Below are 68,407 nucleotides of genomic sequence, written 5' to 3' on the forward strand. Positions count from 1 at the left end.
GTATATTTTTGCCTTATAAACTTGATCGTGATTATCCACGTAATTTTAAGACGAAAATTAAAGTTATATAGGTTCTACAAAGTAATAAGAGGTTGAAGACTTTAAAAAATGGCCTAAAGCCCCTAACATGTGAAAATAGGTCGAAACAAAAAAGGCACAAAGGAAGCCAGGAGTAGTTGTAAAGCCCATGACAAAAGCAACGACTTGTGGCACAACAAATTGAAGGTCAGAACAAAAGCGACAAATCGTTGCAAATTAGGCAACGACTTGTGGCCTATCCTTGAATTAAGTCGCTATTGTGTACAAAAGAGATGAGTTGCTGATAAATAGGCGACTACTCATAGTCAAGTTTATGGACATTTTGTCCCTAAGATTAGTACACTTTGTCCCTAAAATTATCGTACATTTCTTGATATCAAATACGCTAGTGAGTGTTGGTGCAAGTATTCTGGTGCAAGTATTCTTAGGGATCGACTTAGTATTACTTGTCTCTTTGTTTCTTAGATTTTCCTACATTTACTTTTTCATACTATTTAATACACTATATTAATTTTTATTATCTTTAATTACACTAAATAATAAAGAGTTCCCATGGACTATTCCGGGGCCATTCAAGGTTCCCAACCACCAAAAGTCCCTCGAGAGGTGATCCACTGTTTTCTTTTAATCTCATTCATACATTTTAACGCTCATTTAATTTCATCAACACAATTTATTCTCTCTTTATTTATTATCATTTTCTTAAAATTAACTCAATTATCAGCTTAAACTTTTAGTTAGTTAATTCCTTGACAATTAAAACAATTTAATTCAAATAAATTAAAAAAAAATTTATTTGATTGGATTTGTTTGAGATATTATAGGCACTCAAAACAATAGCAGAGAAAAGCAAAGGGGGAACATTCTCTGCAGTACAATCTGAAAATCTGATAACAGCTTTCGCTGGATGTTTGGGTGGGCTTCTGAGCGAGCAAGTTCAGGACGTATAATTAAACCCATTTCTTATTTGTCGCCACCAATTTCATTTTATCGCCACCCCCTCGAATGAAATTACGACTTTACCCCTGAAATTTAAAAAATTACGAAAATGCCACTAAGCTTATAACTTCTATAAAAACACTTCAAATCCACTCAATAACACTTTCATCACTTCCATAAAATCAAATTCTTCACATAAAATTAAGCGGAGCTAAAACTTTGGAATCGAAATCGTCAACAAAAATTCGAGGTAAGTTTTTTTTAAATCAATCGAAGGAAAAAAAAAATGGATTCGGCCCAGTCGCACGTTTTGTGCGACTAGGCCGAATCCAATTTTTTTTTTTGTTTTTTTTTTTTTAATTTTTGAAAGAGTTTGTTGTTAGTTAATGTTATTTAGTAAATGTTGTAATAATATGTATTATGATAATGTTGTTGTAAGAAGTAGTTATTGATTTACGTATTCGAAAAAGAAAAAAAAATAATTGAAACCGGTCGCACGAACCGGTCGCACATTTTGTGCGACCAGTTCGTGCGACCGGTTTTTCAATTTTTTTTTTTTATTGTAATGAATTTGTTTAGTGTAATTAATTTATTAAATTTGAGTTGTTTAAATATTTATGAATATAATAATTGTTTAATTGTTTGTAAACGTGAAATATTTTACGTGTTGCTTGTTTTTAATTTATTTGATTTTAAGTAATTTAAAATGTTGTCTTAATTTAAATTATGAAAATTCTAGTAAATGGCTGGAAATCAAGGTAAAGGAAAAGGGTTTTTTAGAGGTTTATTAAGCGGCAATAGATCTAGGCCTACTTTACTGAGAGGTGATCCCCATGAGAGGGGGGTTACGGGATCTGCAAGGCGAGCAAGGCAAGAACAAGCGGCCATACATAGTCAGGCCCAACGTTCAAGTACCCTAGAGCAAGTGCGTAGTCGCTTTGAGCGCCAAAGTAGCCTACATAGTCATACGGTCGGCTCAGATGACGATGATACTGATTACGACGAGTCTCTTAGTCGGGAAGAGTCTGTTGGTCAGGATGAGTCTGCATGTCATCCTATTGATTGGACGATCGTAAGAGGCCATGCTGTTAAGTTCAAGATTAGAGGGCAGGGCTCGAGTGGCACTTCTGATCAGGCAGGAGTAAGCCAGGCTGAGGATGCGGCTCCACGGGGGAGGAGGCGATCGCAGTCCGCGGACACGGACTGGTTAATCACATCAGCCCAGCCCGGGGGCCCTGTTGATACTACTTTAATACCCAGCTACGGTGGGCACGTAGCAAAGGCTATATTTGAGGGATCGGAGCGCACCCCTCCGATTTTGGAATGTCGTGCTCGGAAGAAAACGTTGGATTCAATCATTAGACTTCAGGACATGTCTGATGAATTGTACAGAGTGTTACCTGGTACTCCCCTTGGTCGTCTGCCGTATATAATGCACCAGCACATCGACAGTGCTCTCATTACGGCATTTGTGGAAAGGTGGCAGCCTGATACCAACACCTTCCACATGCCGTTGGGGGAGATGACCATAATGTTGCACGACGTGCAACGCATCTTGGGAATTGGCATTGACGGTTCACTTCCCGTGCAACCGTCTGATAATGAATGGCAGCTTGGCCTGGCCGGCCTTTTTGGTATGCCATTGTCGGAGCTGCGTGCGAAGGGGCACTTCACAAGCGGCAGCATTAATGTTGGTGCACTGTTGCAGCTATGCCACCGTTCTCAGTCTATGGATACTCAACGTACCGCCTACTACATGGCTATAGTAGGTTCCACGTTGTTCGTGGATAAGACTAGAGTCGGGATGTGTCCTCACCCTGTTGTTACTGTTATCGCTGATCAGGCTGATATTGCTTGGGGTGCAGTGACGCTTGCTCACATGTATCGCCAACTGGATATGGCGACAAGGACTGGGTGCAAGACTATTGCTGGTTGCCTGACACTGTTGCAGACATGGATTTACGAGTACTTCCCAGCCTTCCGCCCCCATCCGCGTCAAGCTGACATGCCGAACAAGACAAGGGCAGAGATGTGGTCCCCGCCGAAGCCAATCCGCGAGCTGAGCAGACTGATAGACTGTAGGATCTACCACTGGATCTCCCGCGTGATGATGATCTTGATCCGCGACCCCTTGAGGACGATCTATTGTACTCAAACGCACTTTTGTTTCTCCTCAAGGTTCTGCTTGTCATTGGTCTTCCTTTCCTCGGTGGACTTGCTTCGGGCTCAGGTATGTCGTCACCATCGGGGTGTAGCTCATGTTCAAGTACCTGAGAGACGCGTCGTAGTACTGAGGGGTCGGATTTTAAAACTTCATCCACCAACGATTGAAAGTACTCTTTATCATCGGCGTTTGCGTGCCGTACTTCTTCGTTGGCGTCTTCTTCTGCATCTAAATACTTTAACGTTTTCCAAAACGGATGTATATCGTCCAAGTACAAAGCACCATTAGACCTGATAGACAAGTAACAGTAACACGCGCATGGTAATCCGTGGGTTTTTTGAATGACACAACCGCATTTTTCTAAAAGACAACTGCCCAGGGTTAGCATCCGGTTGTGCTCCATCATCAATAGTTCCAAGGCAAATATAGAAACATGACGATACAACGGTCGTAGAAAATTTAGTCGCGACGTCCTTGAAATGGAATTCTTAGATTCCTCAAGAGCTTGTCTTATTTTTGATTGTTGATTCGTAATTTGTGCGTGCGCCCTTTTAAACAGCGTATCGAATGAGCTATTACCGCTACCCAAGTAGTACTTGAAGGAAGAGTGTTGACTTTCAACTCTACTGGTAGTCTGGTTACCCAAGTGCAAACAATCATTCGTCCACGCACGCACAAATTTCTCTTTGTGAGGAATCCATGTTCCTGCCAAATATTGCACGACTCTCCGGTTCCTAGTAACCAAGTGGACACAATCCCTTCCCATCTGTTTTCAAAATCGGCGATCGTCATACTGTTAACCAAGTGGTTCCATTTTGTTTGCCTGAATAACTGGCCCTGTTGATTTTTCTTGCCGCCACACAATTTATCGACCATGTTCTCCACGTCATTGCCAATATGCCATACGCATAATAGATGTCGTACATCTGTATTAAACATAAATTTAAAATTAATTCAGAAATATATAATACATAGATCGACGATAATTAATAATTAAAACATGTTTACCTGGAAAGACAGCAAGAATAGCTGCAGACAAACCCTCATCCCGATCCGTTACGATTACATCCGGCGTCTGGACTGTCCCGTAAATATCCCTCAACCTCTCCAACACCCAAGAATAAGACAAAGCAGCCTCATCTCGCATCAAACATAATGCAACCAAGAAATTATGATTCGTTGGCGTCATTCCAATGATTTCGCAAAGGGGCCACTTTTGCTTATTCGTTTTGTACGTTGTGTCGATCAACACAACATGGGGCCACGAACGTAGCATCTGGATAGAAGTTGGATTCGCAATCAATAATCTAGTCAACTGATCCTCACTATCCAAGTCCCTCCAAACTACATAATTATGCTCCGTGGCCATATACAAACAGTGTTGAAGAGGAGTCCTACCATCCATCTCTTCTCTCCTGATTGACTGTCTCTCATTGTAAATTTGATTCATACTAGCATAAAAACGAGGGAAATTTCTTCTAATTGAAGACATTATAAATGCTGGTTGCATGCCAGTTGCACTTAGATCTCGTATGTGCTGCCTGATATCCACAGTCATCCTATTTACTCTTATTTGACCATCTATGTACATGAAGAACGGGTGGTTATGTATTCCTTTTTCACCAGGAAACACTCTAACCGTCCAAGGTCTTTCCTTTGGGTTACGACTAGTTCCTAAAATCATAAATTTACACCCACAACCCCTACTTTTGGAACCTGGTCGGGGAGCATTGTCTAAGTTATGCAAATCAACACTTCTTTTATCGTAACGGTGACATCTTAAGTACAGACTCACTCTAGAACGCCCTTCTTTTTTTTTATATGAAGCACGTGTAAATTGAAATCCAATTGTTAGTGCTATCTCATTAGCCCAAGTATGTAAATCATCTACAGAATCAAATTCTCTATCGGTAACAAATCTATCAGAATAATCTATATTATCTCCTAAATTTTCAAAGTCCTGCAAATAATAATTATAATAACATTATCATAATATATCAAAATAATAATAACTTAAAAAATAATTATTTCTACAAAATAATTATAATAAAATACCATTATTATAGCACAACAATAGATTAAAATAAAATAATTTAATTAAACAAAATAAATTTTATAATTCGAAGTTAAAAAAAAAATAAATAAATAGAAGTCGCACAAAACGTGCGACGCACAGTCGCACGTTTTGTGCGACTTCTATTTATTTATTTTTTTTTATTCAAATACAAAAAAAAAATATGAAGCAGTCGCACAAGCCAGTCGCACGTTTTGTGCGACTGGTTTGTGCGACTTCGTTCCTTTTTTTTTTTTTTTTTTTTGCAAAAATCGAACCGATTAATTACTTACCGGATCGTTATCATGCACGTCTTGGTATGCCATTGATGTTCGATCTTGAGTTCTAGCTTGTTTAACTTTACGTATTGTTTTTAGAGAGTTTTTAGAGAGAAGGTATCGTGTTTGAATTCGAATATACTACCATAAAGCCTCTGAAAATTCAATATATATATAATTCCGATAATAATGTTATTAAGCGATAACAATGTTATTAAGTGCCATTTACATTTCTTAAATATTTTTTAACTTAAGTGGCATTTTTGTAACTTTTTTTAATGTAGGGGTAATATGGTAATTTTGTTAGAAGGGGGGGTGGCGATAAAATGAAAAAGGTGGCGACAAATAATAATTCCCTAATTAAAGATCACACCAATTCAAGATAAGGTCAACAAAAAACAAAAGGATAAAACTCAAATCAACAAGGTTTACGCTGGAAACTATGTACAGGTACCTGATGAGGATGAACCTGATGTTATAACTGTTATTTTTTGGAAATCTTTATCAAAAAGAGAAACGTACTGTCCTCATCGACCTTTTTCTCCCTCAAGTTTCCTAGGAAGTTGACAATGATGCTTTTGAAATCTATTGTACTTATAGGTTTGTGCATTTCTTTTCTTTCTTTTCTCTTTTTTTTTTATGTTTTTTTTTTCTTCTATAACTAGCCAGGATTTTACTCCTTAACACTAAAAAGAAAATTTTGGTACCATAGATTTGACGACAAAAATGGCTATAAAAATCGCTTTATGTAACCATTTTTGTCGTCAAAATTGGTGAAAAATAATTTTTAACATCAATTTTAGCGAATATATCTGTATTCAGTTTTCGTTTAACTTCATTGAGTTTTGCTTGGTTTTAACTCCTTAAAAGTTTCTTAAGATATTTATCTTTCAAATTTTCCTTTCATTTTTATAATTTCATTTTTTGGATTTTGATATAATTCTTTTTCTGATTTTTATTTCAAATTTTATGTTTCTTAATCTGAATTGAATTGTTTTTTTAGATTTTATTTTTATATTTACATTTTCTTAGATTTTTTTAATCTCCTTTTGGTTTTATGATTCATTTCATTGTTCTGATTTTTTAATTATTTTTTAGATTGGTATGGTTTATTTTTGAGAAATTCTACATGGTAGCGTTGTGGTTTAGCGAATCGTGAATAGTAACATTTTTTAAAGTTTTTTCCACATGATAGCAGCAAGGTTTTAATTTTAAAAATTTTGTTGCAAAATCCATTAAAAGACATCCAATTCCGTTAACTTTGATAAATTTTTATATTTTCCTTTTTTTTGGATTTAATGGCATTAATTTGTTTTAAAAAGAAAATATCAAGCTTAATTTTTTTCTATAAATTAACATCATGAGATTTATTATTTTTATTTGATTAAATTTATTTGATTTTATTTTCTTTTTTGATTGATAATTATTGATTGTTTTTGTTTGTCTTTGGGTTGATGTTTTGTTCTTTTGATCCTACGAATTATATATCGGATTTGGTTATTTTTTATTTGGTTATTTCTAGGTCATAATTCTTTTCATATATATATATATATATATATATATATATATATATATATATATATATATATATATATATATATATATATATATATATATATATATATATATATATATATATATATATATATATATATATATATATATATCATACCCAGACCCATCATACTAGAAATTGGCACATGAGTCTAAGGTGCTTAATGGAACATAATTTAATTGTTTATAGTTTATTTTTTACATTTTAAGTTTTAGTATATTTAAATAAGTCTATAATGGTATATAAGTGTAGAATGAGTCCAAACAAATATATAATATGTTTTAAATGACTTTAAAATTAATTTTTCATTAACAAGTCTGGTCTAAAATAAATCAGAATAACAAGCCAAGATTTAAGAGACAAGAGTGTCTAAAGCGAGTCTAAAATAAATCAGAATATGTTTTAAATGACTTTAAAATTAATTTTTCATTAATGTGTGCTGCGACATTCAACCCACGATGAATTTATTCGATAAACTTAGCCATACAAAGATAATTTAGCATTTATGCATTTTCTTTATATTTGCGCCATGTGTATTTTGATAGACCACATTACTAATGCCTTATAAATTGATGGATAGACAACAACATCCATGATTTTGAAAGGTGCGCATAATATAAGGCATCAATATCTACGGTTAGATTGAGGTTTCTCAATCAAACCTAAAAATTGGAAAAATTAAATCATATCATGAAGTCCATGAAAGGATTATAGAGAGCTTTCCAACATGATAATATTTGCCCGATTTCGACACCCAGGTAAGAAATGACGGCTGTTTAAAGTTTGTCAGTCACAAGATAAGCAACGAGTCGTCGCTAGCTTTATAAAGTTTGTCAGTCGCTAGATAAGTGACTAGTCATCTCTTAAAGAGTGACAACTTGTCGCATAGCCGTTGGGCGGAGAAACGAGTCGCTACTTTACAGGCGACGACTCACTGTCTTTGTTCTAGGTGTTCCCTTACATCTTTCTTCCCATGTCTTGGTGTTTGCCTTTTTATTTATTTTATTTGGTTTGTTTAGGTTAATTTTTAAAGTTTTTGGGAAGATTGTTTTCCCATGTAACCTATTAGTTTATCTTTTAAAATTTGAACTTGATTGAGTTAAGTAGTTTGAACTTGAATGCTTAACTAATTTAAATTTCAAACGACAGTTCAAACTCTTGGTCAATATTTCTAAAGAACAAGTCGAAATTTATTGTAAACTTAAGTTGCATAAACAATTATATGGAGTTGTCTATAAATAAATATATAAGGTCTTCAAGATTTAGATGAGAACAAGAAATATAGTTACCAAAAGCTTTCAAGTGCTATTCAATTGTTTCGAAGCTCTTCTTTTAAATATCTTATTACTTTATCATAATTTTATATTTTAAGTTAGAGATCGAGTTTTCAGTAAACCCTCAAGTGCAATGCTTATTAAAGTGTTTTTTTTAATGTAGTATTGATGTTTATTTTTTATCAAAAGGATATTGTTAGATTGTTCTTTAAGAGAAGAACACACATGTATCGAAGAATTTAAGAATTAATAAAAGGCGTTTGAATTTGACAAATCAAGAGAGCCATATGAGCTCCTAGCATTCCAAGAAAAACGTCATAAACAGGATCCACTGCTCACTGCCTATGCCCCTCGTTCGAGCACCTAAAAACCCAAGCTATTATTTTGCACTTGATGAGTGTTTGTTCAAGCACCAACTATACTCGTTCAAACACTTCTCTTTTGAGCGCTATGTCGACTTCTGATGTCATTAATCGTTCAAGAAAAGATGCTTCTTTGGATGCCTTGTAAGAGCACATTGTTTAGTACTTGTAAGCGCACATTGTTTAATAACAAATACTTAGACGTTCAAACTCCCTCAATAAGTACATTAATCATACACTTAACTATCATGATTACACCATATGTTTAAGACACACTTCAATACCTTTATAACTTCATGTATTGATTAACCTACTTAAACACACATTTAATTCATACTTTAACACACATACATCTAAATGCACGCATTAATGCAAATTAATTGCTGCACTTATGTCACTATATATTAACAATAATAGGACTGAATTATTGTTTGAAATCTATGTAATATATATGACATAAATTGACTATACTTGTACTCTGAATTCATCAATGTCGTTATTGTATTTCCGTGAACTCTTAAAAATTTTCTATGTTATTCTTGCGAAATTAAATTTTTATAAATTGTAAATAATATAAGTACAATAACAAATTGATTTTACATATAAAAAAGCACTACTAAATGCGCAACTAGTGTGGATAATAGGAACTTATATAATAATAGTTCACCCTTTGAGAAAGACAACAAACAAATAAGAAAATTACATTTGGTAGGCGACGAATATCCACGTATTAGAATTTTGATAGTTTTATTTGTCTTTTTTCTATATGGCTTTTAATTAATTAATTTATTTATTTTATTTGCTACTCATCTTTTTGCCTATGTTTGTGCTATTAATTTATTTATTTGATTATTTATTTATTTACCATTTCTATTTATGTTTATTGTTTTTATTCATTGTACTTCTTTATGCTAATGGCTGAACGTTACAATTTTGCTTGTGTTTTATTTATGAGGGATCTTTGTTAATCATATTTTTCTCCTTGTAGGGCTCTCTTTATTTAGAGGTATAATTGACCGCACCTTCTCTTTAGAGGGATGACGAATATGAATTGTCGTTAACTTCTCCAACACAAACCCTATTATATTTTCAAATGAAATACTGTGTTGATGACATAACTATATATGACTATTACACTTAAGAGGCACATGTCCGCTACAAAGAAAACGCACTAATACCGACTAGCCAAAATAGTTGGAGATTAGTCGGTATAGCTCTATACCGACTAATCTCTAACTGTTTTGAACAGTCTGCACAAAATGGTAGATAAATTATTCTAAACGTATGTATTATCGATTGAATCTATCAAAACGCTTATTATCTATCATTCTCATCCCTAAATTAAATGTCTAATATAATCGTGCGTGGTTGTAGTGTTTTTTTTTTTTTTAAAGTCTGGTGCATTTATCAAATATTAGTCTTACTGTTACATACCCAATTCAAGATAAAACAAATGAAATATGAAGATAAAAATAATATATTACAAAATGGATAAAAACACGATTATATAAAATAGTATCTATTTATATATAATGGTTTACCTCATAGATAAGGCAAACATATACAAGATACAATCACTCAAGTTTAAGATTACAATAAATCACACTTGAGAGGCCATACGGCTTATTTAAAACATGCTAACATATGTATATTAAGCTCTCCACGCGAGTCTTTAGCTTATAATTAGTTTGGGAATTCCTGCAAATTAAATCCGTGTCAATTTTATAAACTTAGAAATTTCCATTTTATTTTATTGACTAGACTTTATTTATATAACCTTTTTAAATGAATTTCTATATTATTATTTTTTGCAAAAAAAAAAACAAAAATAAATATTTAATTAAATGTCTAATTTCTTCGTACATTTTATTTCATACTCCGTACCTCATAGCTTTTACACAAATATCTGTTCAATGGTTATAATGTTATTTTTAACAACAGATTCTATTTAGGACATACCTTCCTGATGAGAACTCCAAGGGACTCGAGATAGTTGTTGTGCCTTCCAAAGACACCAACCATGGGTCCATCAATGAGCATTGGAGAATTGAACTTCTGAACATTGGTAACATCTTTTCCTTGTCCATATGGCCCGTAACCATTCGGGTTTAAGTTGGTGTGTATCTTAAGTGTAGCAATCAAGCATTGGTCTTTCTGGTCTTGGTAGTTACCATATGTTCCACTCACACCAATTAAGTACTCACCATCAACGAAATCAATCTGTTTAAAAATTTAAATTATATAAATGATAATTTAGCATTCAGAAACATGAAGATAGACCAATCATAAATAATAATTAAATTATCAATATATCGTACATACCTTGGATTCTTGTCCGCCATTGCCACCAAAGCTGACACTGTAGGTGCTCCCATCTGGCTTAGCAACTTTGAATCCGATCGCGTCAACAATGTATCCATGCCTTACTGTAACTTGACAGAATTTTTCACCCTCAGCAAGCTGGAAGCGGTAGTTTTCTGGCAGTTGAGACCCATAAGGCCCGTATTGCTCGATCACTTGTTTCTGTGCAAACAAATCTCAGTTAATATGCAATTTCTCAAATGATATGAATTGACCCATGTGCGTTAAAGTAATTATTTATCGATAAAAATAATAAGCTAATTACACAATACCCCTCATAAATATATTGGAGTAATTACGTAAAATAAATATATAAAACAGAAGTAATAAAGTGCGTCAATTATTTAACGTTATATTTGATGAGAGTACCTTGACAACTGCTTGAGCCATTTCTTTCGCGCTGTCAAAATATGTTTAGATTTGTTGTCTTGTGGTGATATGTTGTGGTTGAGAGGAGGTTTCTATTTATAGGCAATTGAAGTAAGCAGATTACAATAAGTCCAAGAACATATTCTGCTGGTCCATTAACTTTTCCACTAAATTTTTTTTATTCGATTAACTTACTAATAACACAATCAATTTAAGCATTTATGCTTTTTATATTAAATATATTTGCGCCATATGTATCTCGGTGTATCTCTCTTATATAAAAAAAATTAATGAAGAAAAAATACAGATAATAAACATTAAAAATGTATTAAATAATAAAGTTAGTGGGAAACTAATGGGGACTAGAAACATTAAAAGTGTTACTCAAATCCTATTCACCTTTGGAGTCCCATTTGACTTTTCACGGATTTTAAGGAGAGTCAAAAGTGAAACTCTAAGGGTAAGAAAGAGAGTGGTATTATAGGTTTTTAATGTAAGGGAGGAAAATTAGTATGGGTAGTGAAGGGTATAATTGAAAATAGGATAAAGCTATTAAGAGTATAAAAGTCAAAAACCCATACCAAAAATAGAAATGGGACAATTAAAATGACTTGACCGTAAAAAGAAATGGGACACAGAGCTGAATAGGAGGGAGTAATATATATTTAGTGGGAAACATGTGAGAACAACATATAGAGATTATAAAAATGTTAAAATAAATTTAGTTGCTAAAAGATAAATAAGGACCATAAGCAAAACAAAAGATTAAAATTAGGGTAATAATCAAAATTAATTATTTACAAAAATATAACATAGTTTTTTCAAAAGCATTAATAAATAAGACTGTCTAAAAAAAATGAGAATGTCAAATAACTACGAAATCGATATCACACAGGTAAACACCTATTGTCTCATTAACATGTCAAATACTAATAATACTAATAATAAAAGAAATTATGCATTATAGTTTGTACTAGTTCCAAATACAGTAAATAGTACTAGTTAGTACTTGTGCGTCCGATTTTTTTTTTTTTTTTGATGTTATATTTTTATAAGGTAAAAAAATTATTAAGTAAACAAATTATGCATTATAGTTATTATACTCCATTTCACTCTAGATAGTTCAATGCATTGTGTTATATTTTTTATTTATCAGTTAATTGTCAAAATTTAGTTTATGTCGAGCATTTCTCACCAAATCGGTAAACTATGCTTTGTTTATATATATGAAATAAGATATTTTTTATTTTTAATAACTAGAAAATGACTAATACCTATACAATACACAATTATGGGTATTTTTAATAAGAAATGACTTACTAATTTTTGCTAACAAAAAAAAATATTATGGTGTCTTATATGAAATATTTCAACTATTAATAACATACTAAAAAAAAATAAAATGTAATAATAGCTAAAAAATATTATATTATATTTTTATATCAAATGTGAGAAATTTATCATGAAATTATATTTAGCGCAACATATATAATATTTTTCAAAACTTTGTCAAATGATGTTTTTAAAGTGAAGTTAATACATATAATTATAATTATACACTCTCCGTTCTCTAATGTTCTGCCCTTTTGAAATATTTCACCTTAAGGAGAGAAAATTTTGATTAATGTTTTTGACACATAATAAAAAGACCGTAAAAATCCACATGGCTTTCTCATAATGATTTGCCATAAGAAATAATTTTTACCAAAGTTAACATCAACTTATTCCTTTAATAAATCAGTAGTATATTACAATTAGATATATTCTGTTAAATTTTCAAGAAATATTATATTTTTGAATTTAAAAGCTACATGAAATTTCCATTTAAAGTTTCTTAGAATATATATGCCTTTTTATGCTGAAGTATTTGTTAATTAATAAATTTTTTATATTAAATTTTTTATTTCTAAAATATTTCATCAAGAAACAAAAGATACAGGATAATCAAAATTTATTTTGAGAATGACAGAGAATCATTATGATAACTTTGTTGGAAATTATCTAGATTTGCCTTAAAAAGTATGACAGCTTTAATTAATACTTATATTAACTACCAAATTTTATTTCACAAAAAGCACCATATTATTATCGTCATCATACCCAGTGTACTCCGCTCATAGGGACCATGAGTAGGATCTGGGAAGGAAAGAAGACGGCAACTCATACCCATAAAGGAGGATGCGGTAAAAGAGTCTCCCGACTCAAAATTGATCCTTCCAAGAAGACGGCAACCCATGCCATAAGTTTGACCAATAATAATTATTAACACATAAATATACATAAAAAAAACTAAGCATATATATTCTCAAAATTCTTTATCATTTTTATAAGACTTATTATAATTTTATACTGATAATATGCGATTGCATCTCTATTTAAAATCTATATTTTATATATATTTTCGTACTAACAACTTTATGTATTGTACGCATTTCTATACTAGTCATGACATAATTACTTGTGTTGTAAATTGAGCAGTTGATATATGAGATTTTCATGAGTGGTTGACTCATAGTTAGTTTTTAGTGCCAAATTGCTATCGTATTTTGTTTTAGTTATATTTTATTATAGGAGATGTATAGATTTCTGCCTTTTGAATTTATATTCAACAAAAATTTTGGTTAATTTCAAATAAAATCTGTTTTAGTATTAGGTGCAACATCTTATGTGTTACATATTCTGCTGGTCCACAATTGTAAGCATTTTCTTTTTTTAATATTCGATTGAGTAACTATTACACCGATCAATTCAAGCATTTATGCCATTTAAATATATTTTTAGCAATTGTAACTTAATCCATTCTAGCGGTTGTCAAATCTTATTAACCTTTTAGTTATATCCATGATCTTAATACTCTCTCTATTTCTTTTTGTTTTTCTTATTTATTTTTTGCACAATTTTGAAAATAGATTTTAAACCTTAATATCTCTAATTATGTATGATAAAATATTATAATAAAATACATATAAAAAGTATACATTAAGACGAATCTAACGAAATCTCACATTGATATATATTTTATCGTCTAAATATGTGTCAAAAACATTAATTAAATTTCTCTCTCCTTAAGTTGAAATATTCTAAATGGGAAAAATATCAGAAAACGGAGGAGGAGAGTAATTAATTTAAGGTTGTCGAATCCATCCTTCATTGGCAATTTTAATTAGTAAAATTCTATTTAAGCATTTAGGAGCGGTAATATTCTTTTAGTGCTGGAACAAGATTTTAACTTTATAAAAGCCGTAACAAATTCCATTTAAAGTGCGATATTCTGTTAATTTTGGGTTCTGTTAATATTTTTTATTTTATTTTGTTTTAGTAATACCTGGTTCATTAATAAAGAATCATACGATATTTACATTAGAGATAAAAATTAGCAAATACATAACAACATTAACCAAAATTAATTCAAAATTGACAAAACTACGATCATTGTGTATGAGATCTAACAATTCTGAACATCTTCTTCCACATTGCTGTTTGATACAGCCTTTTTTGAGGGGTCTTTCGATCTATTGTAGTCTTGAGATAGAATTGAATTTCATGTAGTTGATGGTAATTGCAATTTTGTGTTTGCTGCATTATCACATTAATCTCTACCAACAAATCAACTAGAGACCAAAATTCATAACCTTAAACTCTCACGAGGAGAGAGATTAAAACCTATATATGGGTAAAGTCAACCCAATGAATGGCTAGAACAACTCTTTTGTAGGGAGAGGATAAAAATTTATTCTAATCATATTGAAAAAGCTTAAAATAGAGAAATTAAAGACTTACCATCAATCAAAAGGTTGATGATAGCTCCTAACCAACCATAAAGATTAGAATTTTCTAAAGAGAGATGAGAGACAAAAAAAGAAGGCATCTAGGATATAAATTTTTCTCTTCCTGATATTTTTTAGTTTTGTGATTAAAAGAAGAAAAGGTAATGGAGATTTTCCCTTTATTGTTAGTTTTATAGCTTTGGAAAAATAAAAAATGTCCCAACCCTCCCCTTAAACAATATTTTAGTAATTAATTTTACATGGATGCAAGACTTATTTTCCGTTTAATTCATCATTTTGACGTTTCTACAATTTTACCCTTATAAGTGTTGGTTGTTGTTTTTATAATTTGCTCTAAACCATTTTTATGCTCTCAAATGTTTAATTCACCATTTTAACATTTAATTCACCGTTTAATTTATCAACGCTCTCAAATCTTATTAAGGATATAAATATCAACATAGTGAATTAAACGAAATTAACAAGAATTTAACAGAATATAATACGATAGTTAAATAAGACATAAACTAGATGCCACCATGTGAAAAAATCTTACAAAAATGCTACCACTAATATTTTATAAAAGTTTAATACTACCACGTAAAAAAAATTCCTAAAAAATGTTTGCGTGTTTAGATAATGATCGACGACATGTGGATTTAGTACTCCCCATTTGTTACTTTTGTCTTCTCTATACAGAATTTGGCATGTTAATGAGACAATAAGTGTTTACCTGCGTGATATCGATTTGGTACTTATTTGATATTCTCAGTCTTATTTATTAATGTTTTTTAAAAATTTATATTATATTTTGTAAATAATAAATTTTAAATACTACCTTAATTTTAATATTTTATTGTGCTTGTGGTTCTTATTTATCTTTCAACAACTAAATTTATTTTAACATTTTTATCATCTCTATCTGTGATTTTCACATGTTTCCCACTAAATATATATTAACATCTTTAATGTTTCTAGTCCCTATAAGTTTTCCACTAACTTTATTATTTTATACATTTTTATATCTTATAATCTGCATTTTTTTACTTCATTAACTTATTATTCAGTAAGATAATATAAATACAAAGTATAACAAATTGAACTTTTTAAATTTTTGAGTGATATTCCACTATTTTCTCTCGCCAAAGGTTTCAACTGATCCCAATAATTTCAAGAAATCCTAATAGCTTATAAAAATATTAGTACTAGACTTTCATGAAAATTCGATGCTAATCATGTCGAATTTTTTTTTTTGTTTAAAAAAAATCATAACCATCAAAGGATAATATCCATACATAATAACAACAAAAATTTCATCATAGAATGTGATTCGTTTCTTTCTTATCTCAAGGAAAGATGAGAAAAAAGTTGTTATATACCATCGGGAATTCGGGATCATTTGACCAATTGGAGAAATCCACTTAAACAATTTTTTCGATGTATGAAAAAAAATACTTCTAATTTGAGTACATATTTTATTTAAAAATAACATATAAAAACAGAGAGAATACATATTTTTTTTCTACAAATTCTCAAATTTCAAATTCTACGTTTTCATCCCACTCAAGGGAGCTTACCATTGATGTTTGAAAAATTGATTAAACATACTTAGAATCCTCATTCACAACAATATGTTATGATCTAAATAGGTAGTTTGGTTTATTATTAAGCATCAAAGCAAAAAATAAAAAGAAATCCTAAAAGTTTAAGGTGTAATGTATAGAATTAATAATACATATTTTTCTCTTTATTATTGATATTTAAACTACTTTATATAAAGATCGCATATCATTTATATTACTTAGTAAAAAATATAAATTTTATATAAATTTAAGTAAGGTTAATATCAATTTTATACCTGAAACTAATTTTTTTTAGACTCTAAGAAGTTTAAGATTTTAAAGGGTAGTCCACTTTGCATGATCTAAATTTTTATATTCTTGTATATAAAACAAATAGAAAATTACCTACTTTCAAAGAGTGAAGATGACTAATTAAAATAGAGGTATATATCTCGCATCTAAACCAGATAAGAAGGCTATTAAAATAGCAATTAATTGTAACGTGAATTATTTCATATTTCCTACCATTCCAAGTTAAATTATAAAATCAATAAATGTTTACCCAATTATATATTACGGACTATTATTTATACTCATATCTATCACTACTTTGCTCCATATGTATCTTGGTCCATAGTTCATCATCATCCTACTCAGTGTATCCCACTCATAGAAAAACTATGGACAGGGTCTGAGGAAGGAAAGACGGCAGCAACTTATACCCATAAAGAATAGCGCGGCCAAAAGAGTACCCGGTTCAAGAAAGATAAAAAGACGTATCTACACGTGAAAGATAAATTAAATGCCTATAAATAAGATAAATAAATAGAACCAACTACAAAATAAAAAGAAAACAATAATACTAATAATAATACTGATAATAAAAAGAAATTATGCATTATAGTTAGTACTAGTGCCAAATACAGTAAACGGTACTAGTTAGTACTTGTGCGTCCGATTTTTTTTAATGTTATACTTGTATAAGGTAAAAAAAATAATAAGTAAACAAATTATGCATTATAGTTATTATACTCACTTTCACTCTAGAAAGTTCAATGCATTGTGTTATATTTTTTATTTATCAGTTAATTGTCAAAATTTAGTTTATGTCGAGCATTTCTCACCAAATCGGTAAACTATGCTTTGGTTATATATATGAAATAAGATATTTTTTATATTTAATAACGAGAAAATGACTAATACCTATACAATACACAATTATGGGTATTTTTAATAAGAAATGACTTACTAATTTTTGCTAACAAAAAATATTATTATGGTGTCTTATATGAAATATTTAAACTATTAATAACATACTAAAAAAAATATAAAATGCAATAATATGATAAAAATATTATATTATATTTTTATATCAAATGTGAGAAATTTATCATGAAATTATATTTAGCGCAACATATATAATATTTTTTCAAAACTTTGTGAAATGATGTTTTTAAAGTGAAGTTAATACGTATAATTATAATTATACACTCTCCGTTCTCTAATTGCTCATTTAAAATATTTCACTTTAAGGAGAGAAAATTTTGATTAATGTTTTTGACACATAATTAGAAAATAAACTATATCCATGTGAGATCTTGTTAGATTCGTCTTAATGTATACTTTTTAGTATGTATTTTTTATAGTTTTTTATTATGTGTATTTAAATATATTATGGTTTAAAATTTTATATATTAAAAATCGTGCAAAAAGTAAACAAGAAAAGCAAAAAGTACGGAACGAGCAATACTATAATAGTGGATAACATCGTGCAATCTAATAAAAAGACCGTAAAAATCCACATGGCTTTCTCATAATGATTTGCCATAAGAAATAATTTTTAGCAAAGTTAACATCAACTTATTCCTTTAGTAAATCACTACTATATTACAATTAGATATATTCTGTTAAATTTTCAAGAAATATTGTATTTTTGAATTTCAAAGCTACATGAAATTTCCATTTAAAGTTTCTTAGAATATATATGCCTTTTTATGCTGAAGTATTTGTTAATTATTAAATTTTTTATATCAAATTTTTAATTTCTAAAATATTTCATCAAGAAAATAAAGGTACATGATAATCAAAATTTATTTTGAGAATGATAAAAAATCATTATGATAACTTTATTGGTACAAACAATCAATTTAAGAATTTATGCTATTTATATTAAATATATTTGCGCCATTAAGTGAGCAAAAGCTTGAAGTCTAGTTGAGGAAAGATGGTAGTGAATATGTGTTAGAATACTTCTTGAAGCTATTAGGATTTCTTGAAATTATTGGGATCAGTTGAAACCTTTGGCGAGAGAAAATAGTGGAATATCACTCAAAAATTTAAAAAGTTCAATTTGTTATACTTTGTATTTATATTATCTTACTGAATAATAAGTTAATGAAGTAAAAAAATGCAGATTATAAGATATAAAAATGTATAAAATAATAAAGTTAGTGGAAAACTTATAGGGACTAGAAACATTAAAGATGTTAATATATATTTAGTGGGAAACATGTGAAAATCACAGATAGAGATGATAAAAATGTTAAAATAAATTTAGTTGTTGAAAGATAAATAAGAACCACAAGCACAATAAAATATTAAAATTAAGGTAGTATTTAAAATTTATTATTTACAAAATATAATATAAATTTTTAAAAAACATTAATAAATAAGACTGAGAATATCAAATAAGTACCAAATCGATATCACGCAGGTAAACACTTATTGTCTCATTAACATGCCAAATTCTGTATAGAGAAGACAAAAGTAACAAATGGGGAGTACTAAATCCACATGTCGTCGATCATTATCTAAACACGCAAACATTTTTTAGGAATTTTTTTTACGTGGTAGTATTAAACTTTTATAAAATATTAGTGGTAGCATTTTTGTAAGATTTTTTCACATGGTGGCATCTAGTTTATGTCTTATTTAACTATCGTATTATATTCTGTTAAATTCTTGTTAATTTCGTTTAATTCACTATGTTGATATTTATATCCTTAATAAGATTTGAGAGCGTTGATAAATTAAACGGTGAATTAAATGTTAAAATGGTGAATTAAACATTTGAGAGCATAAAAATGGTTTAGAGCAAATTATAAAAACAACAACCAACACTTATAAGGGTAAAATTGTAGAAACGTCAAAATGATGAATTAAACGGAAAATAAGTCTTGCATCCATGTAAAATTAATTACTAAAATATTGTTTAAGGGGAGGGTTGGGACATTTTTTATTTTTCCAAAGCTATAAAACTAACAATAAAGGGAAAATCTCCATTACCTTTTCTTCTTTTAATCACAAAACTAAAAAATATCAGGAAGAGAAAAATTTATATCCTAGATGCCTTCTTTTTTTGTCTCTCATCTCTCTTTAGAAAATTCTAATCTTTATGGTTGGTTAGGAGCTATCATCAACCTTTTGATTGATGGTAAGTCTTTAATTTCTCTATTTTAAGCTTTTTCAATATGATTAGAATAAATTTTTATCCTCTCCCTACAAAAGAGTTGTTCTAGCCATTCATTGGGTTGACTTTACCCATATATAGGTTTTAATCTCTCTCCTCGTGAGAGTTTAAGGTTATGAATTTTGGTCTCTAGTTGATTTGTTGGTAGAGATTAATGTGATAATGCAGCAAACACAAAATTGCAATTACCATCAACTACATGAAATTCAATTCTATCTCAAGACTACAATAGATCGAAAGACCCCTCAAAAAAGGCTGTATCAAACAGCAATGTGGAAGAAGATGTTCAGAATTGTTAGATCTCATACACAATGATCGTAGTTTTGTCAATTTTGAATTAATTTTGGTTAATGTTGTTATGTATTTGCTAATTTTTATCTCTAATGTAAATATCGTATGATTCTTTATTAATGAACCAGGTATTACTAAAACAAAATAAAATAAAAAATATTAACAGAACCCAAAATTAACAGAATATCGCACTTTAAATGGAATTTGTTACGGCTTTTATAAAGTTAAAATCTTGTTCCAGCACTAAAAGAATATTACCGCTCCTAAATGCTTAAATAGAATTTTACTAATTAAAATTGCCAATGAAGGATGGATTCGACAACCTTAAATTAATTACTCTCCTCCTCCGTTTTCTGATATTTTTCCCATTTAGAATATTTCAACTTAAGGAGAGAGAAATTTAATTAATGTTTTTGACACATATTTAGACGATAAAATATATATCAATGTGAGATTTCGTTAGATTCGTCTTAATGTATACTTTTTATATGTATTTTATTATAATATTTTATCATACATAATTAGAGATATTAAGGTTTAAAATCTATTTTCAAAATTGTGCAAAAAATAAATAAGAAAAACAAAAAGAAATAGAGAGAGTATTAAGATCATGGATATAACTAAAAGGTTAATAAGATTTGACAACCGCTAGAATGGATTAAGTTACAATTGCTAAAAATATATTTAAATGGCATAAATGCTTGAATTGATCGGTGTAATAGTTACTCAATCGAATATTAAAAAAAGAAAATGCTTACAATTGTGGACCAGCAGAATATGTAACACATAAGATGTTGCACCTAATACTAAAACAGATTTTATTTGAAATTAACCAAAATTTTTGTTGAATATAAATTCAAAAGGCAGAAATCTATACATCTCCTATAATAAAATATAACTAAAACAAAATACGATAGCAATTTGGCACTAAAAACTAACTATGAGTCAACCACTCATGAAAATCTCATATATCAACTGCTCAATTTACAACACAAGTAATTATGTCATGACTAGTATAGAAATGCGTACAATACATAAAGTTGTTAGTACGAAAATATATATAAAATATAGATTTTAAATAGAGATGCAATCGCATATTATCAGTATAAAATTATAATAAGTCTTATAAAAATGATAAAGAATTTTGAGAATATATATGCTTAGTTTTTTTTATGTATATTTATGTGTTAATAATTATTATTGGTCAAACTTATGGCATGGGTTGCCGTCTTCTTGGAAGGATCAATTTTGAGTCGGGAGACTCTTTTACCGCATCCTCCTTTATGGGTATGAGTTGCCGTCTTCTTTCCTTCCCAGATCCTACTCATGGTCCCTATGAGCGGAGTACACTGGGTATGATGACGATAATAATATGGTGCTTTTTGTGAAATAAAATTTGGTAGTTAATATAAGTATTAATTAAAGCTGTCATACTTTTTAAGGCAAATCTAGATAATTTCCAACAAAGTTATCATAATGATTCTCTGTCATTCTCAAAATAAATTTTGATTATCCTGTATCTTTTGTTTCTTGATGAAATATTTTAGAAATAAAAAATTTAATATAAAAAATTTATTAATTAACAAATACTTCAGCATAAAAAGGCATATATATTCTAAGAAACTTTAAATGGAAATTTCATGTAGCTTTTAAATTCAAAAATATAATATTTCTTGAAAATTTAACAGAATATATCTAATTGTAATATACTACTGATTTATTAAAGGAATAAGTTGATGTTAACTTTGGTAAAAATTATTTCTTATGGCAAATCATTATGAGAAAGCCATGTGGATTTTTACGGTCTTTTTATTATGTGTCAAAAACATTAATCAAAATTTTCTCTCCTTAAGGTGAAATATTTCAAAAGGGCAGAACATTAGAGAACGGAGAGTGTATAATTATAATTATATGTATTAACTTCACTTTAAAAACATCATTTGACAAAGTTTTGAAAAATATTATATATGTTGCGCTAAATATAATTTCATGATAAATTTCTCACATTTGATATAAAAATATAATATAATATTTTTTAGCTATTATTACATTTTATTTTTTTTTAGTATGTTATTAATAGTTGAAATATTTCATATAAGACACCATAATATTTTTTTTTGTTAGCAAAAATTAGTAAGTCATTTCTTATTAAAAATACCCATAATTGTGTATTGTATAGGTATTAGTCATTTTCTAGTTATTAAAAATAAAAAATATCTTATTTCATATATATAAACAAAGCATAGTTTACCGATTTGGTGAGAAATGCTCGACATAAACTAAATTTTGACAATTAACTGATAAATAAAAAATATAACACAATGCATTGAACTATCTAGAGTGAAATGGAGTATAATAACTATAATGCATAATTTGTTTACTTAATAATTTTTTTACCTTATAAAAATATAACATCAAAAAAAAAAAAAAAATCGGACGCACAAGTACTAACTAGTACTATTTACTGTATTTGGAACTAGTACAAACTATAATGCATAATTTCTTTTATTATTAGTATTATTAGTATTTGACATGTTAATGAGACAATAGGTGTTTACCTGTGTGATATCGATTTCGTAGTTATTTGACATTCTCATTTTTTTTAGACAGTCTTATTTATTAATGCTTTTGAAAAAACTATGTTATATTTTTGTAAATAATTAATTTTGATTATTACCCTAATTTTAATCTTTTGTTTTGCTTATGGTCCTTATTTATCTTTTAGCAACTAAATTTATTTTAACATTTTTATAATCTCTATATGTTGTTCTCACATGTTTCCCACTAAATATATATTACTCCCTCCTATTCAGCTCTGTGTCCCATTTCTTTTTACGGTCAAGTCATTTTAATTGTCCCATTTCTATTTTTGGTATGGGTTTTTGACTTTTATACTCTTAATAGCTTTATCCTATTTTCAATTATACCCTTCACTACCCATACTAATTTTCCTCCCTTACATTAAAAACCTATAATACCACTCTCTTTCTTACCCTTAGAGTTTCACTTTTGACTCTCCTTAAAATCCGTGAAAAGTCAAATGGGACTCCAAAGGTGAATAGGATTTGAGTAACACTTTTAATGTTTCTAGTCCCCATTAGTTTCCCACTAACTTTATTATTTAATACATTTTTAATGTTTATTATCTGTATTTTTTCTTCATTAATTTTTTTTATATAAGAGAGATACACCGAGATACATATGGCGCAAATATATTTAATATAAAAAGCATAAATGCTTAAATTGATTGTGTTATTAGTAAGTTAATCGAATAAAAAAAATTTAGTGGAAAAGTTAATGGACCAGCAGAATATGTTCTTGGACTTATTGTAATCTGCTTACTTCAATTGCCTATAAATAGAAACCTCCTCTCAACCACAACATATCACCACAAGACAACAAATCTAAACATATTTTGACAGCGCGAAAGAAATGGCTCAAGCAGTTGTCAAGGTACTCTCATCAAATATAACGTTAAATAATTGACGCACTTTATTACTTCTGTTTTATATATTTATTTTACGTAATTACTCCAATATATTTATGAGGGGTATTGTGTAATTAGCTTATTATTTTTATCGATAAATAATTACTTTAACGCACATGGGTCAATTCATATCATTTGAGAAATTGCATATTAACTGAGATTTGTTTGCACAGAAACAAGTGATCGAGCAATACGGGCCTTATGGGTCTCAACTGCCAGAAAACTACCGCTTCCAGCTTGCTGAGGGTGAAAAATTCTGTCAAGTTACAGTAAGGCATGGATACATTGTTGACGCGATCGGATTCAAAGTTGCTAAGCCAGATGGGAGCACCTACAGTGTCAGCTTTGGTGGCAATGGCGGACAAGAATCCAAGGTATGTACGATATATTGATAATTTAATTATTATTTATGATTGGTCTATCTTCATGTTTCTGAATGCTAAATTATCATTTATATAATTTAAATTTTTAAACAGATTGATTTCGTTGATGGTGAGTACTTAATTGGTGTGAGTGGAACATATGGTAACTACCAAGACCAGAAAGACCAATGCTTGATTGCTACACTTAAGATACACACCAACTTAAACCCGAATGGTTACGGGCCATATGGACAAGGAAAAGATGTTACCAATGTTCAGAAGTTCAATTCTCCAATGCTCATTGATGGACCCATGGTTGGTGTCTTTGGAAGGCACAACAACTATCTCGAGTCCCTTGGAGTTCTCATCAGGAAGGTATGTCCTAAATAGAATCTGTTGTTAAAAATAACATTATAACCATTGAACAGATATTTGTGTAAAAGCTATGAGGTACGGAGTATGAAATAAAATGTACGAAGAAATTAGACATTTAATTAAATATTTATTTTTGTTTTTTTTTTTGCAAAAAATAATAATATAGAAATTCATTTAAAAAGGTTATATAAATAAAGTCTAGTCAATAAAATAAAATGGAAATTTCTAAGTTTATAAAATTGACACGGATTTAATTTGCAGGAATTCCCAAACTAATTATAAGCTAAAGACTCGCGTGGAGAGCTTAATATACATATGTTAGCATGTTTTAAATAAGCCGTATGGCCTCTCAAGTGTGATTTATTGTAATCTTAAACTTGAGTGATTGTATCTTGTATATGTTTGCCTTATCTATGAGGTAAACCATTATATATAAATAGATACTATTTTATATAATCGTGTTTTTATCCATTTTGTAATATATTATTTTTATCTTCATATTTCATTTGTTTTATCTTGAATTGGGTATGTAACAGTAAGACTAATATTTGATAAATGCACCAGACTTTAAAAAAAAAAAAAACACTACAACCACGCACGATTATATTAGACATTTAATTTAGGGATGAGAATGATAGATAATAAGCGTTTTGATAGATTCAATCGATAATACATACGTTTAGAATAATTTATCTACCATTTTGTGCAGACTGTTCAAAACAGTTAGAGATTAGTCGGTATAGAGCTATACCGACTAATCTCCAACTATTTTGGCTAGTCGGTATTAGTGCGTTTTCTTTGTAGCGGACATGTGCCTCTTAAGTGTAATAGTCATATATAGTTATGTCATCAACACAGTATTTCATTTGAAAATATAATAGGGTTTGTGTTGGAGAAGTTAACGACAATTCATATCCGTAATCCCTCTAAAGAAAAAAATATGAGTAACAAAGATCCCTTATAAATAAAACCTATGATTCAAAACACAAACAAAATTGTCATTCAGCCATTCGCATAAAGAAGTACAATGAATAAAAACAATAACCATAAATAAAATAGGTACATAAATAAATAATCAAATAAATAAATAAATAACACAAAAATAAGCAAAAAGATGGGTAGCAAATAAAAACAAATTAATTAAATAAAAGCCATATAGAAAAAAGACAAATAAAACTATCAAAATTCTAATACGTGGATATTCGTCGCCTACCAAATGTAATTTTCTTATTTGCTTGTTGTCTTTCTCAAAGGGTGAACTATTATTATATAAGTTCCTATTATCCACACTAGTTGCGCATTTAGTATTGCTTTTTTATACGTAAAATCAATTTGTTATTGTACTTATATTATTTACAATTTATAAAAATTTAATTTCGCAAGAATAACATCCAAAATTTTTAAGAGTTTATAGAAATACAATGAAGATATTGACGAATCCAGAGTACAAGTATAGTCGATTTATGTCATATATTACATAGATTTCACACAATGATTCAGTCCTATTAATGTTAATATATGGTGACATAAGTGCACCAATTAATTTGCATTAAAGTGTGCATTTAAATGTGTGTGTGTTAAAGTATGAATTAAATGTGTGTTTAAATAGGTGAATCAATACATGAAGTTATAAAGGTATTGAAGTGTGTCTTAAACATATGGTGTAATCATGATAGTTAAAGTGTATGATTAATGTACTTAATGAGGGAGTTTGAACGTCTAAGAATTTGGTATTAAACAATGTGCTCTTACAAGTACTAAACAATGTGCTCTTACATGGCATCCAAAGAAGCATCTTTTCTTCAACGATTAATGACATCAGAAGTCGACATAGCGCTCAAAAGAGAAGTGTTCGAACGAGTATAGTTGGTGCTTGAACAAGCACTCATCAAGTGCAAAATAATAGCTTGGTTTTTTAGGTGCTCGAACGAGGGGCATAGGCAGTGAGCAGTGGATCCTGTTTATGACATTTTTCTTGGAATGCTAGGAGCTCATATGATTCTCTTGATTTGTCCAATTCAAACCCCTTTTATTAATTCTTAAATTCTTAGATCACTACTAAAAGATCACTTTATCTTCGATACACGCGTGGTCTCCTCCTAAAGAACAATTTAACAATATCCTAAAAAAGATAAACTAACAGGTTACATGGGAAAACAATCTTCCAAAAAACTTTAAAGTTTAACCCAAAAAAAACTAAATAAAATAAATAAAACAGCAAACACCAAGACATGGGAAGAAAGATGTAAGGGAACACTTAGAACAAAGATAGTGAGTCGTCGCCTGGAAAGTGGCGACTCGTTTCTCCGTCCAAAGGCTATGCGACAAGTCGTCACTCTTTAAGAAATGACTAGTCACTTATCTAGCGACTGACAAACTTTATAAAGCTAGTGACGACTCGTTGCTTATCTTGAGACTGACAAACTTTAAATAGCCGTCATTTCTTGCTTGGGTGTCGAAATCGGCCAAATATTACCATGTTGGAAAGTGTTATGAATGGTAGTATACTAATGTGATTATAAATGATAGTATACTAATGTGTGACTTGAGTGCACATTAAAGGGTTGAATTCATGTGTGTGACTCTTGAGTTGTGGAATCCAAAAGGGTGTAATAAGGTGAAGAGTATTCATGGGAATTATTGGTGTTAATGAAGATTAAGGTGAAGAGTCTCATGTGTGTGACTCTTGAGATAATGCCTTTTCAAGTTCTTAGAGTTATTTCATAGTATTCATTACCCTAAATTAACTATGTATTTATGTGAGCCATTCATCTTCAAGTACCTAGCACTATAAATAGGGCTCTCATACCCACACTTCAAATATGTAAAAACACATCAAACACAACCCTTAAGCCAAACACATAGCCTATTGTTGTTATCTCTATCTCAATTGTAATTCTTCATATTGAAGTGTTGTTTGTATTCATTTGATATAATATAAACATAACTACACACCACGGAGGACGTAGCCATCATTGGGTGAACCTCCTTAAATTTTTGTGTCCTTGTTTGTTACTTTGTCAAACTTATTTTTGCTCATTGTTGTTTATTCTTAACATCGTAAGTATTTGGCGATCGTTTTCAGAAAGCTCTGTGTAATCCTTTCATGGACTTTAAGATATGATTTTATTTTTCCAATTTTTAGGTTTGATTGAGAAACCTCAATCTAACCGTAGATATTGATGCCCTATATTATTTGCACCTTTCAATATCATGGATGTTGTTGTCTATCCATCAATTTATAAGGCATCTGTAATGTAGTCTATCAAGATATACATGGCGCAAATATAAAGAAAATGCATAAATGCTAACTTATCTTTGTATGGCTAAGTTTATCGAATAAATTCATCGTGGGTTGAATGTCGCATCACACAAATAACTTTAAAATGAAAAATAAATTTTAAAATAATTCAAAACATATTATATATTTGTTTGGACTCTCATATGCGACTTATAGACTTATTTAAACATATTTAAATCTTTAAAATGTAACAAAATAAAAAATAAACAATTAAATTATGTTCCATTAAGTACCCTAAACTCATTTGCCTGGACAAATTTAAGTTTGAGTCAATAATTTTCTAGTATGATGGGTCTGTGTATGGTATCAACAAAATGTAACGGTAGTGAAGTATATAAATAATAAAATTTTTAAAAGAGCAATTAAGAAATTATTTATTATTTTTTTCTTTTTCTAGGGCCTATTGTGTTCCACTCTAATGGGGGCTATGCTATGCTATTTTGTGTTTTTTTTGTTAATATATTATCTCTTTATTGCCAAATTCTTAAATTAATAAATTAGTAATGATAAAGAAAAAACGTTTATTATTTGAAATATTTAAATATATAAATAATAAATTCAGATTATCATACGCTGTAAGTGATCAGCAGTGACGGATACAGAACTCAAAATTATGGGTAGCACCAACGTGTTGAATTAAGTTGATAAAAATTTTGGCAAAAATTTTGTTTGTAAAATGAATAGACCAAAAACATTTCATTACTCTAAATTGACCTGTAAGTAAAAAATCACAATAATAATCTTATGTCACTGCCACTATAAAATGAAAAGAACGATATATATCATCTACATCGCATCATATAAAATCATTACAAGTTACAAGTTACAACAAGATCAAAGTTGTGAATCCAATCTTTTGGATCAACTCTAATTCTTACTAAGGAGTGATAATTCATGTGAAACTATAAATAGAAATATGGGTATATAATAAATCAAATGGATAAGATGATAATATGAGATGAGAATTAAATTAGTCTTAAATTAAATTCTTAATATTCACTCAATAAATCACAATATCAGAATTGAAATAATTAATTAAGTATTTAATTTTTTTCAATTAATGTGACATTATAAAATTAATAAGATTACTTTTAATTATGATTTAGACCCATGTATTTTGTGACACTTTTGAGATTTTTCCGACACTTAAAAGCGTCATAAATGACAATGGCATTGCTTTATATGATTAATTATCTATATATTTTATTTTGAATGTTTATATAAGAAAATATCTATATATTTTATGTTTGCGAACCTTTTTCATTCAATATTTATAGACGCAATTTAAGCAGAATTGGTAAAACCATTTAATTAATCTTTTCATAAATTGTATTTCCGTCTATTCCTTATAAGTTTTCCCATTTAGAATTTGCATTATTCATCAATCATCTTTTGTTAGCATTTTACTTTTAATTTTTAACTTAATGTAAAAGTGTTGCATCGGCCTATAAGTCCATACTAAAATATTGTTGAAGGGGAGGGTTGAGATATTTTATATTTTTTCAAAACTATAAAACTAAAAATAAAGGGAAATTCTACTATACTTTTTATTCCTTTAACCACGAAACTAAAAAATATAAAAAGAACTCGAAATTAACGAAATATTGCATTTTTAATAGAATTTATTACGGCTTTTTGTAAACTTAAAACCCTATTCTATCATGTGAAAAAACTTTTAAAAAATGTTGCCACTCATAAATGCTTAAAGCTGATTGCTATTAATGTAAATTTTCTTATTTAAAATTGCCAATTTTAAAGTTGAATTATGGACAACCTTAAACTATTAAAATAAATAATACTCCCTCCTATTCAGCTTATATATCTCATTTTATTTTATGGTCAAGTTATCTTAATTGTCCTATTTCTATTTTTGGTATGGGTTTTTGACTTTTATGCCCTTAGTAACTTTATCCTATTTTCAATTATACCCTTCATTACCCATATTAATTTTTCTCTCTTACATTAAAAACCCATAATACCACTTTCTTTCCTACCTTTAGAGTCTCACTTTTGACTCTTCTTAAAATCCGTGAAAAATCAAATGAAACATATAAGCTGAATAAAAGAGAGTATGATAGTTAAAGCATAAGAATATGTTACATCATTAGCTATAAATAAAGATTGATTTTTGGCACCATTTTAGATCATGGATATGTTACAAAGAGTATTGAAAGAATTGAGAGGAAGCAAAAATATTATTCCATAATACACTTGTTATATTACAATGAGAAAACTACTAAGTATTTATATAGACCAAGAAAGCAATAAAGAGGATCAATAATAACCTAACTGATTCTGTTAGAAAGTTAGAGAAACCAAATGTGAGCTGGCAGCAGTCACGTGTAAAGCATAAGCATGAGTATTAACATCCCCCCTCAAATTTGGTGGGGTATTAACCATGCCAAGTTTGTGCAGCAAGGCTTGAAACATGGATGAAGGTAATATCTTTGTGCAGACATCGGCAAGCTGACTAGATGTAGGAAGGCAAGTGAGTTGAATGAGGCCCTCCATGACTTTTTCCCTGATAAAGTGATAGTCGATTTTAATGTGTTTGGTCCGATCGTAAAGAACGAGATTTTGAGCTATTTGTAATGCAGATTGACTGTCGCAATGAAGGGCACATGTTTGAGATTGTACACACCTAATTCCTCAAGCAAACGAACAGGCCATGTAATATCTACTCATCTAACATATTTTGATAGCAAGAAACAAATGGCTCAAGCAGTTGCCAAGGTACTCATAATACGCATAATGTTATATTCACACACTTCTACTACTAATTAATAATTATATTTATTTATTTTACCGGTATTATTATTATTATTATTATTATTATTATTGTTGTTGTTGTTGTTCGTGTTTTAGAAACAAGTGATCGAGCAATGCGGGCCTTATGGATCTCGACTGCCAGAAAACTACCGCTAACAGCTTGCTGAGGGTGAAAAAATCAGTCAAGTGATGAGAGTAAGGCATAGATACATAGTCAACGCCGAAAACGACGCTATGTTAGAGATCAAACAACGTGATTCAATCTCTAATATCGCCAAGATAAATTGTATGAAGTCTTGTGACAAACAAATTGCACTATCAATGAAAACAATGTTTATAGGAGATAATAATGCAATAAAATGACACAAAGATTTAATGAGGCTCACCCAATTAGGCTACGTCTTCCGATGTATGGTATCTCTTATATTTTCAAAGAAGTTCAAAGAACTTTCAAATGGAGAATTAAAATAGAAAAGAGATATATTCTAGTGTTTAGGCTTGGAGTATTTTGTGGATTGTTTTCCAATGGCATGTGAGCCTCTTATTTATAGGAGATTAGACATTAATAAGTCATACATAATTAAGACAATGAATTAATTTGAAACTAATGCACCAGAGGATTGAAACTGATCAAAAATGCATCCAATGGAGACACTGATAAGGCTGCTCGTTCGAGCCTTACCAGTGCCCGTTCAAACAGCTTCTAATAGGACCATTCTGACAACTTCAGCCACTGTGCTGGTTCGAGCTTCCCTTGTGCTGGTTCGAGCATAGTTTTCCAGGCCCTCTCTTTTAGCTTCTGACCACATAGCTCGTTCAAGGCAACATGACCCTTTGAGTGCCTCGTTAAAAACACCTCTTGTAGAATCTTTTCTTGGCCTCTTAAATTCCTCATCAAGTTCCTCATCAAGTGTCATTCATCATGCTTTATTATTATCTTCATTACACCCATATTTATGTCCATTCATCAACACACCATTTATTCTATGCATTGATCATCATCTTAAACTCCACATTAAATTATACACTTAATCACATATTTAAACCTCTCAAGAGATACCATCTCTATGTGCATGACTTCATTGTGTACTCAAGTCACCATTAACATTACAATCTCCACCTTGACTTGAGTTCACCTAAGTCAATGGAATTATCTAATTCACTCCAACATAATATAACAACTTACACAACTACATACTCAAAATAAAAATAAAAACAAAAACAACACATGTGCACAAACATAGCACATGAACTAAAATGCACTCAAACGGCTCACAAGAGTATGAAAAGTTAATTACCAATCAAGTCCATATATCCCATGGACTCATTGGGGTATGTTAGAATTATTCCCGAAATTTCATTGCTTAAAGAAGTATCAACATCATCATTTTCATGCTTGGTTGAAGTAGTAGACACACAAGCCGAACTAATTAAGGTTGAATCCACAAGCTTATACAAGCCATCATCAATTGATCCTTTCAAGAATAAATTAAGACCCTTGTCAACCTTCAATACTATACTTTCACCAATGCATTTAAAACCTTCTTTATCCAACATATTAAGGGAAATTAAGTTTCTATTTATACCTGGAACATGAAGGACTCCGGTCAATGTTCTCACAACACCGTCAAACATGATAAATTTAAGATCTCCGATGTACAAATTTTAACTTAACCGCAAGCGCACGGTGTACGTGTAGCAATATGGGTCGAACTCGGGAAAGTGATTTAACTAATTTGTTCGATTTATGACTAAGACACACGAATCGACAAATGCTTGTGTTGAGAACTAATACTACAATACAATTGGAACTAATACTTAAAACTAAAACAATGATTGATACGAGCATAATTATAATAAGACAAATTTTGGTGTAACAAGTGTGCCAATCTCGATACATAATTAGCATTTAATAATAATGATTAATACAAAAAAAATATTGCGGAAGTCGCAAAATGCCGAATTGTTAAAAACTTTAAATCATAAACCTAAAACTGTTTAAAACAAAAGTAAAATATTATTACCTCTGATAAGAAATATTGTTTGCTCAAAAAAAAAAAACATCATCATCAAGTCATCAATAAAGATACAAAAAGCAGCTAAGTTCTCGATAAATAGTAATTGTTGCGGCCTGGATCGGAACCTGAACTAAATCCTGCAAAATGCTGTCATCCATGATACGGATGACAGCCGATTGAATCGGTCAGCGCTTAACGCCGAGCATAACTTCCTATCCAACTCAAAATACGGAAACTATACGCTACATTTACAAAATAATAATTTAAGTACGAACTTATACTTAATTGACACCATCGTATACTTTTTACCATGTTCGTTTTCTGTTACATACTTTTAAGTCATTAAGATATCATTCTCGATTCTGACAGAAGTACGTTACCGCCACTTATACAATTCGGTAATCTTAACACTTGAGTAAGTTCATTTGGTTAATAATCATAACCGTACCATGCATCATAGCATCAACACTAATCAAGTTTATCACTGATCAACAAGCACATCAATATGACACCTGATATATGTAAGGGTCTGGTTAGGTGAGAACCGTAGTCCTAAACCCTAACTGTGGTGGGAGTCGTCACCCCTCCAATACAATATTTATGCTCGAGCTCTACAGGATAGGTAGCGAACCCCCTGTCTTACACCGCATTTTACGTGCCGGCCAACACGGACGCCGGAATTTTACATGCCGGTCCATGGTTCGACATTACCTTACTATCAGGGTCATTCAATCAATACATTTCACACAAGTACATCACATTTTTATTACTCCAATTTGACTTTGAATTTGAATTTGACCAACCTAAGTGGTAACTTCATTTATTTAATATAATTCTTAATCATAACGTTTAATTTACCTTTACGTCTTTATATGTTCATTACTTAATTTTTACACATTAAATTTTATTTATAACTTTATTTTAATAGGTCATTAAATTCACACTAATAACTTAATATTTTATTAATAGTCTCCAAATTAGTATTTTCCACAAGTAGCTACTATTCTCTTGAAATAAGTTCCCAAAATCAAATTTTCCAACTTTAAAATAAATAAAACTTTATTCTCCTCACAAAATCAAACATTCTAATTAAAATTCAAGTTAAACTGCAACCTTTGGATAAGTTTTCAAAATTCAACAAGTTTACCAAAAAATAATTATTTCAAGTTTCGAAAAACAAGTAAACTTATTAGATTATCAAAAATCAACATTCTAGTAATAAAACAAATAAAACTTATAATTTCACAAAAATCAATATTTCACACATAGTTTAAGAACAAGTTTAAAAAATACTTTTACATCTTTTTATATAAATTTTGGTCAAATAGTTAGCAAATAAAATATTATTTTGTACTAAATAGTAATCAAATGTCACAAAAGTTCTTTTTTTTTTAATTTATGAAATCTAATATATTCAAGAAAATCACTTCAATATTTAATAACTTATAAAGCTTTCTCAAAAATAACTTTTAAAATTTTATTTTAATATTATCATAAAATATCTTATAATAATATAAAAAAATAAATCAAACTCTTTTTCTTTTTAATATGATAATGGTCGAATAGTCTATGAGTATTTTAGAGCCTTTTTCACTAACAAAACAACTTCATTTAATTTATTATAGTAAATTCAAGATTTAAATAATTAACATAACCACTAAAAAAAATAAAAACTCTACACAATAACTTAGAAATTTACTATAACTTTAAGGATAAACTTAAATCTCAGAATAAAGTATAATAACAATATTCTTAATATAATCATACTTAGTAAAAATACGTTCATAAAATAACTTAATACCTTATAAACTAGTTTGAAGGCTAACATAAACATATTAATACAAAATTCTAACATAAAATAAATTCTTAAATATAATAACATTTCTAATGTAACACATAACTCATAAATATACTAGCACTAGTTTACAACATAAATCATGCTTAATATCACTAGAATATAATTTTGCACTCAACTTCCTAAATTGTTCAAAGATTATTAAATTAACATACTAAAAATACTTTTAGCATACACATACTTAATATAATCTTGATCATAATTTCATCAAACTAAATTCCACTAAAATATATCAACATATTTCATACTTTGCATATTATAAAGTAAATATAATGTAAAATTCCACAAAAAGAGTAGGGTAAGAAGTTATACCATACTAACACCAAGGATTAGTACTAAGTACTAATTAGGAAAATAATAAGAAATAAGATCCTCTAAGATAGATAATAATGCTCCAAAGATAATTAAAATAATGCTCCAAAGATAATTAATCCCAACTCCCAAAATAATGATGATGATTTAAGCTAAATAAAGAGTGTTCTAAGCTCCATGTTCTTTAATTTCTTCAATTAATAAAGGTATTAATGTAGTAAGATTTTAATGAAGTGAAAGTATAAGAAAGAATGTTAGAAAGATTTGATGATGGTGGTGTAAGTGATCTCATGGCTAAGGGGGGTATTTATAATGGGTTTGGGCAACTTTGTAGTTCATTAGATTGTATGAAAAAGAGTGTTAGGAGTATAGAAGAAGGTTAACTTGTGTAAGTGATTTAGAGTGTGTAAGTGAATGTGTAAGAGTTGGAGTGTGTAAGTGAATGTGTAAGAGTTTGGAGTGTAGAAGAAGGTTAGCTTGTGTAAGAAAATGGTGATAGCTTGTGTAAGTGATGAACATCATGGGTTACCTTAGAAAGGATTTTGGTTCATCAAAATTTTGTTCTAGTATGTACAAGTGAATATACTTTAAAATAATGGGTAAATTTAATCATGAAAATATGTAGTTCATTTAAAATTTTGCTTAAACTATACTTAATGTTAATAATAAAAATACGACTCATTTTTATGTAAAAAAATAATTACATTAAAATTATAAGGTTAAAATAATAAGTAGTAATGTTAGTTTAAGGAAGAAAGTTAAAAAGTAACGTTTTACAAAACCGTGAATATAATAATAAAATTTTTACTTTTTGTACTATAAAATAATAAAATAATATTTTAGTGCTCATAAAAATATTTTAAACAAAATACTATTTTAAAGTTTAATATTTGAAAGAAATTACAAATCAAAAAAGATTTAGGAATTAAAGATGGTTTGAAATAGATAATCAAAGGATTAGAGATTTGAATTGAAAATTCAGAATAAATTAATCAGAAGATTAAAATTAAGAATTTTGAGTCTGTTACATTTGAGGCATTGGGATTTACCTAATTCTTACATGGGAGTTAATTACTCTCATAATTGTATGAAATTGAGTCTTTGGCGTAATTAAACGTGATTTAATTAATCTCAAGCTTCCGCTCTATTGATCAATATCGGTTTAAGGCCTTATTAGTGTTAATCCTCAAACTTCCGTTTTATTGGCTAAATAAACTAAGATTCATTTCGCATAGGTTTAATCATAGACTCAAATTTCACACAATCAATCGATAAAATATTATCCCATGTTTCGAATTCGGGTTTATACCCTAACCCTAGAGAGGAAAACTACTCACTAGACATGGTAATAAATATGCAATTCATGACAAATAATGACTTAATGGAAACACCAAACATAAAATTGATGAATGATTACGATGCACAAAGATAAAAAAAAATAAAGCTATAAACAAAGAAAACTTTCTCATTGAAGGGAACAAAAATGTAAATTGCATAAGAATCTAATGTAACAACGAAGTTTAGCAACAAGAGCACAAAGAACAAAAGGAAATCTGAAAATTAAAACCTAAAACTGTCGTTTTTAAAAAATAAATAACCACCACTATTTATAGTGGCTCCAAAAATTAACCGCCGGACGCACGAGCAGAACACCTGACACACTGGCGATGACTTGTGACATCAGGGAACGAATCATCGCTTTGACACTGCCTGGAATATGTGACTTCAGTGAGTTGGTGACGAGTCGTGGCAACATTTGGGACAAGTCATTGCTCTTTCTCTAGAATGCAATGCTCAGATTAGAAAATATGCGACGAGTCATGGCATCATTTGGGAAGAGTCGTCACTTTGGCACTAGACTATTATGTTGAGACTACTAGATGAGCGACGAGTCGTGGCATTTTGCGGGACGACTTGTTGCTTTTGTTCTGGACCGTAATGCTGAACGACTATTGGGGCTTGTTTTGTTCTATATCTTCACTTCTTTTAGGAGTCTTAGGCCATTTCTCCCGGCCCTCACCCTCTTATCACCCCCGGGACTTAATAAAACTCCAATTTTGCCTCAAAAATTTCATAAAATACATTATTAAGCACGTGAGATGAGAATATCAAATACCACTTACAACACTACCTAAAACTCAATAAAACACCACATAAGGAGCATAAAATTAATACAGATAAGTGCAAATAATTGCACTTATCTATCTCCAACACAAACTATAGGACAACTAGCCTTATTACCCATAGTGACTATTCTTCCATCAACCTTTTGATAAGTTGAGAAGAAACCAGAGTTAAAAGTCATGTGTCTTGAACATCCCGAATCAAAATCCAAGAATCACCACTCTTGTACTCACTAGTAACAACAAGAGCACCAACATCATAATCCTCACTTTCAACATAGCTAGCTTCGGCGAAGATAGCTTTCGTGGACTTGCTTTCTTCGGATTGTTTGGCTTTTAATTTCCAAAATTTTTTCTTGAGGTGGCCCTTCTTTTTACAAAAGTTGCAAGTCATGCCTCTTTTATTCCTACTTGACTCCTTAACAAATAAAACATCGTTAGACTCTTTGGAGCCCTTTTGAGCAAATTGAGAATCCATAAGGTCCTTTTGAGTCAAGGCCTTTCTAAAATCCTCATTACTCAACGTGTCTCTTCCATATAACAAGGTTTCCCTAAAATGCTTATATGAAGGCGGTAGTGAAACTAACAATAGAATAGTCAAATCCTCATCATCCACTTTTACATTAATATTTTGCAAATTCATAATTATTGAGTAAAATTCATCAAGGTGTGGTTTCTTCGGCTTTCCTTCTTGCAATCTGAGATCATACACATGACTCTTTAACAAAAGTCGATTGGTAACACTCTTTTCCAAAAAGATAACATTAGTAGTACATGGGTTAAGAGAAATCCAGTATAAAGGATAGGATTCAAGAATAAGCTAGCTTGAACTTTATAGTATTTACACAATTCAATATTAACAGTGTTTTTAGAGAATAATTCAGTGCATGTCTAGCCTAGATGATGCATGGACATTATACTCGATACCTCCTAGATTATATATGATATACTATTGAATAATATATTAGATAAATAAATACATACATACATAATTGGATAAATAAAAAGATGGACTTAATTAAATGTATTAAGGCATAATTAATATAAATATAAAACTTTAATTTGATTGCTTAATCATAAAATTCATTATTTGTCCTCAACAATGTCCTTAACATAAATCCTTTCAAAAAAAAGTCTTAAGCACAAATTGTAATAAATAAACCAAGTTTTGTAGTGGGTTTGAGATTTAGGTTTTATTATGTTATTATCTGTAAACATATTCCTACTCTTAGTTGTTTCTTCTGATTTTATTTCTGTAAATTTTACTTCTAATTTTTTAATTCTTATAAGTTCCATGCACATTTTTATATTTTTTTTAAAAAAACTTATCAATTTGATTAGTTCCTCCTATTCATAAAGAATGAGACATTTAGATTTTGCACCAAAACCAAAGAGAAGCGGGAGACCACTTAAAAGTGGGTGGAAAACTCTCTTTTTCTATAAAGGACATTAATATTTATGTGTTATTGTATTGTTGTAGGAAGGGTAAAAGGATAAAAAAAATGACAAAAATATCCCATTCTCTAATAGGAGGGAGTATTACATAAGATCTATCAACATTCTTGACTAAATAAAAATATGTTAAATGAATAACAAAAACATATATAGTGAAGGTAATACTAACAGCCAAAGTTAGGAGATATTGATCAAAGTTTTCTATGCCTAGAAGTTTTTATCTAGCTCATAATCCTCACTTTCAACACAGCTATAGCTTTCGCAGAGATAGTTTTCGTGGACTTGCTTTCATCGAATTGTTTGGCTTTTAGTATCCAACAATCTTTCTTGAGGTGACCTTTCTTTTTACAAAAGTTGTAAGTCATGCCTCTTATATTCCTACTTGACTCCTTAATAAATAAAGCATCATTAAACTCTTTGGACTGCTTTTGAGCAAATTGAGAATCAATAAAGTCCTTTTAAGTTAAGGCATTTCTAACATCTTCACTACTTAACGTATCTCTTCTCTAAATAAAATAATTGAACAAATTTATACTACTTTATTTAATAAACATACACATTTATGCATAAAAACTCATACTCACTCCGTTCTCGAATGTTCTTTTCATCCATTTGGAATATTTCATCTTAAGAAGAAAGAAATTTGATTAACATTTTTGATATATATATATATATATATATATATATATATATATATAAGTTAGTCTATGTGAGATTTCGTCAAATTCGTATTAATGTATACTTTTTTATTATATATTTTTTATAATTTTTTATTATATGTATCTAAAGATATTGAAATTTAAAATTTACTTTCAAAATTATAAAACAAAAAAAATAATAACGATAGGATTAAAATGAATGGAGGTGGAGTAATTCTCACCCAGGATCATTAAAAGTTGGTGCACTAAACAAGGAAAAACATAACATCATTATGTTTAAGTAGACTTTACAGGAAGTGAAAAGACTTTTGTCTTTCCAACTACTCTACTCTACTATCTTTATATTCCCATAACTCTTAAAGTTCATATTCATGTTTTTATTTATTATCTTCTAATTCTAATAATTTAACCTAAAACAAAACTCATTATGATCTTTTTCAATTTACAAACTCAACAGAAAAAAATGGCTAAAGATCTGGAGAAGGTTATATAACTATCTTAATCAATATTTTAGAATTAAGACTCTGACATTATTATTATTATTAGTGTATATTTATTTTTTTGCTAATATTATTATATTAATAATTTCTCTTCTAACATGCAGCACGGACCGTACGGTTCCTCGGAAGGTGAAAAGTGGTGCCTAATGCTTGATCATGGTGGGCGTATAAGCGAAGTGATTATAAAGAGTGGATCAGTTATTGATTCAATTGCATTCACTACAATCAAGCCCACTGACTGTGGTTGTGGATACTCTGCTACTCATACAAAATTTGGTGGCAATGGAGGGAAACCCAACCTGGTTTGCTTCAATTCCTATCATTACGCGACTTATTTTTCATATAAAATGGTTTTTAAATACTTTCGATTTTTTTCCTTTTTTACATTTAGAAATGTTTATTGGGGTTGGGACCATCGGATTGATATCGTGTCACATTTTTTGGATCGGTTTAATATCAGATTTTGTGTCAATATTGGTTTTTATATACTAATAAATCCATTTTATGTCGGGACAATAAATCAGGTTCGGCTGAAAGGTTGGGTAAAAATTGAACTATTAAGTATATTTTAAACACCTTTATTTACATCTAAAAAGTAAAAAAACATAGTTTATGTGAAATTGATTTATAAATATTCAGCCTCAAATATATGCATTAAAAACTATGTAAAAATATAAACCCAAATTAATTTATTTTCTACATATTATTTTCAACCCCTTGTGCATAACTTTCTTCTATAACTTAAATTAATATTCTCCTGTGCCTTTTAATATACATTACTTTTCATCTTAAATACTTATTTCTAAAAAAAGTTTATTATTATAAGTGATTAATTTAACTGTTTTTTTTCCAGAATTTTATCAATTTAAATTTACAACTCGTGCAAAATGAGAAAATTAAAAAATATATAAAAAATAAGAAATAAGTAATGAAGTTTTATTTATCAAATTTAAATATTCGATTTGACATTATTAGAATGTCAATTTTTTATTTTTCTGTGTTCTCTCAAATTATTGTATATGTTTACCCAAAAAAAAGGTATTGTATTTATATAAATTTTACTTCTGATTTTCAATTATTATAAGTTGCATGCACATTTTTATATTTTTTTAAAAATTCATCAATTCGATTATTAAATAAGATCTGTCAACATCCTTGACTATATAAAAATATGTAAAATGAATAACAAAAAGATATATAGTGAAGGTAATACTAACAGTAAGTTAGGAGATCGATAATAATTAATCTAAGTTTTCTATGCCTAAAAGTTTTGATCTAGCCCATAATTGCATTTGTGTAATCATCATATAAACTAATAATTTTAATGTAAATTAACAAATGACAGTTTTACAGAACATTTTCATGTGTAATTTTTTTATTAGCTGAATGTTTATTGGTACATATTTTGTATTGTTTGTAATTTATTACCTAATATAATTTCGCACATATTGAAGAATGACTAACTAAGATTTTCGCAATAAAATCAAGTTGCACTTTTGAAATATTATTGCCATTTGTATTTCCTTTTTACTGGTTGATAAAAATTTGCCCTGACTAATATATACTGGCTGAGATGAATTTGCACAAATTGATTGATAATTGATAAGCACTTGCATTAATTAAAATCATACAATTTAATAAAAAGATTGAAAAATTACACATATCATCCTATTAAAAAGCAATGCTAGATAAAAAAAATTTATTGGTTGATGTTGAATTATTGCTTATATTGAGCTATAAAAAATAAATTATTAATTGAATTTTATGATCATACAATTTAATAAAAAGATTGAAAAAATACACATGTCTTCCTTATAAAAGCTACGCAGATGGAAAAATTTTATTCGTTGATGTTGAATTATTCTTGCTTATATTGAGCTATAAAAAATAAATTATTGATTGAAATTTATCGGGTATCGTAAATTCACCATTTTCAAAAATAAATAATTTAAATATTTTTATAAAACTTATCAGCTAAAAAATTTTGTTAGCATCAAATGATATAAATTATGTCATATTATATTTTAGCAATTATTATTTCATATTTAATATATGTTTTTATAATTATATATATATATATATATATATATATATATATATATATATATATATATATATATATATATATATATATATATATATATATATATATATATAACAAAAATACGTTTTTATTTCAATATAAAAAGTTCCTTCTATCATCATTCAAATGGGTTAATATACACTATCCGTTTAATAAGTTTGTCTCATTTGAAAAAAAAATATATAAATGATAAAATAAAAGAAAAATTCTAAGAAACTGTAATACCACATGCTAGTATATATTCTTTTCACATACTTTCACCCGATTGTGAGTTGTATGGAAAAATATAACTATCAGCGGTAAATATGATGGAACTAAATAAGTATTATCATATTTGTAAAATTTATTTATATAAATTGCAGATTACATTTCAATGTGACGAGTACATTACACATTTTAGTGGATCTCTTGGTCAATGGGATGGTCAACGAGTCGTGGCCAAAATGAAGATACATACAAATCTACGTCCAGATGGATATGGAAGTTATGGAAATGGAGATCACGTCCATAACATTACCAACTTTGAGTCACCACCTTTATCTGATGGTGGTGTTGTTGGACTATTTGGAACGCACTCCAAATATCTACACTCAATTGGAGTCTATGGTCAAAAGGTACTTTTTTTTTCATGAATTAATGTTTTTTCAACGATTCTTGTGAGAAACTATTTCTAATTAAGTCAACTTATTCTACATTTATTGAAATATTATAAGTAGACATTAAAATTATTATAAGTACATATTTAAGTTATTGTAAGTAGGCATTAAGGATATAATAAGTAGATATTAAGAATAATGTAAGTAGACATTAAAAATACAATAAGTAGGCATTAAATTTTAATGGATCCGGCATTAAGAGACGTCTCTCAAAGCAACGGTCTCTCAAGAGACTAGTTGATGCTTTTTTATCTTTTATTGGCTTGTTTTGATGTTTTAAAGAGGACTTGGAAAAATTAAATTAAAATTTTTTTATGTTTTGGAGGAAAATTAACTTTTATATATATATATATATATATATATATATATATATATATATATATTTATATATATATATATATATATATATATATATATATATATATATATATATATATATATATATATATATATATATATAAAAGTAATTAACTTTACAAATAATGGCTTGCATACGCATATTTCAACTGATATACAAATTATTTCTGCAAAATAATTTTTGATAAAAATACTTTTCCTAATAAGTTTATTTTTTTTCTTGATTTAATTTCATATTGTGTAGCCTGTTTTGAGGATTTTTTTGGGATTTTTTATGCCCTTGATTTTGATTTCCCGTTCACCATCGACGGATACAAGGTGTGGTCAACGATATCAGTCGATATCAGTTAAATCTAAAATAAAATCAAGTAGTATATGTAAATATATTCTAGATAAGATGATTAGTGTTGTTATCTCTTATAGGGAAGACCAGAGTTTGAAACCCACTGTACTACTTGTGTTTTGCTGTTATATATATATATATATATATATATATATACATACCCAAAACACGATGTGGGCATTTACTTTAATTTATTCAATGGTGATTGTAACTTGTTTTTAAATATTGAGATTACCTTTTTTTTTGTGGATCCGCCACAGCTATTCACAAGTTTATCTAATAATTTCCCAATTTTCAAAAAAAAAAAAATTATAGTGGTTTAGTTTGAGAGTCGATTATTGTAGAATCACCCTTTAAGTATTATTTATTATTATACAGAACCAGATAATTGAGAAGTATGGGCCTTATGGTTCACAATGTGCAACAAACTGGAGTATCATGCTTGAAGAATGTGAGAGCATCAAAGAAGTAATAATAAGGCATGCCAACATTGTTGATGGGATTGGGTTCGTCATTCTTGACGCAGGCGGCTGTAATACCATCAAAAACGTTATTGGCGGCCTTGGAGGAAAAGTTTCCAAGGTATTCCTATAATTTTCTTTCTATTAATTAGGATTCATATTTTAACATTATTAATTTTTATGTTGAATAATTTAATCTATTCTAAAACTTTTCATATCAACTTTTCCAATTCTTTAGTTATCTTTATTAATTAAAAATTTTAAATCTTTTTAAAAAAATTAATTAAACTCATAAATATTTCTTAATAACCATTTCCCTTTTTGCGCTATTCACAAACATAATATTCCTTCCATCTAGGCATGGCCACGGTCCGGGTTGGTCCGGTTCCGTTCCGGTTCCATCCGGTTCCGGTTCCACCCGGTTCCGATTCCATTTGGAACCTGTCGCGAACGGTTCCGGTTCCGGTTCCGGTTCCGGGCGGTTCCAAACGGTTCCTTAGCGGTTCATGAGGCGGTTCCGGCGGTTCCAACTCACGGGACGGGCGGGTCGGACCATCGGTTCCATTTTAATTTTTTCTTTAAATTTTTGTATAATAAAAAAATACTATAATATCGCGGACGTACCTTTGATGATTACTTGATTATTAGCGAAATTCATTGCATGTCAAGTTGTCATCGTTATTGAAATATTTACTAAAATGAATGGAAAAAAATTAATTAATAAGAAACGAATCAATGATAATGTCGATAAAGATGATTAATAAAAAAAGAGGGAGAAAATGGACTTGAACCTAGTACCCAAATGAATACTAAGCTGCCTACGTATCCCGAAGGAATCAAAGCCCACGTAGTTCTTTGTCATACCTTTTATTTATAGTTGTTGAGTGTTGATTCATCGTTGTCGCTTGTCGGATTGATCCTATTCGTCTTCGTCATCATCATGTGGTTGATATTGATTAGATGCTTCCGCTGACTCTCCTCCTGACGATGATGAAGTTGTATCCATCATCATCCATGGATCATCATCGTCGTCTTGATCATCATCGTTCCTTAGTCCTTGTGTTCGAATCTCAGCTTGATCCCAATCTTTCTTGCAAACACATATTTGAATACTATGTGGAGCAAGACGAGATCGCTTTTCATCCAAAACTCTTCTACCTGCACTAAAAGCAGACTCCGACGCAATAGTTGACGCGGGAATTGCAAGGACATCCTTTGCAATTCTCGATAAAATGGGAAATTTAACAGATTTTTCTTTCCACCACTCCAAAATATTATAGACACTTGGGTCTATTTCAAAGTGGTGTTTTAGATAACTATCTAGTTCTAAAAATGTGGTCGAGGAAGAAGAAGATCCTACAAAACTATCATCTTGCGTCATTATGTTAGCAATTACTGAATTATAGAAAGAGGGACGAGCCGAAACGCTAGCACGCCTAGACATATCGCGTTTCGGGTTATATACACTAGCGTAAAATTCATACAGTTCAGCTAAATATTTTTTACATGTTCCGACATAATAAGCTACATCGGAAGACGGGCGATCTAACGCTTGATAATAAAATCCTATTACTTTGGTTAGGACCTCGGTTTTAAAACGTGGGTCCAAAATGGTTGCGATTCCATAAATGTAAGGAAAATCGGTAAAATATGATTTCCATTTTTCCATCATTTCAGCAAGAATCGGCCTTAATTGTGGGTTAGTATCTTCTTGTGTATGTTTAAGCAGGTGATAAAAAATAGTAATACATTCACTTATTACTAAGTGAACGTTCGGTTCATAAACATAAGAAAAAATCTTAGTCGCGTGGTCATACGCTTCTAATATGTTATGTACACCTATTGCTAATTCCCAAGTTTCATCAGCTATGAAACTATCTGTACACTCACTATATAGTTGTGTTATTACTGGGCGATAAGCAATCGCCTTTCTTAATAAATCGTTCGTTGACCCCCAACGTGTAGGAGTATCTAATGACCAATACACTTTTTTAAGTTGGTATTGGTCACATAATTGTTTATATCTTCTTTTAATCTTTCCGATCCTAAGCCATTTTACTATATCCCTAATTGGTTCTAATAATTCACTTAATTGTTTTATACCTACTTGACAAGATAAGTTAACTATGTGCGCACAACAACGTATGTGTAATAAGCTACCCCCAAGGATTAAACTAAAGGCGGGTTCGTTAAATAAAAGTTCTATACATTTTATGTTTGCGGTTGCATTATCTGTTGAACAACAAAATATTTTATCTAATAAGTTCCATTCCCTACATATCTCTATTAATCTATATTTTATGTTTTCGCCGGTGTGTCTTTCTCGCATAGTCTCAAAAGCAATTATTCTTTTTTGAATAATCCAATTTCGATCTATCCAGTGTGCTGTTACACACATATAAGATTCTAAATGTGGGGGAGCAGACCATATGTCAGTTGTTATGCTAACCCTACCATTAAACGATTTAAACATTTCAACTAGGTCATAGCGCATTGATTCGTATAATTTAATTGTTCGTCTTTTAAGAGTGTTCCTAGGGATTGCTCTAAATTGTGGTTGCAATTGTTGTCTAGTGAGACGCTCATATGCCCTACTTTCACCGTGGTTAAAAGGCAATTCATCGCAAATTACATACCTAGAAAATTCATCAATCATGTCATTACGATTATATCTAAAAGGCATACCTGTGTTGGGAATGTCCCATTGTGTCTGTCGGCTTCCACTTGTGGTCCCGCTGCCGCTTGATGCATGAGTTTCTTTTGTGATTCCATGCTTCTTTGCCAAATGTTTGTTAAAAGATCCCGTTCCACCACCTAACACGTATTCACAAAACACAATAAATAAATGTTTATAAAATATGAATATATAATGTATGAATGTATTATGTATGTATAAAAAACTTAAAAAGTATTTACCTCTGGCGAAATTGTATGAAACTAAGGGCTTTACTCCTTGACTTTCACAAATTTGACAAGTGCATAGGAACATATCTGGATTCTCGGTTGGTTCTTTTGTGAAATACGACCACACATGTGAAACAGCTCTACCACTAGAAGGTGGCATTGCCGGAAAAGGTTGTCTTACTGGTTCATCTTCATCTAAATAAATAATTTAAAATTATAAAACTATAATTAAATAAATAAATAATTTAAAGTTTAATTAATTTGAAGAATAAAATTATAAAACTAACCGATAGTTTGGAAATTGACTCGTTTACCACGAGCTTGTCTTTGTTGTTGTTGTTCTCCTTGTTCTTCATCTGATCTTGTTGATGACTGTCGAGATATATGTACCCCAATTGGGGTCGTTGGTTCTTCTTCTTGTTCTTCTTCTTCTTCAATTTGTATATCTTTTTCCACTTCTTCTGCATATTGATGTAACTCCGGGTCGTACCCTTCCGGATAATTAGGTTCATAATTATAATTACTAATGGAGGGTGTTGTTGATACCGACGGAGTAGAAGTGGCCTTTCTTTTGGAGGAACTGGAACCTCCTAATGATTTTGCCACTTTAGTAACTTTTTTTGTGGCTTTTTTCAAAAATGAAGACATGATTGATAGTATAGAAGTAAAAATAGAAATATAGAATTAAGAAATAAATAAATGATTAATTATGTAACTAACTAAATTAAGAAATAATTAGAAGACTAATTATGTAATTAAGAGAATAATTGCGTAATTAAAGAATTAAGTAGAGAGAGTAGGAGAAGAGATGAGTTGTGAATGAAAATGATTGAAAGTGATGAGTATTTATAGGATGGATTCCAACGGCTCTCTAACGGCTCTCTAACGGCTAGTTTGGCTCAACGGTTCCATGGAACCGGTGGGCCGGTTCAACCGGACCGGTCCCGGTTCCGGTTCCGGTTCCGGTTCCATGGAACCGTTGAGCCGGTTCAACCGGACCGGTCCCGGTTCCGGTTCCAGAACCGGTTCCATGGAACCGTTGGACCGGTTCTCCCGGACCGGTTCCGGTTCCAACCCGCGGGTTTTTTGGCCCGGTTCACGACGGTTTTTTCCGGCGGTTTCACGGTTCCGGCGACTTTTTTCCGGCGGTTTCACGGTTTCGCGGTTCGGGGCGGTTCGGAACCTGTCGCAAACGGTTCCGGTTCCGGTTCCGGTTCCAAGCGGTTCGGGACCGGTTCGGTTCCGGGTAACCCGCCCCGTGGCCATGCCTAGCTGTAACCTAATATTTTTTTCTTGGAGGAAAACCTAATTGTTAGTGCAAATGTCAAATCGCCTAATACTTTAGGTAATTTTGATCACATTGTTGCTCTTTCAATGGCATAAATCACTAATGAGGATGATGAGAGTGCAAGAGGAAAAGATTGACATGAAGTAGGTGTTTCAAGGAAACAAAGAGGGGATTACAATAGAGTCTCCTTGACAAGGCGTTGACTGCTTTGATCACATTATTTATATTTTTGTATTTTTTTTTAAATTCTACGTGGTAGTATTAAACTTTCATGAAATGCTAGTGGTAGTATTTTTATAAGATTTTTTCACATGGTAGCATTTAGTTATGTCTCATTTAACTACCGTAGTATTTTCCGTTAAATTCTTATTAATTTCCGTTTAATTCACCATTTTGATATTTCTACCCTTATTAAGATTTGAGAGCGTTGATAAATAAAACGGTGAATTAAATGTCAAAATGGTGAATTAAACATTTGAGAGCATAAAAATGGTTTTGAGCAAATTATAAAAACAAAGGTAAAATTGTAAAAACGTCAAAATGATGAATTTAACGGAAATTGACCAGAATTTAATTAGAAAATGCTACGACAGTTAGATAAGGTATAAATTAGACACTAACATGTGGAAAAATCTTATAAAAATATTAGTACTAGACTTTCATGAAAATTCGATGCTAATCATGTCGAATTTTTTTTTTGTTTAAAAAAAATCATAACCATCAAAGGATAATATCCATACATAATAACAACAAAAATTTCATCATAGAATGTGATTCGTTTCTTTCTTATCTCAAGGAAAGATGAGAAAAAAGTTGTTATATACCATCGGGAATTCGGTATCATTTGACCAATTGGAGGAATCCACTTAAATAATTTTTTCAATGTATGAAAAAAAAAACTTCTAATTTATTTTTATAAGATTTTTTCACATGGTAGCATCTAGTTTATGCCTTATTTAACTACCGTAGTATTTTCCGTTAAATTCTTATTAATTTTTGTTTAATTCACCATTTTGATATTTCTACCCTTATTAAGATTTAAGAGCGTTGATAAATTAAACGGTGAATTAAATGTCAAAATGGTGAATTAAACATTTGAGAGCATAAAAATGGTTTAGAGCAAATTATACAAACAACAACCAACACTTAATAAGGATAAAATTGTAAAAACGTCAAAATGATGAATCAAACGAAAATTGACCAGAATTTAATAGAAAATTCTACGGCAGTTAGATAAGGCATAAATTAGATTTTACAATGTGGAAAAATCTTAAAAAACATTAGTACTAGGATTTCATGAAAGTTCAATGCATGTAGAATTTTTTTTTATTAAAAAAAGATCATAACCATAAAAACATAATATCCATACATAATAACAACAAAAATTTCATCATAGAATGTGATTCGTTTCTTTCTTATCTCAAGGAAAGATGAGAAAAAAGTTGTTATATACCATCGGGAATTCGGGATCATTTGACCAATTGGAGGAATCCACTTAAATAATTTTTTCAATGTATGAAAAAAATTACTTCTAATTTGAATAGTTTCATTTACGTAGCCAATTTATTTCTATTATTACTAATAGTAGTCATGAAGATTTGTATGTGTTCATAAAAGACCATTCAAATTCTAAAGGCCCTAAAAGAGTCAATTTAATTTTAACATCATAAATTTACAATTTAAAAACAGAGTTAAAAGCCAACTCGAATTCATAAATAGCCAAAAAAAAAAAAAAAAAAAAAAGTATGTTGCTTTTGTTATTTATGTTTAAATTCCATTGTACTTGGAAATTGGGGTATATGTTACTATAATCCCTGGCCCAGGCCCACTTATACGACTCATAATAACTTTATTCGATAGAAGGTAGTTACGTTGGTAAGACAAGTAGGTGTAGATATGAGTAGCTGTAGGCTATAGCTGTGAACACGCCTAATATCCTAATTAAAGAATTGTATTCTCTCTAAATTAGTTATTCGTAACTTTCTCTGTTTTTATTTGTTCTTCTTATTTATATTTTGTGTAGATTTTAATGCAAATTTATAAGTAAAATAATTTTAATTGTGAGTCTTTTAACAATTTTATAGTTAAAAATATAAATCGATACGAATCTATCAAGATCTCACATGAATATATTTTTTCATATACATTAATAAGATATCGTAGTGAAAGTTTAACACTAAAATCTGTAGATTTTATTTAAAAATAACATATAAAAACAGAGAAAATACATATTTTTTTTCTACAAATTCCCAAATTTCAAATTCTACGTTTTCATCCCACTCAAGGGAGCTTACCATTGATGTTTGAAAAATTGATTAAACATACTTAGAATCCTCATTCACAACAATATGTTATGATCTAAACAGGTAGTTTCGTTTATGATTGAGCATCAAAGCAAAAGATAAAAAGAAATCCTAAAACTTTAAGGTGTAATGTATAAAATTAGTAATACATATTTTTTTCTTATTATTGATATTTGAACTACTTTATATAAAGATCACATATAATTTATATTACTTAGCAAAAAATATAAATTTTATATAAATTTAAGTAAGGTTAATATCAATTTTATTCATGAAACTAATTTTTTAGACTCTAAGAAGTTTAAGATCTTAAACAGTAGTCCACTTTGCCTGATCTAAATAGAGGTATATATCTCGCATCTAAACAAGATAAGAAGGCTATTAAAATAGCAATTAATTGTAACGTGAATTATTTTATATTTCCTACCATTCCAAGTTAAATTATAAAATCAATAAATGTTTACCCAATTATATATTACGGACTATTATTTATACTCATATCTATTCACTATTTTTCAAATTCATATGCATATGTAATATTCCCTCTTATTCATTGATAATGAGACATTTTTTTATTGGGCCAATTCACTAAAATATACAATAATATACAATTTCTATTTTTGTCATTCTTTTTTACCCTTTTAACATTACTACAACAACACACTAACACATAAATATTAATATCCTTTATGGAAAAAGAGAGTTTTCCACTCACCTTTAAGTGGTCCTCCACCCCTCCTTGGTTTTGATGCAAAACCCAAATGTCTCATCTATAAATAGGAGGGAATATATGAATATAAATTCGAAAAGTGGTGAATAGATATGAGTATGAATAATACTCCATAATATATAGTTGGGTAAAATTTATTCATTTTATCATATTCACATTTTTTTTTCTTGTCGAATAACGTATAGATTAGTTGTGGTCCTAAAATAGTCGGGTTTATATTAGGTTATGTACATATCAAATCAACCTTTGAGTTATCCGTAGGTCGATATTAGAGAATTTTACAAGTTTACGGTTCTTTGTTGCCGTCCTATGCACAACAATATAATTTAAAGAAAAATTTATTCTTCGCGAATTTTTTTTTTAAAAATCCAAAATATAAAAAAAAATAATTAAAAAAAATTTGAAACAAAAAATTGAAGTACGACATCAAAAAAGAACTTATTCTTTGTCCCCTCTCTTGCACTATATATACTTGTTGCATCCTCCAAGATTCATAGCACAATACACCTACAATACCTTTCTGTTTTTGGCTTTGACTTTCATCTTTTTAAGCTAAAGAAATGGCTCAAGCATGCGCCCAGGTATGTACATATATATATGCTAATCATTATTTATTTATAAGATAGAAAATATTTTCCTATCAATTTGCTTAATGAAGATTAATCAGAAACAACTTTTTTGTTACCACTAAGTTAGGGTGGGAGCAAAATACACACCAACCTCGGAGTTCCTATTTATTTTATATGTTTTAGGTCTTAAAATAAGTAATTAGACTAAGTCCAAAGTAGTGTAAATCAACTTCGATTAATATTTGAGCCCCTTAGTTTATGGGTTTCTATGCAACTGGGCATCGTGCACATGACATAGTTACCCCAGGAGTAAGTTAATTACTAACAGGGGTATCATACAAGTAAGGTTGCGTTGCATCCAATATAAAATCTGATTCTAAGTGGAAGCCAGTTAATAGCATTGGAGTTATATAATGTTATACAGATCAATATATAACATATCATAGGGTTTACTATTAGCTTAAGATTTTGCTTGAGTTGATTTCTTGACATGTTATTACTTCTTAATTAAGATTAATCATTGATCTCTATCCCTAATATATATTGTTTAACTTTATATCATAAAATGTTGTAGAAACAAGAAGTCGTCAAGTACGGCCCTTATGGAAATCAATGTGTGAGTGAAAACTTCTCGATGAAAGTTGAAGGGTGTAAGTTCATAAAAGAAGTCATTGTGAGGCATGGATATATTGTTGATGCAATTGGGTTCGTTGTAGCCGATCCATGTGGTTCCGAAACCAACATGTTTGGTGGCGATGGTGGAAATGAATCAAAGGTTAGTAACAATGACTTGTTAAAAAATCAATTCAATCAAACATTTAAATTAACGTAATTTTCTCTCATCACGTAAGATTTTGAAACCATGCTCTGATTAACCAACATCTTTTCTTGATTTTTGTCTATGTTATTTTGTTGAAGATTGTGCTCAAGTGCGGTGAATTCATAACACAAATTAGTGGAACGTCGGGCGAGTATGCCTACGCTAACAACACCCGTCTTATATCAACAATCAAGATACACACTAATTTATGTCCCGGTGGATATGGACCATTTGGAACTGGGCAAGCAACCAAAAATGTTCAATCATTTGCATCTCCAATGCCATTAGACGGTCGCATTGTTGGGTTCTTTGGAAATGCTCAAGGATACCTCCTTTCTCTTGGTATCTATGCTGAAAAGGTAATATTTATTCATTCTCCTCATCATAACATAGCCTATTTTATGATCAATCAAATATATTTCAAATCTATACAAGAAAATATTTTTAGCGTAGTTTATTTAGAGTTTAAAGAAGTGTTCAAAATGATCGATAATATAAATCATAATATTACAATGTATTTAAACTGTAAAAGAAATACACAAAATATCATTTCCTTCGTTTTTTTTGTTTTTCACGTTTATTTTTGCAAATTTTTAAAATAATTTTTTAGTCTCTATAAATATGTATCAAAAAATTATAAAAAATTATAATTAACAAGTATATGTTAAGACGAATCTACCCACCGCGATCTCACATGAATATATTTATCTTCTATATATGTCCCAAAAACCTTAATCAAAATTCATTTCCTTAAAATGAAATATTCTAGATAAGAAGAACATTAGAAAACAGAAAGAATATATAGAATAAAAGTCATACCTATAACAACGATTACATGTAATCAATATATCATTCAAGACTGATGTTGATTGGTTCGTTGATCTTATTTATCTCTATCAATTACTATACTCGATGTAATATTCAACTAATATTTTTATTTCAGCCCCTACTCAAGCAGGGATGTTAAGAACACACGTCCTTAGCGTAGTTGGAGCTTATGACTGTCATGGGCCGTGTGCAACAATAGATGGTCAAGTAGGCTCATGTTTATGTCTTGCTAATAAAAGGTTTCCAGCATAGCCATGGAACTGTGTTATGTATTATGTTTCATGTTTGAGTGTCGTTATGACTTTATCTTTTATTTTCGTATGTTTTTGTTTAATACTAAGCCACATTTGCTTAGTGGCCATGTATGATCTGATATATTGTATGTGATTGTAATCAATTTTAGCCTTCCTAATTAGTCAAATTCCCATAAGGACAGTATGTCTAATTTAGTGCTTACCTAAGGGCAGACAGTTTTGAGGTGTGTGGGGATGCATAACCGCCATAGCTGTTCAAAGCAGACCCGATGATCCGATATCCACCTAATCTTAAAATTGAACCCGACTTTAACTCGGCTTCAAAATGAATTCAAAATTATGTAAAAATTAATGTGGACATAACCAACCTGAAACAATTGACTCGAAATTAAACCGATAACTTGAATAATTAACATCTTTACCAACCACACAAATCTCCCAAAACTACAGGGCTTTATATTTAAAAAATCATATGGAAATAATCATACTATTAACTAAAAGAACTGAAAATTCTATGTGGCAACCTTTCAAAGATATGCCACATGAAATAATCAAATTAATTAATTGCTATATTTATTAAACTAAATAAGGTAAAGTTGATTTTGTTTTATTAAACTAAAATCAATCCACCTATTATACTATTAACTAAAAGAACTGAAAAATTTTATATGACATCTTTCTAAAGATTTGCCACATGGAATATTCAAATTAATTAATTGTTATATTTATTAAACTAAATTGAGTAAATTAATAAATTGCATTTGATCTTGACTAATATCTCTACCATTAAATTATTTTTACTAGCATTTATTTATAGCTAATTGAGTAAATTAGAAAATATATATACAACATCATATATTATCGATAAAATCTAAAATTAAAAAGTTAATTTATACATAAAACTATCAAAATCTAGTGTTTTTACAGCATAATATCTCTGGCGTTATTTTTTGTAATATATATATTTATATATGCCGATACTTAAAAAAAACGTGCAATTAAACAGATTTCCACAATAATTTTGTAATAATGTAGAATAAATGGTCAGGGTTTTACTTAACATATTAATTTTTATAGGACTATAAATTCCTTTTGATTACATTTTTTTTCTCTCCATTCTTTTATTTCTTTCCAAAGCAACCATTTGACTCCCAAACATATTCTCTAACATCATTTTATTTTTACTCATTTTTATTTCTTTCCAAAGCAACCATTTAACTCCCAAACATATTCTCTTACATCATTTTATTTTTACTCATTCATTAAACATCAATATTTAATTACCAATTTAATTCATAAAAATAAACAACATTTTTTTTCTTGATTTCTTAACCCATCAAACTTTTACACTTTTCTATTATTAATAGCCATCAACCCATTAATTTTTTAATTTTTTTGTTGTTAATTAGAGATAAAATTTAATATTTAACAAGTTAATTTAAGTTATTTTTAAAAAATCAATGTTGATGTAGTTAGGAATTGTATTGAGTTTTTATTTTATCTAAGTAGTTAAACTAAAATTATATTAAATTTTATTTTAGTTTAAGCAGATTTTTCTTATTATTATAAAAAAAAACCCTTAATTTTAAAAATTCGTGAAAAATAAACAGAATTTTAAAATTCATCACTCTGGCCCTCATCAACTTCAAAACATTTGAAACACGAATGATAGTACAAATGGTGTTTTGGTTCATTGGGCTACAAGTGTGCACAAGTTATATAAGTATCTTCCTACAAAAATTTTAATTTATCATTATTATTTTTCATAAATAATTTGCAAAATGTTATCTAAAATGCTTTAATCTATAATCTATCTATAACTATTACTAAAATAAAATACTACTGACATCATCATTTTTTATAATTGCTTACGTGTCACTTTCTTATGATAAGTTTTCCCTCTAAAATGCAATGATGATGTCATTGTTATTATGATGATCTTTGACTTTACTGTTTTTGAATTTTGAGTATAATAATTTATATTGATTATTTTTTTTACAGTTAGGTAACATCATTTAATGTATTACAAAATTATATACTACATATTACATTTATTTTAATTATTTATAAAATCTTTTCAATTTTATTTATTAAATGGTTATTATTTAGTGTTTTGGATATTTTGAGATGGTTAAAACATAATATACTTTTTTTAGAATTTATTTTTGTTATTTATACTCTTGGTTACTTAAATGCGATGTTTAATTCTATTATGGTTTATGTTGTGACTATCTTTATATAAGTCACTTATATTTTTTATGAGAAAAATAATATATTTTTCGTTTGAACCATTATAAAATAATTTTACATATTTCTATGTTTTTATATTTGATTTTAAAATGTGCTATTAATAGTAGTAATGTTTAATATAAATTAATGTAATAGTTATTTTTGTCAGCAAAAATTAGTATGTCATTTTTTATTAAAAAACACATAAGTTCGTAATTTATACTTCAGATACGAACCATTTGCTCTTTTATTCAAAATAAAAAAAAAGCATGAATATAATTATATTAAATGTGTGATAAATTTTTTATATTTTGTTGTGATTTTTATTTGTCATGAATTAAATTTTCACAATCACATGTGCTCACAATATAAAATATGATATAATGTACGTAATGTATACAACTGTTAAAAGTAAATAAAATATAACTATAATATATACAACCGTTGAAAGTAAATGAAATATAACTATAATGGTTTATGGAATTTTAATATTCATGATACAATATTGGTGTATTATAAAACAACGCAAAAGATATAAACTTAGCTTGGACATAAATATATCACAAGTATGTGAATATGTCCATATTAATTATCAAAAATTTAGAGTGGTTAATAATTATACAAACCCAAAATGAAGGATTCTCATATTTTTCATTTTATATATATCACCAAGTATTATGATTTTGTATATTTTTCATTTTAATTACATAGGACCTTTTTAAAATCGAGAATGATAATAATATTTTTTATGTCGATTTGAGTTCTCACCATATAACCCAAATATATTATAGTTTTTAATTTGTGTAGAGCAAACTTAAAGAGACAATGAAAATATAGGTTTAGCTAACATTATTATATCGGTCTATTTTGTAGGTAATATTTTTTCTTAGAGGAAACTCTAGTTGTTTCATTAATATATAGTTGAATGAGTTCAACTTGAGTTAAATTTGAGCTCAAGTCGAATGAGTCCACAATTATGCAGTCTACATTAAAGAAGTGAACTTGAGCTCAAGTTTGAGTGAGTTCATCATTTGTGAGTGATATTTTATTAATATGTAGTTGAATAGTTAATGAATTATAATACACTTCAAAACACTATTTTTATTGTTATATTTATTTTGTTCATCAAAGCATTGGTGTTTTGCCTTTGTGTATCAACCAGGGGCGAAGCTACATTGGGGCTGAGGGAGGTCAGGTCATCTTGCCGAAAATACAGTCCTTTGTATTTTTAACTTTGGCCCCTTACGAATGTATGATATATAATTTAAAGAGTGAAAAAAAATAACTAAAATTACTATAGCTAAATGATTTTTGGAGCAATTATTTTGCCAAAGGTTAAGGGATCAAATCCTAATTGAAACAATTGAGTATTGATTCAATAAACTAATAAATTTATATATTATATTGTCATTACTCTCTATCACTTATAATTTTGAATTCATCTGTTTTAGTGTGAGTTTATATTTTTGTTATCTTAATTTTAATAGTTGTTTTGTTTGGAGACTAACTAGGCAAAAAATAGAGTCAAAAACACTTGTTTTTTTTCAAAAGCGATAATTATAGGGAAATTTCAACTCTATTTGTTGAATATATTTTTTGTTATGATTCAAGTTAAATTCTGTATATAGGGTTTAAAAATTTTCATAATTTAACTAGTTTTTATATAATAAATAATTTGCTAGTATATCGACGAAATCCTAGCTTTGCCCCCGGTATCCATACTTAATTTTTTTTCATCCTTTTGCACCTAATCTCATCATTTGAGGGTCAGAGATCCTTTCCTTTTAATTGGTATCAGAGAGTTAGTTTTTTAGGGGTATTAAATGAGGAAAAGCTTGAATTTTGGTTGAGGATAGATGAAAGAAGTGAACATGTGTTTAGGGGCTTGTTGCCATTAATTAGGATTTTTTAAACCTCTAAGAAGAGAATAAAATTAAAAAACTAAAGGAAATAGAGAAAAGTTGATTAAATGTTTTAGACCGAGAATATATTATTTTATTGAATAATAAAGTTAATGATGAAAAAATAAAGACTATAAGCATTCAAAAATATATAAATAAAAAATGTTTGCAGAAAAAAAATAAAGACTAGAAACATCATTAATATTAAAACAAAGTTAGTGAAAAACATGTAAAAATAATGAGCATTTTAAAATATTAAAATAAATTTAGTAATGGAAGATATATGTGGACCATAAATATTAAAAAAATATATTAAATTTCGGTGACTAAAGCTTAATTGTATCTAAAAAAATAAAAATTCTTTTAATGCATATATGAGCAAATTAAATTAAATGTGTAAAATAAAAAAATAACAAAAAAGAAAGGGGTGATAACGATTCCAGATTCCGTATAGACAAGACAAAAGTAACAAAGGGGAGAGCATCACCTGTCATCATTATCTAAACATGCAAAACGCTTATACGGAATTTTTAAAATAAAACAAGATTCAAATTCTTCAAACCCTAATATCCATAAATAATATTTAAAAAGATTTCTTTATAGAATGTGATTCGTTTCCTTTTTAAAAGAACCATCGGAGGAATCTAGTTTAATAATTTTTATAATGTACGCAACAAAAAGAAGTTTTCTAATTTTAGAAATCCATTTTATTTTTATTTTCTTATTAGGTCAAATCATTTTTAAATATTTCATTTCCATTTTGTATAAGTTAATTTAAATAATTTACTTTTAGTAATCTTAACATTTTTACAAGGTAGTTCAAAAAATAAAAATAATGCAAATTAATTGAATATTAGATGGCAGTTCATGCAAAATGAGTGAGATAGAGAGAGTATAAATGATTTGTTTAACTGAATATTAAACAAATAAGTGATCAAAAGAACTTATTCTTTGTCCCCTCGCTTACACTATATATACTCGTTCCATCCTCCAGAGTTCATAGCACAATACACCTACAATACCTTTTAAGTTTTCGGCTTTGATTTTCATCTTTTTAAGCTAAGAAAATGGCTCAAGCATGTGCCCAGGTATATATATATTTTTTGCTAATCATCATTTATATATAAGATTGAAAATATTTTTAATCAAGTTGCTTAGTTAAGATTAATTGAAAGCAACCTCTTTGTTATTACAAATTCAGGGGTATTGATACATCTATATTTTGCTTATCATTATTTAATTTATAAGATAGAAAATATTTTTCATCAATTTACTTAATTAAGATTAATCGAAAACACCCTCTTCGTTATTAAGATTAAAGGGTCCTATGCAATTAGGCACCTTACACATGTCATAATCACCCCTGCACTAAGTTACTAATAGAGGTATAGTACTGGTAAGGTTGCATGTATCCAACTCAAAATCTCATTTTAAGTATTTTAAGTGAGAGTTATTGGGGTTATAAAATATTTTTATTGTTGGTTTTTTTTTTTTTTTTGAGATATTTTTGTTGTTGATTAGTTAAGACTAATCATTATTGATTAGTTAAAACCATATATCCTCTTAATATCCATTGTTTAACATTATTATCATAAAATGTTGTAGAAACAAGAAGTCGTCAAGTACGGCCCTTATGGAAATCAATGTGTGAGTGAAAACTTCTCGATGAAAGTTGAAGGGTGTAAGTTCATCAAAGAAGTCATTGTGAGGCATGGATATATTGTTGATGCAATTGGGTTCGTTGTAGCCGATCCATGTGGTTCCGAAACCAACATGTTTGGTGGCGATGGTGGAAATGAATCAAAGGTTAGTAACAATGACTTGTTAAAAAATCAATTCAATCAAACATTTAAATTAACGTAATTTTCTCTCATCACGTAAGATTTTGAAACCATGCTCTGATTAACCAACATCTTTTCTTGATTTTTGTCTATGTTATTTTGTTGAAGATTGTGCTCAAGTGCGGTGAATTCATAACACAAATTAGTGGAACGTCGGGCGAGTATGCCTACGCTAACAACACCCGTCTTATATCAACAATCAAGATACACACTAATTTATGTCCCGGTGGATATGGACCATTTGGAACTGGGCAAGCAACCAAAAATGTTCAATCATTTGCATCTCCAATGCCATTAGACGGTCGCATTGTTGGGTTCTTTGGAAATGCTCAAGGATACCTCCTTTCTCTTGGTATCTATGCTGAAAAGGTAATATTTATTCATTCTCCTCATCATAACATAGCCTATTTTATCATAAATCAAATATATTTCAAATTTATAAAAGAAAATACTTTTAGCGTTCACAAGAGTTTATTTAGAGTTTAAAGAAGTATATAAAATGTTGATCGTATAAATCACAATATTACAATGTATTTAAACTTTAAAAGAAATACCTAAAATATTACGCACTTTTGTTGGTTTTTGTTTTTTCAATTTACTTTTTACACAGTTTAAAAAAGAATTTTAGCCTCTTTAATTTATACACACATCATAAAAAACTATTAAAATGTAAAATAGTACACATTAAGGTGAACCTAACGAGCGAGATCGTACATAGATATATTTTTCTTCTGATCTGATATGTTTCAAAAAATATAGTCAAATTTCTTTTTCCTTAAAGTGCGATATTCTAAATAGGAAGAATATTAGAAAATAGAGAAAATATATAGAATAAAACAAATACTTACAATAAAAATAAATATTAATTATTATCCAAATAATTGGAATATTTTATTTTCAAATATTATCAAGAGAATCAATACATAAATTAAGACTTATTTTGATTGAATCGTTAATTTTATCTATTTCTATCAGTTACTCCTTTTATACTCGATCTAATATTCAACTAATATTTTTATTTCAGCCCCTACTCAAGCAGGGATGTTAAGAACACACGCCCTTAGCGTGGTTGGAGCTTATGACTGTCATGGGCCGTGTGCAACAATAAAAGGTTTCCAGCATAGCCATGGAACTGTGTTATGTACTTTGTTTCATGTTTGAGTCTCGTTACGACTTTTATCTTTTATTTTCGTGTGTTTTTGTTTAATAATAAGCCACATTTGCTTAGTGGCCCTTTCATATACGATCTATTCTGTGTGATTGTAATCAAGTTTGACCTACCTAATTAGTTAAATTCCATTGAGGATAGTACGTCCATTTTTGTGGTTCGCCACGGGTGGGCGGTTTCGAGGTAGGGTGTGTGGGTGTCCTACGTGTCCAAAATAGACCAGATAATTCGATATGGATCCAATATTGAAAGTGAACCCAACTTTGACCAACTTCAAAATAAATTCAACACTAGGTAAAAACTAAGTACATAAGATACGATTTTAAACCGACCTGAAACAACTAACAAAGAAATTGACCTTACGACCCGAACATCCACCTAATTTACCAACTGCAAAGAGCTCCTAAAACTAAAGAGCCTCGTATTTTTTAAAAAAAATCATACTAAGAAAATATTATAATAATATAGAATAGATGGATAGAGTTTATTTAACATATTAATGGTCATAAGGCGATAAAATCCAATTGAATATATTTTTGTTCTATCTTTTCTTTTATTTCTTGACAAAGCAACCATTTCACTTCCCAACATCTCCTCTTGTATCATTTTTTACTCATTCATTAAGCATCAATAATGATCAACTTAATTCATAAAAATAATCATCTTATTTCTTAATTTTTAATCTATCAAATTTTTACACTTTTCTATTATTAGCCATCAAATCAACACTTTTTTCTCTTTCTTGATAATTGAAGATGAAATTTAACTTTTAACAACTTAATTTATGTTATATTTATAAAATCAATATTTATGTAGTTAGGAATAGTTTGAGTCTTTATTTAATTATAGTAATTAAAATTAAAATTGTATTAGGTTTGTATTTTAGTTTAAGTAAATCTCTCTTTATGATTACGAAAGACTCTAATTTTAGATATTCAAAAATAAATAAATAGGACCTTATAATTTTTTTGCTCTGCTCTACATCAACTTAAAAATATTTGAAACACGAATGATAACACCAATAATGGTGTTTTGGTTCAATGGCTTCAATTGTGCAAATTACATTATGAAAAATGCTAAATTTATTACCAGTCACATATATGAGTATTTGCAATGACAATATACAAGATTCCAAACGATCACTATATCGTCTTATATTATTCTTATAAAAGTCTTTTTTTTTAGGCAAAATGTTAAAAAACTACCTAACATAAACCCCATTTTGCAAATAACTACCTTAAATAAAAATTTTTGCAAAAAACTACCTTACATAATCCATTTTTTTGCAAAAGAGTACCTTGTAACGGAATTTGGCGTTTGACCGGCATTTTTAACCGTTGACCATCACGTGCCTTGCACGTGGTCCCTTTATTAATCTAAAATCGTCTTCTTTTCAATTCAGAGCATTCGAAGTACTGCTTTCATTCCTTCTTCTTCGCAGCGAAGAACCCTAAATCTTCTTCGTTTCAATTCACAGCTTTCTTTCATTCACCTTGCATTCGAATCTCTAATTCATTCAAAGATCATCGTTTTCTTCCAATTAATCAGCTATGTCTTCTTGTTCTTCAAGCGAAAATTCTTCAATTGAAAAATGTGGGTGTGGAGTTCCCTTTGCAAGAAGGGTTTCATGGACCAAGGAAAATCCTGGAAGAAGGTTTAATACTTGCGTTTTTTATGATCCTGATACAAAATCGAGGGGTTGCAAAAAGTTTAAATGGGTTGATGAACCTGAAATGGCTGTTTGGCAAAGAAAACTCACTAACAAGCTTGTGGAGGAAAAGCGACAATTGGCAACCGAAATCAAGATTTTGACATCAAGGATATCTTGCTTGGAACATGAAAAGGAACAAGCTTTTTCAGAAATTAAAATGATTAAGAAGAAATGGATGAATGAGAGGGAGCATGGAAATCATATTAAAAGCTTTGTATTAGGGTTTTTGTTTTGTTTTCTGTTGGTGTTTCTTGTAAAAATCAAGATTTCTGTTGGTGTTTTGTAACATTGATTTGGATATTGTAACATGATGATGATGAATGAATGAATTAACTTTTTAGTCAAGGCTGTGCTGTGCTGTGTTTTTCTGTTGGTGTTTTTTGTTCTGTGCTGTGCCAATTGTTGTTGTTGGTCTTGATTTGGATATTAGCGTAATTGTTGGTGTTTTCTGTGCTGTGCTGTGTATTAGTCAAGGATGCACAACCTGATTCAAACACATGATCAGTTCATTACTGATTCAAACACATTGCTGCACAACCTGAAATGGCTGATTTTAGTTCAATTACTGATTAGTCAAGGCTCACTTTTGCTCCACATGATCAGTTCATTACTGATTCAAACACATTGCTGCACAACACAATTAATGATTTGCTGCATACTGATTCAATTTGTTGATTCAAACACATTACTGATTCAAACACATTTGCTGCACATATTCAACTTCAGTAGGTATTGATTCAAACACACAGTACAACTGATTCCAATAATGATTTGATTACATCTAGTTCAAGATAGTACATTCTGAACATTGAACACTAAAATTAGTCAAGGCTCAATTGCTGTGCTGTGCTGTGTATTAGTCAAGGCTCAATTGCATTGAACACTAAAATTATGAACATTGAACACTAAAATTATGTGCTGTGTACATATTCTGTTGGTGATGTGTTTGATGATCAGTTCAAAATCAACATTGAACACTAAAATGAATGAATTAATACATGCTGCATACTTATGAACATTGAATTGTTTTGCTGAACATTGAACATACTCATGAACTTAGGACCATTGCTGCACATGATCAGTTCGAAGGATCCTGATACAACTGATCAGTTCAATTCTTTTGCACCACATGATCAGTTCATTACTGATTCAAACACAATTCAAACACATTTGCACCACATGATCAGTTCATTCTGAATGATCAGTACAGCAATGATCAGTACAATTAATTCAACATAGTACAATTAACTAAATTGTTGAGATCAGCAATGATCAGTACAGCAATGATCAGTTCATTTGCTAAAATACAATTAACTAAATCCAACAAGGTTTAGTACAGCAACTTAATTCAACATAGTACAATTATGACCAGTATTTGCTGTGTGTTTGCTGATGAACTGATGAACTGATGTGTTTGATGATCAGTTCAACATTGAACACTAAACATGCTGCATTAATACATGGCTCACTTGCATACTTATGAACACTAAACATGGCTCTCTTGCATACATGCTGCATACTAAACATTGAACACTAAACGTTGCTGCATTAATACATTGATCAGTTCAAATCAAACACATTGATCAGTTCATGAATAACACATTACTGATTTGATTCAAAAACAGAAACTGATAGTACACATTGTTGCACATTACTGATCAGTTCAAACAGCAGCACATCTACTTCATTTAAATCGACAATTTCAGTTCAATGAACATTGAACATTGCTGCACATATCAGTTCATTGAACACAGAAACATTGTTGATTTGCTGATTTGCTGATTTGCTGATAGTACAGAAACATTGCTGCACATGATCAGTTCAAACACAGAAACATTGCATACTGATTCAATTTGCTGATTCAAACTTTGGATACATCAACACAATTCAAACACATTTGCACCACATGATCAGTACATTCTGAATGAATCAACTTAAGTATTCAAACACATAGTACAGCAACATTACATTCTTAGTTCAACATTCATTTGCTAAAATACAATTAACTAAATTCAACATTACAGGGTACAGCAACTTAATTCAACATAGTACAAGTCTATATTTGACTATTTTGATCCATTACACATGAAGTAGATGCATTTAACTGCGTTTGTTGTTGACCACTGGAGCTAGGCACATCATTCGTTGTAGATTGTTGAGTAGAAGAGGTTCCCATTTTAGGCCTTCCACCTTTTGACTGGGTCTTTGTTGGTGGTGGTTTCGGTGGATTCTTGCAGCCCTTTTTGTAGTGACCTAGGTCACCGCAATTACCACATCTCCGTTGCTTGAATTCTTTAACTTTGGATACATCACTCTTACCTCCTTTACCTTCACCAACTTCCTTCTTTCTCTTCCTCTTGTTAGGCCTTCCAGGCATCTTTCGATATGGTGGAGGAAGTGGTTTGGCTAAAGTGGTTGTTGGCCACATTTTCCATACCTTGTTGTAGGCTCTGGCTGCACTCCAAAAGTGTTGTTTGAACAACTCTCCTGGGAACTTGATCTTGAAGTTCGCCCATATATGTCTACAGCAGAACCTAATTTCACATTCAGGAACCACTGAGTTCAAAGCTTCAACCAAACCCTGCATTTTACACAAGTTTTTTTAGGGTTATAACATTAGTTACATTTGAAACAAGAAACGTATTAACAAGAAATTACCTTTTGCCTATCGCTCATGAAGGTGAAAGCTTCACCTTCTGCTTGAATCCAACTACTCGATGCAGTTACCGACCTAAGGTCTTCCACCAGAAGATTTAGAAACCAAATCCATGTTTCTACATTTTCAGTTTCAACCACAGCCCATGCAATGGGAAAGATATTATTGTTCCCATCTTTACCAACAGCAGTCAACAAAACCCCAGGGAATTTTCCCTTCAGATGTGCCCCATCAACACCTATAATAGGCCTACAACCAGCTACAAACCCCTCCTTACACGCTGTCAAGCATATATACATCCTTTGGAACAAAGGTGGGGGTGTGTCTATTCCAATGCATTTAACGATTGTTGTGCTTCCTGGATTAAACGTCCTTATTGCTTCCGCATAATCCCAAACCCTGCTATACTCTTCACTAGCATCACCATATAGCATTTTCATTGCAATTCTTTTAGCCATGTAACACTTAGAATACTTCACTTCACAACCTAACTCTCTATTAACCCGTTTCTTAAATGCCTTTAATTCCCAAGTTGGATTGTCCCTCCAATCATCTATGTATTTCTCAGCTAAATACAAAGCGGTGACTTTCTTATTTTGGTGTTGGTGACCACATGTGTGGTTTGGAAAATAACTCCTTATTTGAACTGTCTCCTCATCTTTCAATTTCACGGCATGAACCTTAAAATAACACTTCTTCTCCTTCCCACAAACACAGTTCACAATTCTACCTTTCAATTTCATGCAATCGCATCTGTTGTAGCAATACACACTGATCCTATTTGTACCATTATGCAGGTAATAATAATTGTAACCACATTCAATAGCATGGTACCTTAGTGCTTTTCTAAACACATATGTCGAAGGAAACTTAAGGCCTAAAGACAAATTAATCTTACCCTTGAAATCAACCTCAGGGTTGAATGTAGGATAGCTGCATATACCTTCCTCATCATCATTCAAGGCACTCAAATCATAATCATCAGACTGCGGTTCATCATCATTAAAGTACATGTCTGTGTTGTTTTGCTCATCAACCTCCTTATCTAATATCAACCTAATTTCCTCATCATCTATAAACACATCATCAAGACCATAAACTACATTTTCCGCAAACAAATCAGAATCATCCTCATATTCATCTTCATTAACACATGTATAATCATCATCACTACTACTATCCTCAACCTCATCAGCATTACCATCTACATTTGCTAAAACCAACTCAGAACTTTCAATCAAGACATCATCTACCCTTACATTACCCACCTCAGTTGACAACTCACACTGCTTCTTTTTCGAATCAATGGCTTTTTTACGGATTGTCAATTTCTTCATCTTAGCTAATTCTTACGGATTGATATAGCTAATTTTAAGAACCCTAATACAGTATTCAGATACAACAACAATCAAATTACAAATTAAAAGATATGAAACAACAAATTCAAATACAAAAAACGCTGCAGGAGGAAGCAAATCTGAAAACGAAAAAATTTAAAATTATAACTAAGATGCAACAAAGAAGAACAAAACCATAATTAATTTGTAGTACATACCGGATTTGCTTAGAAATTCCAATGAACTTGATCTTACGAGCTGGATGGGAGCGAAATGAGAAGGTGAAAGCTTCAGGAAGAATGGCTGGAAGAGAGCAGGATTGAGTGCTGTGAATTTGGGAGAAAGGAGAATTAGGTTAATAAGGGTAACACGTGACTGGCACGTGCTGGTCAACGTCAAAATTACCGGTCAAACGCCTAATTCCGTTACAAGGTAGTCTTTTGCAAAATATTGTATTATGTAAGGTAGTTTTTTGCAAAATTTTTTATTTAAGGTAGTTATTTGCAAAGTTGGGTTTATGTTAGGTATTTTTTTAACATTTTGCCTTTTTTTTAATTATAGACAATTTAAGTTGCAGTCTCGAGAGTGGTTAGTAAATTAAAATGGTTTCAAAATAATCATTTGTGACCAAGATAGTAAAATATGTCATTGTATTGAGTATGTAAAAGACAAAAGTGTCTATTTTTCCATTCTTGTATGATGATCAATTCTGAAAATCACAATTCAGCTCGTTTGGTTGTTGATAGTAAATAGTTGTGACTTGTAGTGTAATTTTCGTGAGATGTATCATGTCCTAATCATGGTAATGAGAAGTTGATATATCATAAAAAAATTGTTTATAGTTTTTCATTACCATCTAATATTATATAACCAAATATCATAATACATTGGAATAAATTTATGGAGAAAATAAAACGACTTTGTATGATGCGATGCAGATGACATATATCGCCCTTTTTATTTTATAGTGGCAGTGACATAAGATTATTATTGTGATTTTTTACTTACAGGTAAATTTGGAATAATGACATGTTTTTGGTCTATTCATTTTACAAACAAAATTTTTGCCAAAATTTTTATTAATTTAATTCAACATGTTAGTGCTACCCATAATTTTGAGTTGTGTATCCGCCACTGCTGGTCGCTTATAGCGTATGATAATCTAATGTTATTATTTATATATTTAAATATTTCAAATAATAAACATTTTTTCTTTATTATTAATAATTTATTAATTTATGAATTTGGCAATTAACACAATAGGCCCTAGTAAAAGAAAAAAAAATAATAAATAATTTCTTAATTGCTCTTTTAAAAATTTTATTATTTATATACTTCACTTCCGTTATATTTTGTTGATACCATACACAGACCCATCATACTAGAAAATTATTGACTCAAACTTAAATTTGTCGGGGCTGAGTTTAGGGTGCTTTATGGAACATAATTTAATTGTTTATTTTTTATTTTGTTACATTTTAAAGTTTTAAATAAGTCGTATATGAGTGTAAAATGAGTCCAAACAAATATATAATATGTTTTGAATTATTTTAAAATTTATTTTTCATTTTAAAGTTATTTGTGTGATGCGACATTCAACCCACGATGAATTTATTCGATAAACTTAGCCATACAAAGATAAGTTAGCATTTATGCATTTTCTTTATATTTGCGCCATGTATATCTTGATAGACTACATTACAGATGCCTTATAAATTGATGGATAGACAACAACATCCATGATATTGAAAGGTGCAAATAATATAGGGCATCAATATCTACGGTTAGATTGAGGTTTCTCAATCAAACCTAAAAATTGGAAAACTTAAATCACATCATAAAGTCCATGAAAGGATTATAGAGAGCTTTCCAACATGATAATATTTGCCCGATTCCGACACTGTACCCAAGCAAGAAATGAGGGTTGTTTAAAGTTTGTCAATCACAAGATAATCAACTAGTCGTCGCTTTATAAAGTTTGTCAGTGGCTAGATAAGCGACTAGTCATCTCTTAAAGAGTGACGACTTGTTGCATAGCCTTTGGAAGGAGAAACAAGTCACCACTTTCCAAGCGACGACTCGCTGTCTTTGTTCTAGGTTTTCCCTTACATCTTTCTTTCCATGTCTTAGTGTTTGCCTTTTTATTTATTTTATTTAGTTTTTTTAGGTTAATTTTTAAAGTTTTTGGGAAGATTGTTTTTCCATGTAACCTATTAATTTATCTTTTAAAATTTGAACTTGATTGAGTCAAGCAGTTGAACTTGAATGC

General features: G+C 29.7%; 5 protein-coding genes across 6 annotated transcripts; 4 read left to right on the forward strand and 1 right to left on the reverse strand.

Annotated features, from left to right (window-relative positions):
- Nucleotides 1-10,167: 10,167 nt before the first annotated feature.
- On the reverse strand, nt 10,168-11,615 carry LOC130808084 (horcolin-like). Its single transcript, XM_057673528.1, has 4 exons — nt 11,395-11,615; nt 10,987-11,187; nt 10,624-10,884; nt 10,168-10,362 (listed from the first exon to the last, which is right to left on the reverse strand). The coding sequence occupies exons 1-4, from the start codon at nt 11,413-11,415 to the stop codon at nt 10,348-10,350; spliced, it is 498 nt and encodes a 165-aa protein (XP_057529511.1). The 5' UTR covers nt 11,416-11,615; the 3' UTR covers nt 10,168-10,347.
- Nucleotides 11,616-23,715: 12,100 nt separating this feature from the next.
- Nucleotides 23,716-25,163, forward strand: LOC130808087 (horcolin-like). Its single transcript, XM_057673533.1, has 4 exons — nt 23,716-23,936; nt 24,144-24,344; nt 24,447-24,707; nt 24,969-25,163. Exons 1-4 carry the CDS (start codon nt 23,916-23,918, stop codon nt 24,981-24,983), a joined length of 498 nt encoding a protein of 165 aa, XP_057529516.1. The 5' UTR covers nt 23,716-23,915; the 3' UTR covers nt 24,984-25,163.
- Nucleotides 25,164-39,573: 14,410 nt separating this feature from the next.
- Nucleotides 39,574-44,261, forward strand: LOC130808086 (protein GOS9-like). Its single transcript, XM_057673532.1, has 4 exons — nt 39,574-39,683; nt 39,804-40,001; nt 42,145-42,396; nt 43,517-44,261. The coding sequence occupies exons 1-4, from the start codon at nt 39,627-39,629 to the stop codon at nt 43,730-43,732; spliced, it is 723 nt and encodes a 240-aa protein (XP_057529515.1). The 5' UTR covers nt 39,574-39,626; the 3' UTR covers nt 43,733-44,261.
- A 6,989-nt stretch (nt 44,262-51,250) lies between these two features.
- Nucleotides 51,251-53,471, forward strand: LOC130808085 (horcolin-like). 2 transcript variants are annotated; one of them, XM_057673531.1, is made up of 4 exons: nt 51,251-51,405; nt 51,968-52,168; nt 52,312-52,572; nt 53,157-53,471. In XM_057673531.1, exons 1-4 carry the CDS (start codon nt 51,385-51,387, stop codon nt 53,178-53,180), a joined length of 507 nt encoding a protein of 168 aa, XP_057529514.1. In that variant the 5' UTR covers nt 51,251-51,384; the 3' UTR covers nt 53,181-53,471. The 2 variants fall into 2 exon arrangements, with proteins under 2 accessions (XP_057529514.1, XP_057529513.1); XM_057673530.1 differs by having other exon boundaries at nt 51,261-51,405; nt 52,312-53,471.
- A 4,886-nt stretch (nt 53,472-58,357) lies between these two features.
- LOC130808088 (horcolin-like) lies at nt 58,358-60,509 on the forward strand. The gene is made up of 4 exons (XM_057673534.1): nt 58,358-58,513; nt 59,031-59,231; nt 59,375-59,635; nt 60,291-60,509. The coding sequence occupies exons 1-4, from the start codon at nt 58,493-58,495 to the stop codon at nt 60,312-60,314; spliced, it is 507 nt and encodes a 168-aa protein (XP_057529517.1). The 5' UTR covers nt 58,358-58,492; the 3' UTR covers nt 60,315-60,509.
- The last annotated feature ends 7,898 nt before the right edge of the window (nt 60,510-68,407 follow it).

Source organism: Amaranthus tricolor, chromosome 3 (assembly GCF_026212465.1).
Source record: "Amaranthus tricolor cultivar Red isolate AtriRed21 chromosome 3, ASM2621246v1, whole genome shotgun sequence".
Taxonomy (NCBI): Eukaryota; Viridiplantae; Streptophyta; class Magnoliopsida; order Caryophyllales; family Amaranthaceae; genus Amaranthus; species Amaranthus tricolor.

Bases quoted from the DNA above. Each gene is read 5' to 3' on its own strand.
- LOC130808084 (XM_057673528.1), bottom strand. From the start codon at position 11,415: ATGGCTCAAGCAGTTGTCAAG. The intron at 11,188-11,394 runs GTACTCTCATCA...TTGTTTGCACAG, and splicing joins TGGCTCAAGCAGTTGTCAAG to AAACAAGTGATCGAGCAATA. The intron at 10,885-10,986 runs GTATGTACGATA...ATTTTTAAACAG, and splicing joins ATGGCGGACAAGAATCCAAG to ATTGATTTCGTTGATGGTGA.
- LOC130808087 (XM_057673533.1), top strand. From the start codon at position 23,916: ATGGCTCAAGCAGTTGTCAAG. The intron at 23,937-24,143 runs GTACTCTCATCA...TTGTTTGCACAG, and splicing joins TGGCTCAAGCAGTTGTCAAG to AAACAAGTGATCGAGCAATA. The intron at 24,345-24,446 runs GTATGTACGATA...ATTTTTAAACAG, and splicing joins ATGGCGGACAAGAATCCAAG to ATTGATTTCGTTGATGGTGA.
- LOC130808086 (XM_057673532.1), top strand. From the start codon at position 39,627: ATGATCTTTTTCAATTTACAAACTCAACAGAAAAAAATGGCTAAAGAT. The intron at 39,684-39,803 runs GTTATATAACTA...TCTAACATGCAG, and splicing joins TGGCTAAAGATCTGGAGAAG to CACGGACCGTACGGTTCCTC. The intron at 42,397-43,516 runs GTACTTTTTTTT...ATTATTATACAG, and splicing joins TTGGAGTCTATGGTCAAAAG to AACCAGATAATTGAGAAGTA.
- LOC130808085 (XM_057673530.1), top strand. From the start codon at position 51,385: ATGGCTCAAGCATGCGCCCAG. The intron at 51,406-51,967 runs GTATGTACATAT...AAAATGTTGTAG, and splicing joins TGGCTCAAGCATGCGCCCAG to AAACAAGAAGTCGTCAAGTA. The intron at 52,169-52,311 runs GTTAGTAACAAT...ATTTTGTTGAAG, and splicing joins ATGGTGGAAATGAATCAAAG to ATTGTGCTCAAGTGCGGTGA.
- LOC130808088 (XM_057673534.1), top strand. From the start codon at position 58,493: ATGGCTCAAGCATGTGCCCAG. The intron at 59,232-59,374 runs GTTAGTAACAAT...ATTTTGTTGAAG, and splicing joins ATGGTGGAAATGAATCAAAG to ATTGTGCTCAAGTGCGGTGA. The intron at 59,636-60,290 runs GTAATATTTATT...TTTTTATTTCAG, and splicing joins TTGGTATCTATGCTGAAAAG to CCCCTACTCAAGCAGGGATG.